We start from the raw sequence: 68,810 nt of genomic DNA, 5'->3' as shown, positions 1-68,810 counted from the left end.
AACCTGTCAAGAGAAGGAAAACGCAAATATTTTCCATTAAATAAGACAGTGATAGAAAAGTGGTGACTGTACCCTGTCAAAGGTGGACAGCTTGCGAGACCCAGAAAAAGGCAGTCCTGTCAAGTTCCAGCTCTCACAGTTTCACTGTAAAATGTTACGATAATATTTTACCAGCAAGCCAACTTTTGTGTTCCCTTCCACTCTTTTTCATACACGTATTAAATAATGAAGTCTTTAAGGAGGGGCAACAAAAACAAAATAGGATGATTACATTAGAGAACTCTTTTGATAACTTAGAACTGCAGTGGTCCTGGAGACTGCTGTTACTTTAATTTCAAGGGTTAGCCAAACAGTTTAACACAACGTTCCTGATCCTTAAGCCCAATAGGCTTATGTTCTATATTTGGTATTGATTTAGTATTACCAGGAAGCAATAATTCTTTGCACCCTGATCTCATATGTTCTTGGTTAGAGAGCAAGCACAAAAAAAAGATAAGCAGTTTCTGAAAGTTTGCAGATCAGAGAGCTGGAATTTTGGCATTATCCTCCGTCAGATACAACATTCTTTCTGGACACCACTTAGAAGGCTTGCTCTTAAGCATTTCAACCTATCCCATGTGCCCAAACAGCTTAGGGCAACTGGCCAGTATGCTGGGGATTGGCAGCTAGAGGGATGTAGGGAGAGAGGGTTAAAGAAAACACTTGTTGCTTAAGAAAAAGGCTTGACAGATTTTCCTCCTCCCCTAGGGAAGAAGCAGGGCAGGAGAGACAAGGCCTCAGGCAGCCTTAACTGTGGTCTTTGGAACATTTAATGACTGGGGTCACTCCATTCCATGAAACAGTTTGTAGGACACTTCTTAAAATGATGCAAAACTTGAAAAGGTTTTTTTTTTTTCCTGTGATGCCCTCCTCAAAACTCTATTAGCTTAATTGCCATATCTGTACCAACCCTCTAAGACCACTCCTATTCTGACTCTTCTCCCGAACTTTAACATGAAGTGTTGCACACCATGCTGTGGTTTTTAACATGTATTATTCTCACTTCTCACCATGATCTACTGCTCTAGCTGTCATCTCTGTATTCTGCTGATGAATTCCAATACTAATCTGCAGTCTGCTTCACTCACTAAAGCTCATGCTGCCTCAGCTTTTCCCCTGGACGTTTCTCCCCGATCTACTGGCTACTCAAACACAAGTCCAAAACTAAATTGTCCTGACCTGATTTTTTGTTGTTAGCTGCTGTCGAGTCAGGCCCCTGACTCATGGTGACCCCACGCACAATGGAACAAAACGCTGCCCAATCCTGCGCCATCCCCATGATCAATTGTGGATCGGACCGTAGTGATTCATAGGGTTTTCATTGCCTGAGTTTCAAAACTAGATATTCAGACCTTTCTTTCCAGTCCATTTTAGTCTGAAAGCTCCCCCAAAACCTGTTCAGCATCATAGCAACATGCAAGTCTTCACTGACATGGGTGATGGACTGCACGCGAGGTGCATTCACCAGGAATCGAACCCAGGTCTCTCACATGAAAGGCAAGAATTCTCCCACTGAACCATCACTGCCTGCATGACCTGATATTTGTTAATGACACTGTCAGTAGGGTTACAGTTGGTCTACTTCATTCGTTCTTTACATCCAGTCACTTGCAAAGTCCCTTGGAGTCTGTCACTGTCTTTTGAATCGGCCCTCTCCATTTTTACTACTGGGAAACTAGTTTGGCTTCTTGTTTGTTTGTTTTTAACCTTTTGCTCAATCTGGATAAGATGGATAATCAACACCATTACCTCTTGACATCACTGGCCTCAGCTTTCCACTTCTCTTTCACCCACCCTTTTCCCTTCCCTCTGCCAAGAGTTCATCCTACCCTTACATCTGGGAAAGGTGACCTGCTACAAGAAATCACAGCACTGTAGACTGATGCCACCACAGAGTTCTGTTTAGTCTCAGGTTCTCCACATCATTTTTCAGTTCTTTTACTTACCTTTCCCATTATACTTAGAAACTATTCCATACATAAGCATATGAACTCCAGGTTTTGGTGTCCTGGGTTCAAATTCTAGCTTTACTATTTATTACCTATGGAACCTTGGGTAAGTTACTGAACCTCTCTCCATTTCCATTACCTTTTTTTTTTTAATTGTGCGTTAGGTGAAAGTTTACAGCACAGATTAGTTTCTCATCCAAGAATTTATACACAGATTATTTTGCGACATCTGTTGCAATCCCCGCAATGTGTCAGCACTCTCCCCCTTTCCCTTTCTACCTCGGGTGCACCGTATCCAGTATCCCTTTGTCCTGTTTTCCTGTAACTTCCTGCCTTCTCATCTTGCCTTCGGGTAGGAGTTGCCCGTTTGGTCTCATATACTTGATTGAACTAAGAAGCACATTCCTTACCTGTGTTATTGTATGTTTTCTAAGTCTGCCTAATCTTTTGACTGAAAAGTGGGCTTCAGTTCTGAGTTAGCAGGGTGTCTGGGGGCCATAGTCTCGAGGTTCCTCCAGTCTCTGTCAGACCAGTAAATCTGGTCTTTTTTTGTGAATTTGAATTTGGTTCTACATTTTTATTTCTCGCTCTGTCCCAGACATTATCTTTAAAATGAAGGTAAAAATAGTACTTCATTTATAGACTTTGTGAGGATTAAAGGAGAACACAGGTAAGGCACAGTGCCTAGTATACAGTAAGCAATCAGTTGATTAAGGTTAATATGATAATGAACTTGCTGCTTTATAGAGAAAATGAGGCTGCAGATGTGAATTGCTTCTGTTTTTGGCCCCTGCCCCCCATATATCTGCACACTTAACTTCCAGTCTCTGCTTGTTCAAGACCTCTGTCCCCTGAATCTTTTTGCCTCCAGAATTCCCTCTCATTTCTCTCTTCAGCCCCTCTTGCTTTACTTAGTCTTCCCCGTCATCATACAACTATATTCAAGACTCTCCCTTCCCCCCGGTACTGTCCTTTGAACCTGTGTTCCCTGCTAGCTTTTACTGTTTCTCACCTTTTCTTGTGTAATTTTCAAAGCCGAATCCTCACTTGTCTTTGCGTCCATTTTGTATTACTCATTCCTCAATCCACTGCACTTGTTCTGTCCACACCATTCCACTTCTCTTGACTACACTAGAACTGCCCCAGCAAGATTCACCAATGACTTGCTAAAGCCCATGGATGTTTTTCAGTTCTTATCTTACTTGACTTCTTGACTGTATTTGATGTCCCTGACCAAGCACTGTCACATGGTCCTTTGCTAATCTGCTTTTGCAGGATAGGAGTAAAACATTAAAATGACAGGGCCAGGACTGTAAAGTTCTTCAGTCAGCTGAGACTCTACGTGGACTACCTGCCTCCTTCCCAATTAGCAGGGATTTGATAGGAATCAACATAAAATCTGGTATTGCCTTGGCAAAAGAAAGACCCCCAGATGTTAGGGCGAGGGTGAACTGTAGGCCCCAAAAGAGTTCAGAGATGTGGGAAGTTGAGGACAGTGGTGTCAAGAGGTAAAAGAGGTGATTAGCCAACTTGCTTGTGAAAAATAGCAGAAGGTAAAGACAACTCAAAGATTGAAGCACATTAGAAAGAAGAGATGCCTTTATGTATGTAGACATACACATACAATTCTTGTCAAGTAGAAAAGATAGAAGTTAAAACATACACCTACATGTAAAACCCATGAAAGTCACCAGAGGTACGGTGCTGAGACCAAAAGGGTCTTTCTTCTCCAGGAGCCCCTTCCACCACTCCTGGATCAATATCTACCTTCTACTCAGACATGAGATAGAGAGGGCAGCCCATCTCAGTGGTTCAGTTCTGATGTTTGAAAATTTAAAACATCCACCTGGTGGTCCTAGTTCTGCCCTCTAGGAAAGCCACAAAGGAGCAGTGGTGGCACAGTAGTTAAGCGCCCTGCCGCGAACTTAAAGGTGGGTGGTTCAAACCCACCAACCGCTCCATGGGAGAAAGATGTGGCAGTCTGCTTCCGTAAAGATTTATAGCCTTGGAAACCCTATTGGACAGTTCAACCCTGTCCTCTAGGGTCACTATGAGTCAGAATCGACTGCAATGGGTTTGGTTTTTGGTTATGATCTGAGAGGCCTGGGTTTGAATCCTGGTTTTGCCAGTAGTTAACTAGTAACCGAGCAAGGTACCCTCCTCCTTCATCAGCCTCAGCCCTACCCTATCCCCGCCCCATCTGTCAAAATGGGGGTAATAGCCCCGAAATCACTGCATTGTCTTAAGGATTAAATAAGATAAAGTAAGTGATTATCACTTAAAGTAGCTGGTTAATGGTAGATAGCAGTACTTTTTTTTTTTTCTTTTTAAACAGAAGAGTAATTGCTATTCCTTTTTTTTTTTTTTCCACATGGTGATCCTTCAGGTATAAAAGAGAGGTTATCTTGTCTGTTTAGAAAAATTGTTTTTCACTATTCACAGATGAATTGATGCTCATTATACAGAAAATAGAAAATACAGCTACATAAAAATAAAAAAATTTAAATCTTCCATAAACTCTTAACTATAATGCGTGATGGATCCTGAATTAGATCCTAGTTAAGAAGAAAGAATTCTTGCCATGAACGACATCTTGCTATTGGCTAAATGTAAATAAGGATGGAGTATTAGGTAATAGTATTATGTCATTTATTTCCTGATTTCAGTCATTGTACTGTAGTTAAATAAGAGAATATCCTTGCTCTTAGAAAATACATACTGAAGTGCTTAGTCATAAAGGGGCATCATGTCTGCAATTTAACTGGTTCAGGAAAAATGTGTGTGTGTGTGTGTGTGTGTAAAAAGAGAAAAACGGGGCAGAATGTTGTTGAATGTTGATGAATCTTGGTGAAGGCTATAAAGGAGCTCTTGCAACTTTTCTATAATTTAGAAATAGTTATTTTTTAAAATAACAAGCAGAAAGAGCAGCTCTTCCCAAGGGAGCCTGGAGAAGGTCCAAATCCATGGTTGGCAAACTGAGAACAGGAGTCAGCCTCAGGGAAGTCATCAGGGTATTTAACTGTAGAAATTTGGATCAATTGGGCCAGAGAGACCTATCTTCCTGCCCAGGACTCAGGGTGATTCCCAACCTTTTTCACTGAAGTACATTCAACATAGAAGAAGTTGAACTTCTCAGCTGTTTCACTTGTGAGCTGCTGCTGTTTTTTGTTTGTATCTCATGTTCTCATCTCTCTTGGATTCCTTTTTTATCTTGTTGAAGTAACATTTTTTTGTTTAGGATGCATGGGTAATAAATGCCTAAAAAAAAAAAAAACAAACAATGCTGAGATGAACATTCTTGTACATACAGCTTTCTGGCCTTATCTGATTATTTCCTTAAGATAAATTTCTAAGCCAAAGTTTTGTTTACATTTGTTTAAAATTAAAAAAATTGATTCAGAAAATTTTTACCATAAACACATTACCCAGCTTCAATGATTATCAACCTCCCAATTTTTAACAATAATTCCTTATTGTCTTTAAAAACACAGTGTTGAAATTTTCCCAGTGGTAGGTGCTATTGAAGGGTTTGCTGAAACCACCTGTGGCTCCACAGGAGAAAAGACCTGACGATCTGCTCTTGTAAAGATTACAGCCAAGAAAACTGTGTGGGACAGTTCTGCGTTGTCACATGGTGTCACTGTGAGTCTAAATCAACTTGACGGCACCTAACAACAACAACAACAACATACTTATCCAAATTTCCACAGATTCGGACGGGGAGAAGGGGAGGGCAGAGAGCAAATTCAAAATCTTGAGGTTTTGTTTGAAATCATCTTGGGGTCAAAATGTAGAATTCACTTTATATATCATCACTGTTCATATATGAGATACAGGCATATGTTACAGGCAATTCTAGTAATAGATTCTGTAAAAGCAAATGCTTATTAATCAGGTTTTATACTAATATAAGCTTCTCAGAGACATTTAAGATTAGAAGAAAAAATCAATAAAGATAAAATACAATTGCTAAATCGTAGAAAAATGTGTCAGATGTTACATCTTTAAAAATCCACACACAGTTGATGCAGAAACATTTTTTTCAATTTCACTGTGCTTTAGATGAAAGTTTACAGTGCAAATTAGTTTCTCATTCAGAAATTTATGCACAAATTGTTTTGTGACATTGGTTCCAATCCCCGCAATGTGACAGCGCTCTCCCCATTTCCACCCTGGGTTCCCCATGTCCATTCGTCCAGTTTTCCTGTCCCTTCCTGCCTTCTCGTCTTGCTTTTGGGCAGGAATTGCCCATTTGGTCTTGTATCTTTCACTGAACTAAGAAGGAAGTAGGAACATTTCTATATATTCATGTAACTTAGAATGTTATCTAGATTTACCTTTAAAAATTATAAATACTAATACCAGTTTCTGTAATTGAAGCACACTTCAATTGTGATACGCTTCAACTGCAACCCCAAGATTATCTTAAAGGTACACAAATTTAACTTTAATTTTTAGTAGAGAAATCGAGCTGCTTGCTTGGAATCAAAATTATGCCCTTTAAAGTTAAGATTATATGTAATTTTCCAGCTGGGAAGAAAAGGATTAAGCATCAGGTTTGCAACAGGGGACTGGGGTTCCAACTGGAACGAAAGGTTTGAACCCTGCTGAGAATTTGCATTTCTAACAAGTTCCTGTAACCAGTTGCCTTCACTGACTGGTAACAAGCTCCCAGGCACTACTAAATCCTGCTGGTTAGGGACCAATTCTGAGAACCACTAGTAGAGCAGTGGCTCTCAAATTTTACAATACGTAAGAATCACATCTTGTTAAAATGTAAATTCTGATTCAGTATATCTGGGGTGGAAATGCAAATTCTCAGCAGGGGTTTGAAGCCCTGGTTTGCAATCCATTTTCTGAGTTACTTGGAGAGGAGAAGCCGCACAGGAAAGTAGACAGATGACCTTGTTGAATCCTTTATGGCAGACCTGGTAAACAGAGTAATGGTATTTGCCAGTAAGAGCCCTTATCTATGGAATGCGGCCAGCGGGATATACCTGGTCTAGCATTGCTTATGATAAGCCTGAAATGCATGGATTTGTGGGGCATGGATCCCTGGAAAATGTCACGTAAACTATGTGAGTAGAAAATGAAAATGTCTCATGACTGAGACAGCTCCTTCTGAATAAAGGATGTGATTACACACCTCTTAGAGACCTCTTATGTTAATCTGGGCCCTGAGTGCAACCAATGCAGCCAAAAAGGATCTGGGGGCAGGGGAGGCTGCAGTGACAGTTCCAAACCTCTTTCTGCTTCCCCTGTGTCTCACAATTACCTGTGTCCTTGAAATTGTTAGTAAAACATGATACTGGCTAAAATCTCTGATTCATATAAATCGGGTTTGATCATCTATTCCTTTGTGTTTTCTCACTCCGTTTCATTGTACAATATACCTTTTGAATAGGCAAAAAAGGTTTTTAAATAGGCATTTAATATTGCTGAGAAAGCTTTTTAAACAATATAGTTGTATTGTCAGTTACACTACAGTCTTGCATACAAGGAAAAAGACCTCTGCAAGCCAGTTCACTCCTGGTAGGGGCAGTTTATAGGAAAAGAGAAGGGGTTAGATAATCATTGTAAGACTAGAGTACAAAAAGAAAAAAAAATCTGGTTAAAAGTCAGCACGGCAGGGGGTAACTTGTTTCCCAGAAAACATCTTTAATCTCATTAAAGTTCATCAGAAAATGACTTAAGCATTTTATCAGAAATGTTCATTTTTTATCAGAAGGAGTCTGTGAATTATAAAAAAATGAGTCCCCAATCAGATTTGGAACAATGGTTGCTTTACTGTTTTCTTCTTTTGATTTAGATAACCTTTAAAGATCTGTCTTGGTCGAAAGAAAGTCAATCTCATAGCATTTATGTGCTAAAATCATTAATTGAATTTGTTGCCTACTCGATTGCTTTTAAAATTTCTAATTGATGGTGGAAGTTAAACATAGTCTTAATTTATACAGTACACACACAATCATTGCTAGCATTATATATTAATGCTGCTATTATTCCCTTAAACTGGCTTCCTATATTGGGAGAGCATTTTCAAACAACACCCCATGATAACCCATTTTCAGTGGTAACTATTTCATGTATCCGATGAACCTGGGTGTAATAGCTTCTGTTACCGAGGGCCCCTTCCTTGGTTGAACCCAACTGGATTCGTGCCACCCAAGACTATTGAGGCAGCCTGGAGTCACACAAGCAAATTTATTCTGCCAGCAGCTAGCAGAAGGAGACAGTAAGGGCTAGAACCTTCAGAGAGACTGTGAGCCAAGTATTTAAGGGTTTCAAGAAGGAGGGGAAGCGGGGTTTTGATGTTTATTCATGAGGTTCTTGGAGGGAGAGATTCCTGAGAAGGGGTTGGATTATGCAAATACAGGTGAGCTTGCAGGATTTCTTCAAGATGGAAGTCCTTGGGTTCCCCTTGACATAACTCATTATGGGATGTGACGCAGGGGCACTGGGTCTCTTTGTCACATGGCCCCGTTCAGCTGGGACGGGAAGGACAAATAGTGGTTTCTCTGACTTCTTTTGCACACCCTCTGCTCCCGTGTAGTCCTGCAATAGCTACATTAACAGTTCATTTGCAACATTTCAGCTCGTACCATCCCTTAGCTGGTACGCTATGCTCACAGGGGCCTGTGTGTTCTGTTCTGATCTTCAGGGGATGGGCCAGGTTGTTTACTCCACTCTTTGTCCTGCTTGTCTTCCCCCACCCGCCCGCCTCTTTGCGAAGGGGGGAAGGGTGCAACCAGCCCTGCTCTAGCCTAGTCCTGTCTCACTTCCAGTGCCCCTTATACCTGTGACCTTCCCTGGTGACTTATCCTTGCCTGATGGGAGCCTGGGAAGCCCTCCCCCTGTTCCCCTCTTCAGGGCAGCCATTGATACTAGGATACAAAATCCCAGTCCCCTGCTTCAAAGCAGGACTACTGCAGGTTTTCCCCCTATGGATCAGAGCAACTCTAGATATTACCTGAGACAATATCCTTGTTCAGCTGTCTCTCCTTCCCTGTCCTGCTGCAATCCCTCCACAAATCAAGTGCACTCAAAGCCCTTTCTAGGGCACCACACCTAAAGCACTGGGCTTCTGTATTTCGCATGCTGGTTTTAATTTGGCCTATTTGACTTACCTAGCTGGGTACATTCAGAGTCACCGATTAACACACAGAAGCCTCCTTGCTGTATGGTCAGCAAATTCAGTTCCATAAGATATTAAGTAAGCACTGGTGCCAGAGTTAACTTCTGTTGGAAGACTTTGTACAGCCCTTATTTTTTTCTATTGCTTCTAGGATGCTAAAAAATTTTTTTTTTACTGCCCAATCAGCATGTCTACTCTGATATAAAAAAAAATTGCCTTCGAGTCCATTCCAACTCATAGTAACCCTATAGGACAGAGTAGAACTGCCCCATAGAGTTTCCAAGGAGTGCCTGGGGGATTTGATCTGCCAACCTTTTGGTTAGCAGCTTTAGCTCTTAACCACTACAGCACCAGGGTTTCCACTCTGATACCAGATCATCTAATTTGCCTTTACCTGTTTTCATCTGTGGTATTTATCTGTAGGGCTATCCCACTTTTATCAAAATTACCAAAGTTTGTCAATGTTCTTGGCCTACTAGGAAGTAACATTCTTTACTATCGTAGAGCCATAGAGCAGATAAAGGCATCAACTGATAGGTTCTTGTCCAGCAAACTAGAAAATTGAAGTCAGCCAGACACAGGGTTGGAAGAACAGAAAGGCTTAGTCACAGTTTGCAAACTGGGAGGCAGGCAGGGCCTTGTAACCTAAGGCTGCCAGCTCTCTGAACTATGGCAGATTTGCTCCTTGTATAAGGAGTGACATACATACACATGATCAATGAGGAGAGGCTAGTCTTGTGATGCCTGCGTAGTCTGCTCTAAAAATATTGCACTCAGCCCTAAAAAATGGCAATGGCTCAATACTGCCATCCCAGAAAGGTCATATAGGGGATAGTTCCTGAGTCAGTGCACCTAGGCCTCCGCCTCCTGCCAGGGGAAGAGAGGAAACCTGGGGAATCAACCAATCATGGTGAAGTGTTGTAAAAGTTGTAACAAAAATGTAGCAAGAGTAGACTTTTCTGAAAAACAACTATTATGGGATGGCCAATAACCCTCTCATGACTGCCTGCTTCACAGATACCAGACCAGTTTCGTAGGAGGACTTCGTAGGCAGTGTCCACATACGAAGTACACTCTTATTTTACACTTTAATGTTAGACTGGACATACCAATGAAGTGAAACTTGTGTTTAAATGTGATATTGGTTGTGGTGACAAATTTGGTTTATCCGTTTATATCCTGTAAGGAAGAATTATTGATTCTTATGGAAACTTATTTTTCATTTATAGATGTTTTACAGATGCATTATAGTTAGAGTCAATAAAATATAATGCACTGTTCTTTACAAAATGCAGAGTTTTTTTTAGCTTCCTGCATTTAGAAAGCACTCCTAAATTCCATTTCTTGTAGGTTCAGTTCTTAAGTTCTCCAGAGAATTCATTAGTTTGTACTCATTTCCCTTATTAAAACTTCCTGTGGAACACTTTTGGAGCCCCAGTGGAGCAGTGGTTAAGAGCTGGGCTGCTAACCAAAAGGTTGGCAGTTCGAATCCTCCAGCCACTCCTTGGAAACCCTTTGGGGCAGTTCTACTCTGTTCTATAGGGTCGCTATGAGTCGGACTCGACTGGACTGCAACGGGTTTGGTTTTTTTGGTTTTCACTCGCAATGGTAGCATTCAGAAAACTGTAGGCATTTCTGCATAATAATGATGTATGTTCATGTGGGTGAGTGTTCTGAAGAATTTGGTTTCCTGCTCATTTAAAATAGGATGAACTGAAGTAGTCAATATTATTATTTCCATGAGTTTAGAAAAGATAATTGAAATAGCATACCAATCAAGAAAAAAATCATGCTTTTGGTTTAAAAGTTTAGGTTTAGTTTGGAGGTCCACTGATAATGAATTTTTTGAGCGATGTGCTCATCCGGATAACACTGATAAAGCCTGCTCAACTGAGGTTTAGAAATGGAGCAAAAAAGAAAGAGAACTTTGTCATATGCCTGTCCGAAAAATAGAAAATTAAAAACAATTCCACTAAAATTCTAAGACAAGTAGCCACAACTAATTTTCTCTTACCAATTTTACTCAGTCCTATTTTGTTTTCCACTTAGTTATCTCCATTCATGACATCATCTGCCTGTGGGCTAAAATAGCCCTGGAAATCCTGAGTCTTAGGTGCACTGGAATAGTCCGTCAGTTTTATGCACCATATCAGCTTACCCTGAGAAGCCTGCCTTCGGACTGAGGTCCTGAGACTGTTCTTTGTCTTTGGTGTTCCTTCCAGAAGACTCACCCTCTAGCTCAGCACTGTCCAACAGAACTTTTCTGCAATGATGGACATGTTTCATGTCTGCGCTGGCTAATACTGTAGCCACTAGCCATGAGTGGCCATTGAGCACTTGAAATGTGACCAGGATGACTGAGGAGCCAAATTTAAAACTTTATTTAATTTTAATTAATTTAAACTTAAGTTTAAGTAGCCACATGTGGCTAGTAGCTACTATATGGGACGGCAGGGCTCTACCTGTAATTTATAGCAGAAACCACCTATTGAAAGACAATAAGTGTCTTTCTGGTTTATTTATTATAGTAATCAGAAGTATCAGAATGGAGGAAAGTGGAATATGCTATTAGGGAATAGTACATAAGTGAGTGGGCCTACCTGTAACTATATATTTAGTCTGTGATTACCCTGAGGACAAGAAAGTATTATGAACAGAGAAACCACCCATTGCCGTCGAGTTGATTTCAACCCATAGTGGCCCCATAGGACAGAGTAGAACTGCCCCATAGGGTTTCCAAGGCTGTAATCTTTACAGAAGCAGACTGCCACAACTTTCTCCCAAGGAGCGGCTGGTGGATTTGAACCGCCGACCTTTCGGTTAGCAGACGAGCACTTAACCAATGCCCCACCAGGGCTCCTGATGAACAGAGGAGGCCTTGATAAGTCTACAGCGTATTTAAATCTGTCCTGTAAAGTGTGCTATAATCACTACCAAACAACAGCAGTATTGTAAAGTTAGCAATTAAATCTTTAGAAGTCAGTTTGTTAACGGTGACCTTATTAGTCCTTACACATGAACATGAACATGTTATTACCCTGTTTAAAAAGCTATACAGTTTCATAGCATATCACTTTACCTATACAACATTAAAGTAAATTGAAGAACTAGATGGTGCCCGGGTACCACTATCAGCTGTTCTGACCAGTTGATTACAATAGATGGTCCTGGATAGAATGGGAGAAAAATGTAGAACAAAAGTCAAATTCTTAAACAAGGCCAGACTTACTGGACCAGTTGAGACCAGAGGACTCCCTAAGACTATCGTCCCTGAGATACTCTAAACCTTGAACCGAAACTATCCCCTGAGATCACTGTTTACTGAAATAACAGAGTGGCACACAAAATAAAGGATATTACCCATAAGTATGGTGCTGTACTAAAAAACCATCTATATGAGACCAAGAGGTCAATGTTTACAAGCAAGGATGAGAAGATAAGGGAGCAGGGAAACTAGATAACAAGAAATGGAACAACCAAAACACAATTAAAGAGAGTGTTGACACGTTGTGAAAAATGTAACCAATGTCACTGAACAATTTGTATAGAAATTGTCAAATGGGAACCTAATTTGCTGTGTAAACTTGCACCAAAAACTCAATAAAATATTTTTAAAAATAAAGGAAATTGAGCTTCTTTCTTTGACTTGACAGCTTCCCACATATGGTGAGTCTATACTAGAGTTTACTGTTGAGCTAATTAAGAATATGCAACACAAATGTATTATGTAAATTTTTACATCAAAGAAGAAAACATATAAAGCATGCCTCTCATACCTAATTATTTCTAACTTCCTTGCTTGTGTTGCCACATTGTGTGTCAGGAAGTGAGGAAGCAAGCCTTTGGTGCTAGTGGCCATCTAGGAGCTCACCAAAGATGGTTTGGGTGCGAGATACCTCCACAATTGTATTATTCTGAATTTGGGGCCTAATCCTGGAAGAGTAACTTTAAAAAGAGAGATGTCAGTAAGTCAGACACAAAAGGACAAATATTGTATGACCCCACTTATATGAACTATCCAGAATAGGAAAATGCATAGAGACCAAAGTTCATTAGAAGTTACCTCAGGCAGGTGGGAAGGGGAAATGGGGGTGCGGGGCTGCGTACTGCTTAAGCCGCACAGAATTCTTGTCAAGGGCGATGAAAAACTTGGGAAACGAAAAGTGGTGATGGTTGCACAACATGGTGACTGTTGTTAACGTCACTGAATTGTACATGTAAAAGTGGTTGAAGTGTTTTGTTGCACATATTAGATATTAAAAATGGAAAAATAAAAAGAGAGAGAGAGAGATGTCAGATCAAAATACAGAACAGAAAGTAGCCACAGCCTTGGCTGCACTGGTAACCAGAGTAACTGCTTTCTGACAACCACCACAGAAAGTGACATAACATTAGGGATTTTAGCTTCTTTAGAAGCCAGAACCCTTATTATTCTTGCTGTTTTGTTTGCTTATCTTTCTACAATCATCTACAGCAGGAGCACTCAAATGCAGCACAGAAGCCTGGAAGTTAGCAGGCTTTTTTGAGAGCATACATGTAAGTTGGGTGAGGCAAAAATAAGGTTCTCTTTTCAAAAAAGAATTAATTTAATTTTTGGTTTAGTATATGTACATATTTAAATATACTAATTTAAGCATAAATTCACATAAACGAAATAATCATACATGGCATTATTTAAGCTGAAGTACAGCCAGAATGCTCCTTGGAAGCAAGGATGGCAAGACTTCGTCCCATATATTTTGGACATGTGATCAGGAGGGACCAATCCCAGGAGAAGGACATCATGCTTGGTAAGGCAGCCAAACCAAAAAAAAACCAAACCCACTGCTGTCGAGTCGATTCCGACTTACAGCAACTTTATAGGACGGAGTAGAACTGCCCCATAGGATTTCCAAGGAGCTCAGCTGATGGACTCGAACTGCCAACCTTTTGGTTAACAGCTGTAGCTCTTAGCCACTATACCACCAAGGTTTCCAGTGGTAAGGTAGAAGGTCAGTGAAAAAGAGGAAGACTCTCAACAAGATGGATCGAAACAGTAGCTGCAACAATGGGCTCAAGCATAGCAACGATTGTGAGGATGGCGAAGGACCCGGGCGGAGTTTCATTCTGTTGTACACAGGGTCACTATGAGTCAGAACGAACTCAATAGCATCTAACAACAAGCTTTAAACCTTAGTTTTTAAAATATAATTGCTCTTAAAAAGCTTATTACAAGCCACTGTTCTTACAGCATTGATTTTTACCATCATGATTTAAATGTTATAAGGAACCCTGGTGGTGCAAAGGTTAAGCACTCACCTGCTAACTGAAAGGTTGGTGGTTCGAACCCACTCTGGGTAGTGCAAACGCTTTGCACTTGACTACTAACCTCAAGGTTGGTGGTTCCAACCCACCCAGTGGCACCATAGAAGAAATGCCTGGCAATCTGCTTTCGTAAAGATTACAGCCTAGAAAACCCTATGGGCCAGTTCTACTCTGTCACATAGGGTCGCTATGAATCGGAATCAACTCAACGGCAAAAGGTTTGGTTTTGATTTTGGTGAGGCGCCCTCGTGCGGCCATGGACTAGTACACATTCTGACCAATTTAGCACTGTCCCAGAGTTTTCATTTTATAATAGCATAATAGTGCAAAATAAAATATTTGCATTAACATAAGCTGGAATGGGCCTTGTTATGGATTGAGTTGTGTTGCCCCAAAATATGTGTTGTAAACCCTAACCCCTATACCTGTGGTTATAATTCCATTTGGGAATGGTTTTCTTTGTTATGTTAAGAGGCCTTATGGTAGCCTTTGTTTTAAGCCAGTCACCTTTGAGATATAAAAAGAGCAGATTAGGCATAGAGAACCAAGCAGAGATGGGGGAATACAGATGCCAAGCCACATGAAGATCACCAAGGAGCCGAGGAACAGAAGCTGAAAAGAGACAAGGACCTTCCCACAGAGCCAACAAAGGGAAAGAGAGCATTCCCCTAGATCCAGCACCCTGAATTCAGACTTCTACCCTCCTAAAATATGAGAAAATAAATTTCTGTTTGTTAAAAGCCACCCACTTGTGGTATTCCTGTTATAGCAGCACTGGATAACTAAGACACTCCAAATGGTTATATGTGTAGAATCTTAGATCCAGTATCTGGATTATATTCTACAGGGGTTGTGTGGATATGCAACTGAGGGAACTAAGAAATAAACCTAAGATGGATAGATGAAAAGGATATGAGGAATGGGAATCCAGTTCAAGTTTCTCCTCTTCTGATATCAGGAATACCCTGTGTTCAACCAAAGAGGGGGGAAGTTGGCCAGGCCACCAGCAGGTAGATCAGTGGATGCAGGAAATGATAGATTTACGTGCACGTAAAGTATGTCCTGAAAATGGAGGCCGAGCAGTCCTGTCATAGAACACATAATGAGTAGTCTAAACACTCTTGCTGCAATGGTTATGTCACTCATTATATGGTGCAAATCTACGACCCTTTATTTTATTGTTCGGTAAAGCCTTTTAAAAATTTGCAATGAACCCTTTCAGCATATGAGTTCAAAAAAACTAAAGTGCATGTTGTTGTTGGGTGCCATTGACTCGATTCCGACTCACAGTGACCCCATGTGACAGAGTAGAACTGCCCCATACAGTTTTCTTGGCTCTAATCTTTACTGGAACAGATTGCCAGATCTTTCTTCCACAGAGCCGCTGGGTGGGTTTGAACCACCCCTCTCTTGGTTAATAGCTGAGCGCTTAGCCATTGCACCATCAGGGTTCCTTACTAAAGTACATACCAACCAAAACCAAACCTGTTCCCATCCAGTCGATTCTGACTCATAGCGACCTTACAGGACAGAGTAGAACTGCCCCACAGAGTTTCCAAGAAGCACCTGGTGGATCTGAACTGCCGGCCTTTTGGTTAGCAGCCATAGAAAGAAAAGAATTTTTTTTTCTTTTTGTAGTACTTAACCACTACGCCACCAGGGTTTCCACTAAAGTACATAATTAATGAAAAATTAAATACCCAAGTTGTTTCTCAAGAAAGTTGATGATGGATGTGTCAGGTATACACAAAACATTTGTAGACATTTATCATCCACATGCGGGACATGAAAACCAGAAGACAAATCTACTGAGAGAAGGTGTCAACGTCTATGTCAAACATTTGTGTTATTTTGAGAAGGGTGTGCTCAAAGATCATTTAACCAGGTGCAGCTGCAGAGGGGGTATTTCCATATCGCTCTGTGAAGAATGTCTTTTGTTTTCTTCAAATGACTGTTCTTCAAACTTCATTTGCTCATTTTGATTTCAACGTTTCTTGTACACGATGAAAAGTGAAACGGTAGATTTCATGAGTAGCTCTCTGTTAGCAGAAGAACTTCACGTTAAATCATGCCAGTTTTATATCAGTGTCATCAGATGCTTCAACTAGAAAATCGGTTCCAATGAAGGTTTAATTTCCCGTCCAATTCATGGAATCAAAGTAAAGTTTATGGAAGTTAATTCTGATGTGAGGGTGAAAGAGCTGACATTATTAAGAAATTCAGTTTAAAAATTCAACACTGACGTCTTTTTGCAGCATTACATACATACATACATACATACATACATACATGCGTGTATTTTTGCATAGCAATACAAAATTTGGAGGTGCACGGCACTAATGGTATAAAAACCATTTTCTTACTAAATTAAGAAATGTACAGAGCAGAAATAGAATTGGTTGTGATGCACACACAAATTCATAAATGTGTTCAAACAAGTAGATGACAGAATGGTTTCTGGAAAGGTAGGAGTGGAGGTAGAGGGATTTTGGGTAGGAGCCCTGGTGGCGCAGTGGTTGAAGCACTCATCTGCTAACTGAGGGGCCTGCGGTTCCAACCCACCAACCTGCTTCGAGGGAGAAAGATGTAGCAGTCTGCTTCCATAAAGATTACAGCCTTGGAAACTCAATGAGGCAATTCTACTCGGTCCTATAGGGTTACTAGGAGTTGGCATTGACTTGATGGCCATGGGTTTTATTTTTTTACCCGTGCTTGCCTTATTTCTTCCTGCAGACAGACATTTTAGCAAAGAACAGTGGCATACCTAGCATATTTTAACAGTAAGTTTTTTGTTGTTGAGATTACACAAAACAGAACATATACCAATTCAACGATTTCTACCTGTGCAATTCAGTGACATTGATTACATTCATTGAGTTGTGCAACCATTCTCACCCTCCTTTTCTGAGTTGTTCCTCTGTCCTTAGCATAAACTCACCGCCCCCTAAGCTTCCTATCTAGTCTTTCGAGTTGCTGTTGTCAGTTTGATTCCATATAGATAGCTCTTTAAGAGCACGATGCTCAAGGCAGACATTCTTTACTAATTAAGCTAAACTACTATTTGTTTAAAGATCATTTTGTGGGATAATACTGGAGTAGAGAAAATACATTTTCTCTAGTGTTTTAAATATTCGAGGGAATATATTTTCTAGTTTGTTTTAGTATAGCTGTATAAGCTGTGATTAATCTCTAGTTTTTGGAAAATGGTACAGGTTCTGTTCAAGATATAGCTGAGCAGCCTGTTCCGCTCTTAAACATACCAAACACCCTAATACCTTACAACATGTTTTCTCCTATTCAAAATGGGTGATTGAGAGCTTGACGCAACTAACGCCATAATGATCTCTAATCTCTAAACATTTTTCATTGCACCAGCTGCACGGGTCTCTTCCAAGGGAGGGCGGAGCTCTCTCAGCTCCTGTGGCCTTGGTCTCTCTTCTCTTTTTTGTTCTTTTGAGAAATGGCCTTCAGCCGGCAAAACGGCAGTGAGAAAAGCTGACACTTTTTAATCTGCAACTTTCTTTCTTGCTCCCTATCTCAGCCAGAGTGGACTTGGCAGAACAGTTCCACTAGCCGAGAGATTCTTATGTGAGTTTTTCAGCCTGTTACAAACATACTGATTAGAGTCCAGATGTCTGGCATGCATATCTTTAGTTTAATAAAGAGTTTCTTATAGTTGTTTTGTGATGTGTAAGACCATCTGTGGGCTACGTGCTCAAAAACATTAGGTAGCCCTGACCTTCCCCCTATAAAACTCTCCACTAGCTCTTTAGAATTAGACAGAATTTGGGAGAAATTTAACCCCCTCTGTCTCTTGAACTGGGTGGGTTTGGGTCTCTTGAATACCAGTATTCAATAAAGCCTTCTTACTGCTTACCTCCTCCTGTCTCAGTATGGGCTTTGCGACAGGCGGCTCGAACCCGCGATTTGCGGTAACAACACCTAGTATATTTGACACCCAGAGCCTCTATATGATGAATTTATTTTCAGTAATAATCACGTAATGATTAGTAAGGATCATTATTTTCTTGATTCCTTCTTTAGTTTTAAAACAATTAAAAGTTAAAAGACTAAATTTCAATTTTGAATATATTGTCCAAATTCGGTAAGATATTTCATATTTGAACAAATTTGCACTTACCAAAGATTACGTCTCAAAGTTTGCACTGTTTGCTGTTTTACATTTTAAATACAAATAAAAACTCCTGGTGTTTTTTTTTTTTTTAGTGATCACATAGAGTGACAGGCTATCACTGTTTATTTCAAATCTATTGTTGAAATGCAACAGTGTGTGGTACCGCAGAGGTTGGGGATAGGAAATGCAAACCAGAAGCAAGCTGGGAGGATTCTGAATTGTTGGGTACCTAATTTAGAAACAAATGTGGGTAGCTGAGTCTGCACTTGTCAGGGCCGGATGTATAACTGGAAGTTCTCTGAATTAACTTCCTGGTAGAACTCAATGTTTATTAAAAGGGTTAGTAAAAATGTGCTAATTTGAACATCAATGTCTATACTCAATAGAAATGCCCTCATGTCTTCATCAAAGACATATAAAGAATGTGCATAGCAGCACTGTTTGCAATAGCCAAAACCTGGAATCTGCCCAAATGCCCATCAACAGGGGAACGGATGAGAAGTCGTAGAGACTAGGATACAGAGTGAAAACCTGTTTAAGGCAAAATTATGAACCATAAAATTATTACTTATTGAACCAAGCACTATGCTAGACACTTTTACGTATATTATTTAGTTAAATCCTCATCATACCCTGTGAAGGAGATATTATTCCCATTTGATATTTGAGGAAACTGAAGCACACAGAGGATCCTGCCCAAGGTCATAATGCTAGTTAGTAAACAGTGAGATCATAATTTGAACTTAGGTCTTTCTCAGTCCAAAGCCCACATGTACCTTCTCCATTATAGCCTGCTGCCTCCCCATGATAGGTAGGGAAGACAGAGAAACAGGGAAGTACGGACTTCAAAATGCTTAACTTATAACAGCTAACTCCTCCTACTATGTGGCAAATACTATGCTAGGTGCTTTACATACATGATCTTTACAAATTCTCATAATAATCCCTCATGGCAGAAATTATTATTTTCATTTTTTTAGATGAGGAGACTGAGGCTCAGAGAAGTCCAATGACTTGCCCAGTTTCACAGATATTCTACCAGCACGTATCTCTTATATCCCTCAGTGTCCTTACTAAGAGAGAGGCCACCAACTTTGTGCCCGGCACTGTGTGGTAGATGCTGGCGCTATACACAGATGAGTACATCAGGAACGGCATCTCTGGAGCAACTGTGGCTTACTTAACCTGTTTGAGAGTCAGTAGGCGATTTTGTTTTTTCAGTTCCAAAGAGGAAATTGTTGAGGCAAAAATGAAGATCAGTAACAGCGATAGTTCCCATTTACTGAGTGTACATTGTCTTAAGTACTGTACTTTATAACTCCATAAATTTCTTAATTTACTAAGAACATGGTTTTTAACCATATGCTGTGGTCCTCCAAAATTTGTATTAAAAAATTTTTTTTGTATTGCTATGCAAAATATCTATGTATGTATATATATACCATTGCAACAATACTTATTTTAAATGTTGAATTTTTAAACTGAATTTACAGTAGCTTTTTCTTAACGTTGGGAACCCTGGTGGCCTAGTGGTTAAGTGCTACAGCTGCTAACCAAAAGGTCAGCAGTTCGAATCACCAGGCTCTCCTTGGAAATCCTGTGGGGCAGTTCTATTCTGTTCTGTGGGGTCGCTATGAGTCAGAATTGACTCGACGGCAGTGGGTTTTTTTTTTTTTTCTTTTTTGGTTTTCTTAACGTTAATGTCCTCATTTTACTGAGCCTCCAAGAGTCTAAGTAATTTGGACAAGGTCACAGAGCAGTTAAGTGTTTCTTCCGGATTTGCATCCTCATCTGGCTGGCTAACTCTAGGGCCCTGGGTTTTAACTCTCATAGCCAGTTAAGGATTTTTGGAAGAACTTGGCCACAAGTCAGGAAAATGGAAGCCGCAAGCTGGTGCAAAGTCTTAGGAAAGGGACGCCTGATGAGAGGCGCCACGTGAGGACTGGAACCTGCAGAGCCGGCGCCCAGTTTAGGGTCACGACGAAGAAACACAGCTGGCGGCTGGTTTAGCACTCTGGAAGCCACCTGCACGGGTCACTCAGGGAAGGTGGGACCGAGCCTGTGCTGGGAAAGGGGGCGGTGCCGGCATTTTCCGGAAGAAGATTCCCACGGCCGGCCGCCTGGTGCGGTGGAAACCTGTAGCCGAGGGCAGAGGAGCGCGCGCGCGGGATGCGGGGGCGGGGCCGGCGCCGGCGCCGGCGCCGGGGGCGGGGCCTGCGCGCCTCAGCCTCAGACGCCGGCGGCTGCGGCAGCGAGCGTTCGCGCGCACCCTCGGCCTTCCCGCGCAGCACCGCCTTGCGTTCGCCTCGGTCCCCGCCTCCGTCTCCTCCTCTCTCCTCAGCCGGCTTCCTCATGGCCGCTTGCCCGTCCTCAACTCGCGCGCCGGCCGGCTCTGTTATGGCGACCCGCAGCCCCAGCGTCGTGGTGAGCAGCTTGGCCCGTCAGCTCGGCCCGGTCCAGGCCCACGCGGCCCGCGGCCGGTGGTGGCGGCGGCGGTCGCCCCGGAGCACGGGGCCCGCAGCGCGGGCTCGGGCGGGGTGGCCCGGGGAACCCCGGGGGTGGCCTTTACGTCACACGAGGGCGGAAGGGGGGACGGAATGGCGGGGTTTGGGGTGGGTCCCTCATTCTGAAAGCCCGGGGAGCGAGGGCTGCGTGGGGGAGCAGAGGGTGCAAATGGCGTTTTGGTTGACATGTGCCACTTGCAAGCGTGCTGTGGGGCGAGGAGCCGTGGGCCAATTCGGGAATGATCTGGCGGGGTGAGGGGTGGGGGCTGTAGGCTTGTGGTGTGGTGGCGAAGCCCTCAGGGCGCCCTGTAGAGGGCCTAGGCACGAAAGACGACCCCACAGGAGGGGATGTGGGCACTGGTATTTCCGCGTGGCTCTGTAGGTAATGTTGGTGGGACTGCTCACTGCCCCACCGAACGCTCACACCAGCCCTGGTAGCGGTAACCATGCCTACCTAGCTCACCCAGGGTGAAAAGATGTTAGGGAATTTTCCCACGGCCCAGAGGAGCCAGGCCTGGAATTCAGATAAGCTTGAATCCGGATCCCAGGTGATCTTTGATGCTGTAGGGGATTAAAAGATGCGACTCTGGTCCTTTATCATGAGCAGTCACTGGTATCTTGTCTCGAAGCTCATTAGTTTCTTTTTTTGTTCCTTAAACCAGCCAAGCTGCCCATCGCTGCCCTTCGCTGATGATGGTTGCTAAAATAGACACCCCCCCACACCCCTTAAATCCCTTAGCCTACTTTATTGTCATTATTTTAGTGATTACCTGATTACCTGTGGAAACCCTGGTGGCCTAGTGGTTAAGAGCTACGGCTGCTAACCAAAATGTCGGCAGTTCGAATCCACCAGGCGCTCCTTGGAAACCCTATGGGGCAGTTCTACTCTGTCTTACAGGGTCGCTGTGAGTCGGAATCAACTCGACGGCGTCGGGTTTGGTTTGGTTTGATTGCTAATTGATTGTCTCTCCCACTAAAACAAACTTCCTAAGGGCAGGAATCACCGCTTTAACCCCAACGTGTAGCACAGTGGCTGGCATGTAAGAAATTCTCAATAATTCGTTGAATGAACAAAATGATTTGTTGAATGAACGAATTAAATAGTTAAGAAAGGACTACTTCTTGTTAAGCATTGTGACTGAGAGGAAAGTTCCTAATGGAATCTTGCCTTCGGAGAGTTTACTTATATAAAACTGAAGTGCTAGCTACCTCAGGGAGTCCCTGGGTGGTGCAAACCTTTAATGTGCTGGGCTGCTAACCAAAAGGTTAGAGGTTAGAGTCCACTCAGAGGCACCTGGGAAGAAAGGCCAGGAGATCTCCTTCTGAAAAATCAGCCATTAAAAATGCTGTGGAGCATAGCTCTGCTCTAAAACACATGGGGTCGCCATGAGTCAGAATTGACTCCATGCAGCTGTGATTTTTTAAAACTTCCTCATGGTGTTTTTGAACCAGCTGTAAAACTGTGTGAAGAAACACCCTTGTGTGATTCCTGACGGGGAGTAGTAACAGCAGTCACTGTGTTAAGACCTTTACGTGCATTTAGTCCTCAAGACAACTCTACCATTGGTACAGTTGTTACCGTTTTACAGATGAGGAATCATTGGAGCCTCAGCGAGCTTAACAGACATACCCTCGTTCACACAGCTGTTAAGAGGAGGAATCCAGACTCGAACCTAGGTCTCCTACTCTAAAACAGTAGTTGTAGGTACTCAAGAAATGGTGATAACTTGTTTTTATTCAGTTACTGAGGAAGTTAAATATCAAATTTATATACATTTAGATGCTTTTAAAGGTTTGGAGAATGATGCCTGCTGCAGTATACAGTGAACTTGTGTATGAGGTGCAAAAACTGGCTGCTTTTAGTTTCATTTGAACGGAGGCTTCGAACTGGTTCATTCTGGTTTGAACCCCTGCTAATAATTCACATTTCCACCCCCAGATATACTGAATCATAATCTGCATTTTAGCCCTGGACAGCAGGAGAAAAATTGCAAAACGGAGCAATCAAATTCTCAAAAAATACCAGACCTTTCAGACAAACCATAGACTGGCCCATAAAATAAACACCTGAGAGGAATGTGTTCCTTAAAACAATCAATTATATGAGCTCAAAAGGGCAATGCTTGCCCAAAAGCAAAGTTGAGAAGGCAGGAGAGAGGGTACAAAACCAGGGTGAAAGGAAACAGGGAACCTAGGACGGAAGTGGGGAAAGTGCTGACACATTGTGGGGAATGAGATCAGTGTCATGGAACACTTTATGTATGAACTATTGAACGGGAAGCTAATTTGCTCTGTCAGCTTTCACCTAATGCACACACAAAAATTTTTTCTTAAAAAAATCTACATTTTAACACGATCCCCAGGTGATTTTTATGTGTAATTTTGAAAATCACTGCCCTACTAGTGGTTCTCAGAATTGTTCCCAAACCAGCAGGATTAGCATCACCTGGATACTTGTTCGAAATGCAAATTCTTAGGGGTTTGAAGGAATGAACTGGTTCGAAGCCCAGGTGTTACCTTAACTGGAGTTAATTTCCTTGTTTACTGTAATTTTCGATAATATATTTTTGTAATTAGAAATTTTGTGTAAACTACAAAAAATTTCAAGTATGAAGGCCATTACAGATGTGACATACATAATAAAGAACTTGTGATGCCATGTTTTTTACTAGAAAGTAATTTCGTTACTTTATGATAGGAAAACTATTGATTTTGATTTCTAGACAAAAGGTAGAATATTAATATTTCACAATAACCTTGGTATAAATAAAAGTACTCAAGTAGATTTTATCATTGACAAGTTTGTCACAGATAGGTTAGAATTTTGAGAGCTGGGTTCTAGAACACTCTGAGGAGATGCAGTCAGATTTCCAAACAGTCTGGGTAAATGGTAAATAACTCTGAGAACTATTACTAACCTGTCCTTTGATTTTCAGTTCAACCAGAAATGGCCATACAGGGAAAGGTGAACCTGGAGAGAAACCACGTTCTTATTTGTTTATCACTTCTGGCACTTCAGGAGTTCTCAAATATTTGGGGGTTTTCTTCCCCTATCCCCCCCACCCCCTGCCAAAAAGCCATCCAAGACTTCCTTTGTGAACTTCTAACCATTTTATTTTAGGTTCTTTCAGAAGGTGCCAGTGATAACCACATGCTCAGATGTTCAATACCAAGTAACAATAAAAGCAGATGTGATTTACATTCATATAGAAAGCTGGGCATGGCTAGCCTAGTAGATTTAGAAGGCTGTGCTAACGTAGTATCACAGATATGCCTATGCCGACCCCCTTACCTCAGTTTGCAACCTGATCAACCAAATATGACTACTTAAAGCCCGGCATTGCTTTAGGAGGGAGTCATTGGTGTTGTGTGACCTTGGGTTCCAGCTTTATCTTTAATATGTATATATCTGCTTTTGATAATTCACAAGTTTGTGGGCTTGTCAGAGTGAATTCGGATATAAATTACAAGCTTATTGTGCTATACGGTTAGCTGTATGTAGGTATACCTTTTCTCCTCCCACAAGCCTAACAGCAATTGTGAGGATGGTGCAGGACTGGGCAGTGTTTCGTTCTGTTGTACATAGGGTCACTATGAGTGGGAACCGACTTGAGAGCACCTAACAACAACGTGCCTCTTCTACTAGATAATGTAAACTCTTTGAGGGCTGTAAGTTTATAATCTTTGTATTCCCCTATAAAGGCACCATGCCTCAATCAAGGTAGACAGATGCTGAATGAATTTTTATATAATTGAATGTATTGGAATCTCCAGCTCACTCCAACCCTTTTCCAACCAGTCACTGGATTATTGACTAACCCGTATCAGATAGGGTGGGACAAATAAGAGCTAATAAGATTTAAGGCTACCCAGTGTATTTGTCTCATTCTTGTAGATATTGAAGTTATTGGACCAATTAAATATGATGCTTTGGTGTTTGGGATGATTAAAACTCAAGTTTCTGTTTGTTGAATTATATCTACTTTATATTGTTTTGTATCAGTGGTCCAGATGCAAGTGAAGCTCCTAAGTCAGAGTTGGAGTGCTCTCTTGAATTGACCATAGCACTACCTGTGCGTATGTGTTTTTTTTTTTTTTTTTACAACAGTTTAGCCCTTTGTCTTAAGGTTATTCGTATATGTCTTGTCATTTACTAGGCTGTAAGCTCTTTAATAATGCTAGTTATGGAAAATGTATCTAATCCTCTCTAGTGTGCACAGCACAGTATGTACTCAGTAGATGTTTTCAGTATTAGTATATGATTACAAGTTCTGAATAATGTTCTCACCATTTAAAAATTAATATTCTACTATTTGATCGTTAAATAGAAATTAGGAGGATTTGTACTTTTTGCAAATGAAAAATTGGAAAACTTTGATGTTGGTGCCTTGTCATTGTTGAAGTGAACTGCCCCGTATTTAACTTTATATTATGATGTATTTCAAACATCCAGAAATAGACATAATAATAATAGTATAATGAACCCTCATCTTAATTATTGCTCAGTTCTGACAACTGTCAATCCATGGCCAATTATATCTTTCTTAAATTAGGGCCCCCATAAATATACCCCATTTATATATAGTGAATATTAACCAAGTTGTGAGTTCATGCCTGAAGTACTTCAGTAGATGCAAGTTCTATGAATTTTTGGTTTTGCCTTTTGGAAAAAGCTGTATTAACATGTTTTTTTTCCCCCCTGCTTGAAATAACAAACCAACCTTTGACATTACATGTAATACATAAATCTAATAGTTTTGACTTTTGAATTGGAAATTAATTTGATATGTCGACAGAGATGGAAGTCTGGTTTTGGTGTACATCCCTGCTGGTCTGTCTGCTTGTCTGGAATGAACTGTGGGCAGAATTTACATTGGCTTTGAGACAAACAAGACTTAGGTTGCCAGCAGAACCTGTAGCCAGGCATTCGGCCATTTTTGCAGAAGCAGTCGTCTTTACCTAGTATCGGCCATTTCAGAGTCCCGGGCGGGGGATCCTAGTTGATTCTTGTGGCAGGGCAGTGAGTAACTGGGAGGAAGAAGTAAGCTTCAGGGAAGCCATTTTGGGCACTCTGGATCTTCTTGATATTTAAAGTACTATGAAATGTGTGGAAACCCTGGTGGTGTAGTAGTTAAGTGCTACGACTGCTAACCAAAAGGTCGGCAGTTTGAATCCACCAGATGCTCCTTGGAAACTGTGGGGCAGCTCTGCTCTATTCTGTAGAGTTGCTATGAGTCGGAATCGACTCGACAGCAAGGATTTTTTTACGGTTAATGAAATGTGTACATTTTCATGTCAGGCGAGAGCAGATACATTCTGGTGAGCCTGACGTGAATGTTTATCGTTATCACCTTATAGGATCTGGCAAGGCCTAATTTTCTTTTTCCAAAACTTGAACTAGATTTCAATTTATGCATTTGTAGAATTTAGAAAAGCAGTCCTTGCTTGTTGTAAAATATTCTTGAAATGCCCCATTCTTGTTACATTAAATGTGTTGTGCTATAAGCATGGTCATCTTAGAGGGTCTGGCATAATCTTTTTTCCCCAAAGTGGAAATTTTTTTCTGCTTATGAAGGTAATGCGTGTTTGTGTAAAAACAAGTCAGTGTTAAAGTATAGGAAGTGACTGGTCCCCACTTCGCATAGATGGCCATTGTTTGGTATATCCCTCCACACTCACTCACCCTTCCTTCTTTCTTTTTTCCTCCTCCTCTCCCTTCCTACCTTTTGTTTGTCTTACAAGCTTTTGTTTGCATAGCTTAAAATTGTTTTTTTCTTTTTTTAATTTCTCCATACTTTTTATATGTATGTATAAAAACACTGCAAATCATGGGGCAAAGATACAGATAACTGCAATTTTATTTATATCTCTTTCCTAACAATGACACAACTGGTTGGGTGGGACAACATGGTGCAAACCCAGATGGAACAAGCCCAGATGCAGCAACCTGCTTCATATGTAGAGCAAGGCACTGCTCTAAAGGGTCTTTAAAATACCCTTAAAGTACCATCCAGCTGTATTTATCTATCGTGGTGGTTTTCAAACATCTTGCTTGTCCATGTATAGCCTAAGGGAAATTTGAAAAACAATGTACCCGATCACATATTTTTTCTTCATAAGTTTGAATATTGCAAAGTTTAAAATTTATGCATATAATGTGTTGATATTTCTGAGATCAAACTGTTACACCACTCATTTAAATGTTCCCAGTGGAAATTAAATATGGTGATTTGAAATCAGTGATCATTTAAAAAAAAAAACTAAACACACGTACTGCCAAAAATAATTTCTAATAAAGGCTACTGAATTTTTAAAAAGCAATATATACTCATTGAAGAAAAATTGAAATAAGTAGCAAAGTATAATGAACTAAATAAAATCTCTCTAATTCCCCTCTCCAAGATAACAGCTTTTATGATTTTGTTGTATTCTTTCTTCTGTGTGTATTTAGTATTGATAAAGTTGTAACCATAGTACATTTGACCACCATGGGTACCAACCACATCATCAGTGTTTTCCATCTTACCAAATATTTTATGTGCCAGGGACTGAAGATACCAAGACAATCAATATGTGGTCCTACGCAAATAATCTGCTACAGAGGCACCTTGTGAGTTGATATGACAATCTCAGACTTGTAGGAGTTTCGGTTTTTAAAAGCTCACTTAGCTTTTTTTGGTGATCCCCCCCCCCCCCCCCCCCCCCCCCGCCAAATGTGAGATGAGAAAGGCTATTTGGGATAGGGAACATCAGTTTTCCTGGAAAGTTCAGTGCGATAACTTGTTCAGACTATGGTGTCTTGAAAAAGATTTTTAATTAAAATTTTAAACATATTTAAAAGTGGAAAGAACAATATCATGAATCTTCACATACTCCACCCACATTTAAAACATCAAGATTTTACCATGTTTGTCTTAGCTCTAAATTTTTTTCTTTAACTAAAGGGAATCCCATCTACATTCTTAACTATTCATTTGTAAAACATATGGTTGTTCTCTTATACAACTGCAATTCATTACCATACCTACAAAGTTAAAAAAAGTTGATGTCATCACATACCTAGTTTTTATTTAAATACTTCTCATTGAAACAGCTATATTTCTTTTTCAGATTAGTGACGATGAACCGGGCTATGACCTGGATTTATTTTGTATACCTAATCATTACGTGGAGGATTTGGAAAAGGTGTTTATTCCTCATGGACTAATTATGGACAGGTTAGTAAGACCTTAAGTGGAAGTTTTTTCTTTTATGTTAATTTTAAGGTTTGGAGACTGTTTTGAGTAGTTGATATTTGAGCATAAACTAGGCTAGCTTGTTCAGTAATAGGTAGTTTGTTATTTTTTAAGCCCTCTTAACAACCAAACAAGCAAAAAAGATTTACTAAATCCCCACTATATGTCATGGTATAGTGGGAATCTGTAAGGAGTAGAATAAACATTGAAGGGGGATTGGAACAATGAACCTTAGTTAACAGAGTCTTTGATTTCTCAGCTCCGAACAGGGGCTGCGGCTGCGGCTGAATCATGTCAAGGCACAATGGGATTTTAATTTTTGTGCAAATCTAGCTTGAAAATTTCCCCTCAAAGGAATTACTGTGAAAACTTAGTATACGCGTGCGTTGCTTTGTGTGTCTGGGTATTTTTTGTTTTTGGTTTTAAAATTATAATGTCAATATACGTGTGTTGTAAAATACCCTTAACTGTGGATGCTGTAGAAGAGCAAACTAAAGTTCTCTCGTCTGTGCTCATACTGTGTGCACGTGTGCAGATGCGAATATATTTTTACACATGGGTACATACTGTCATATAGTTCTAAGATTTATTATGAACTTCCATGTTTAGTACGTCCAGATCTACCTCATTTATTTTATCGGCCACATAACATTCCATTTTATGGATGTACCATGGTTGATTTAACCAGCCCCCTGTTGATGGACACTCAAAACCTCTCCATTATTTTACTCTTACAGACTGTAGTAGAGGGAACGTCCTTTTACACATTTGGACACTTGTTCACCTTTATTGGAGTAGAAATCCTGGGTTGAGGGGAAGGTGTTTATTGAATGTTTCGATACTGTCGAATAGTCCTCCAAAAAGTCTTATCAGTGTATACCCCCAGTGGTGTGTAGGAGTGCCCTTTTCTTCAGTCTCTTCTAATGTCATCCATCATCACAGAAATTGCATTTCATTGGAATTTCCGAGTCTAATAGGTGAAAATGGTACCTTGTTTTAATTTGCATTTGAAAATTTTATGCCGGATGCTATATGTGGATTTTGAAGATACCAAATTTTTATCTTTGCCTTATGAAGCAGGAGTATACTTTACGGGGTTAAAGGATATGTTTTGTGGAAGTTTAATGCTTTAGGGATATTTGCCATAATGTTTAAATATATAAAATTTTCTATTAAATTCCTGATTTTCTTTCTGTAGGACCGAGCGGCTTGCTCGAGATGTGATGAAAGAGATGGGAGGCCATCACATTGTAGCCCTCTGTGTGCTCAAGGGGGGCTATAAATTCTTTGCTGACCTGCTGGATTACATCAAAGCACTGAACAGAAATAGCGATAGGTCCATTCCTATGACTGTAGATTTTATCAGGCTGAAGAGCTACTGTGTAAGTATATTTAAAATTGTGGGCTTTTTAAAAAACACAACTGTAGGTTTTCCTGTATTTTCTGTGAAGTCCTGCAAACTGTACTTACGTGTCCATTTCACTTCTTCAGTGAGACTTCTAACATTCACTAGTAGAAGTGAATATCGTCTTTTTCAAACTAGTCATCTTGTAGGCTGTATACTTAGTTTAAAGGTGACTTGTTTTTTTGTTTTGAAAACTTAGGAATTGCCACTGCAGCTTGGAGGATATATATGTATTTTTTTTTTTTTTGGACTGTACTTACTAGTGGCAAATATCCTCTCTGAAGTGAGACTGGTTTGGTGGGGAGTCATAAGTCACTTGGCGTTAGGTCTGATAAATAGGGTGGGTGAACGCTTGTTTTCCAAAAAGCACATACAGGGCTAGTGTGTTAGCACATTGAAGAAACCATTTTTGACCCACCAGTAACTAACTTTGCCTGTGTCAAGGGATCTCAAATGCTTCAGAATGTTGACACAATAAGCAAGGTTGATGCTGTGGGATGAAACAAGATGGATGTGATCTTTACACGGGGTTTCATCATCACAGTTGCTTTGATCGTGTGAAGGTTTGATTTTTATTACTTCACGTTGGGAGTATATTTCCTGTGAGTTACCGTTTTCCTTAAAAATTGGATTTCTCTTGTGTCTTCGAATGTTAAAATAAATGTCCAGTCTTTGCTCTGGCATGAGGCAGTATTATAGTCCATCTTTGTGGAGACTTGCCTATGTTCACATTTTCTTTGAGAGTAAGCCCACTTATCCACATTTAACTTTCAACCTTCGTTCTTTCTGTTAATTATCTATTTGAGTGACCCAAGTCTTTGGCCTTTCCCACGTTTTCCTCAGGCCTGGAGGGTGACTGAGCAACCGTTTAAATATTATCTTAGACCTTCTCCCTGCCCTGTTGAAACCCTTTATGCCCATACATCATGACATTGCTTCATACTTACAAGCTCCTTTTAACTGGACAGAGTCTTGCTTGAATTGGAGACTTGTTCAGACACAAAATTGGGATTTTTACTCAACATATTATTTTTATTTTTGAAATATGTTTACTTTTGCTGTTTTAGACAGGGACTTAATTCTTTTTTTTCAATTGTGCTTTAAGTGGAAGCTTACAGTTCAAGTTAGTTTCTCATACAAACTATCATACATACATTGATAAGTGACCCTATAGAGTAGGACTTAATTCTAGTCAGCACAGCTGCTAGCAGAAGACCAAATGGCCAGCCTTTTATGTATTGTTGCTTAGACTGAAACGTGTCCATGGTGTAGTTTATCTTTTTCGTCTTCTTAAGCCACACACACACACACACACACACAATATCAATCTTACTACTTTATGATTCATACTTCATTCCTCTGTGGATTTATACAGAATGTTCTTTCATCAAAAAGCAGAAACTAATGTAAAAAAAATGATGGAAGGAAGTTTAATTTCTTTTTAAAGGAATTTTATAGTTGTAAACAATTTGGAGTGGTAGAGACAGTTTGACATTTTAATACCATTTTCTACTTTTAGTTTTCTATTTCCTTGAAATCTTAAAGGATTCTTAAGCTCAACTCCTCAACTGATAAAATACATGAAATTTTAAATATAAGCAAAGCATAATTTTTAGATTAACTTTCCCCTAGAAAAAAATTAGTATCTTGTATTTTATGTGAAATTCTGTGTAGATTTACTTCTAGACAATAGAAATTATGAAACCTGTCCCTATATTATCTATTTGAAGTAACATTTCTACCGTTTAATAATTCCTTTGTTATGAAAGATGTTCAGATATGCATTAAAAAAAAAACAGGCAGCTTTATTTGATAGAACCATAAAACAGAAATTTAAAATTATTTACAGCATCCATAATATTGATGTTAGTAGGTTTTCCACACTGATCTGGACCATTTTGAAACATCGAATTAAAGGTTGACTGATTTGTACTAATAATCCTGAAGAAATACTCCATGAACTGTTAAATGTTCCCAGAAAATACAAAGAGCTGTAAAGTTTCAACACAACCATGTTTTTTCTTCAAAATAAAAATTTCATTTTTCTGATTAAAAAATATGTTGTAAAAAAAATGCAATGGCAGAAAATTATAAAGGAATGAAATGACCCGAAACTCCACCACTTTTTTCTCTGATGTTTTTAAGGCATTTCTTCCTCTGTATGTGTGTGTGTGCATGTGTGCTTGATAACTCTTGATCAGAGTAGCAATGCTGGATTTTATTTGCTTAGTGCCTAAATGGGAAATTCCTGAGTAGTGCAAAGACCACATTTCATTACATCTAAGATGCCACTGATCTTAAGGCTTTTTTTTTTTTTTGTACTGGTAAGAAAGAAAACACTGCCAGTTATAGTTGTAAGTTGCCATCAATTGTAATTTGCTGATTTCAGAGGTATTAAAGTGTGAATGTGCATCTTGGACTCAGTGAAATGTCGTTCTGTATATTCAGTGACTTTTTCTACCCCCGAGTTTCTGTGATATTCAGAAAAATAAAATGACTACAACATGCAAATATATTTCCTTTCTTGATTTTATTTTGATTTTGCAGTTTTTTAAAATATTAAAATAATTTAATAAAAATGATGACACCTCGGGAGGAAAAGTTGTCAGACAAATAAATATTTTGTGGCGTATTTTTGTGTGAGCTTTAAACAGAGGGAAGATAAGCTTGATTTGTGATGTTCTCAGACTGAGTGGATAGTGTTAAATTGTTTTTAAAACTTCATCCGTGAAGGTTTGCCAACTTACAGAAGCTTTTTTTTTTTTAATTAAAAATGATCTCCATTTACAGTTAAGAAGGAGGCACAGAGGGATTTAAGTAACTGGCCCAGGATGGACCAGGTCTTTGATTTGAACCCAGGCCTTCCCAACTCTGCAGAACCCAGAGTCTTATTTGGGAAAACTTTAAACTGACTTGTGTTCTCTAGTACGTGCTTCATAATCATTTCACTTCCTACTAGTCAGAAAGTTCTGCATGCAGACAGTTGATTTTGCTACACATGGGATTCTTTCTCAGTTGCAGTCAAGTTTCATTAAGCTCTTTCAGTCTTAATCTTGACAGTGCCTTGATTAGGCTGTTTTCTGTATCAAAGATGCAAGTTTGTTTGTAAACTTTCGTGTAAAAAAAGTCACTATTTGGGTGAGCATATTAAGGAAAAATGTAGAAATTATTGGCATAGTTTCTTAAAGTGTCTCTTAAAAAAGTAGCTTGCAGCCTAACCTTTTTCTGTGTATTTAGTCAATTGCTTTGTATTTAGTCAGTGTACTTTGAGGTATGCTTTTCTCTCCAGAAGTGTTAAACATAGGTGTACTGCTTTGATGTTAATGCAAGATTATCTAAAGCTTATCTCCTGTAAATCTGTGTATATATTAAAAGCAAGTGAAACAATTCATGCCTTTCTCCTGCTTATTGATTTGAGACCACAGATGGGGATGGGGGAAAATTTGGTTCAGTTGAAATTGTCAGGAATGGGGATGTGTGCTATCCGTGGTATGAGGAAACTTCAACAGAGCTAGGGGCAAAAGTGAAATTACCCTGGGGGTGTATTCTCTAGATGTATTTTTTTCTGCATATATATTTATGAAAGTGGGATATCTTCCCTTTATCATCGGAGGTGTGGTCTGTCTCTAAAAGTGCATGATTCTACTATTCTCACTTTTGCTGGTATTTGATTAGGGTAGAGGAAAGTAGACGAAGGGCAGGGGATTATGATGTGAAGAGAAAATGTGAGTGTGGTAGACTTGGTGCCTAGCTGGAGATATAGATAAGAAATCTCCATTCTAGGGTTCTGGAAGAATGATATAAGGTTTGCTGCCAAAAACAAGCTGTATAAGGCTGAGCTGCTAAGGGGATGTGGAGCCAGGACTCTTACCTCAGTAATACTCCCAGTCGCATCCCCTTGAGGACGTAGCCTTGGCGATTGGCCTTTTTGCTTCCTCTCTGGTGGCCTTAGCCTATCTGTTTGTTCCAGACAATTCTCTGTCAGCCCATTGCGTGTTTTCACACAGCTTCTCATCCTCTTTTCCTGTACCGAGCTGTAGTTCTTAGTGCTACCTGGAGATTTTCAGAATCCCTAGGGATGAACAAATAGGAATAAACACGGATTTTGTTTTCCTATTTCTCTTTTCATTTTTCACTTAGACTGAAGAAAGGTAGACAAAATTGAACCACGGACACTAAGGGTCTATATTTGCAGACCCAAAGGGCTTCTCTTGCAGTTTTATGTGGTTGACAGTGGCACTCTGAGTGAAGGACAGGTTAGGCTTTCTGACTGGGATAGTAGGGAAGAACAACTCTGGGGGGTGCTCCCCTCATCTGAGCCAATCTTGTCGTCTCAGACTTTATCTTAATTAAAGATGAGGCATATAAGAGACACTCTGATATAATGAAGCAGGGAAAAGGTAGGAAGCTTGCTCCAGACTGCCAGGAAGGAGGAAAGGGAAATTCTCCTGGCCACCCAGCTGGGGTAATTGATCCACAGATGCCATTCCTATGCAAGTTGGACACTTAAGACTGGCATTCCAGCACAGCGGGCTATACCGTTACTCTTTTTTTTAAAAATTTTTACTTATTTTGTTGTTGTTAGAATTCGCACAGCAGAACATACAGCACTTCAACAGTTTCTAAGTGTACAGTTGGGCAACATTGATTACATTCTTCAAGTTGTGCAACCATTCTCACCCTCCTTTTCTGAGTTGTTCCTCCCCCATTAACATAAACTGTCTGCCCCCTAAGGTTCCCATCTAATCTTGCTGTTGTCACTTTAATCCCATATAGATAGTTCTTAAAAGAGTATAATGCTCAAGGCAGACATTCTTTACTAGTTAAGCTAAACCAGTGTTTGGTTTTAAGAAGACTTAGGGGGGATATTTTTGGTTTAAGGCTTAAAGATTATCTCAGGGCGGCCATTTCAATGGCTCATCCAGACTTCATGGCTCCAGAAAGCCTGGATTCCATGAGAATTTGAAATTCTCTTCTGCTTTTTTGATCAGGATTTTTCTATGGAATCTTTGATCGAAATGTTCAGTAATGTATACTGTTACTCTTAAATGAATCTTTTTTATTGGCCTTCATTTAAAAGGACTGTGTTTCCGTGAAAAAAAAAAGTCAGAAAAGACTTAAGCTAAAAACTTCGAGGAAAACCAGAGTGTGGAGATTTGGGTGCTAGTAGAGCAGAATGTCTTGCATGCTTGGAATTCTCTATCTCTTACCCTTTTGATCACAGGGTTTTTTCCATGACTCCAGTCTTTTCAGTTCTCAGATTTTTCCTTTCCTCTGTAAGAGAGGGTCCGTTGCAGTTGAATTGTAATACCAAATTTCTACAGAAGATGTCACCATTTAACATAATTTATAACATCGATCATTTAACATGATTCACACTCATTTAAAGCTTCAGGTTTTGTACAGTTACGGGGGTTTTTTGGGAGGGCGGTTGGGGAGGGTGCCATTCATCATTCTGTATGTGTGAAACTCTGGGTTTTAAATTAATTAGAATAAGTGGCATTTGTAATTACTTTCCTGAAGATGGAAAATAATGTGCAAGGGTTTTTTTTTCTTAATATTAGAAGCCATACTTCGGTTAATTATTAAGTATATCTTAGTGTTTAGTTTGCAAAACTGAACATTGTTGCCCCTTTGTGCTTTTACAAAAATAACATTCCATAAAAAATGGAAACGTATATAGAAACATATTACAAAAATAGAAGTGCATGAAACTAAAAAGTCTCACCATCCCTCATTCTCACACTCAGAGGTAGTTCTTAATACTTTTTTTTTTTTTTTTACCGATGAACAAAAGTGGTTTTATAGGCAACACATTGTTCTACTACTTGGTGTTTTTAATTGGCGTTGCTCCATGTTAGTATGTATAGATTACTGTATTAAAAAATTGTAATAGCTGCATAATATTAGACTGTGTGAATAAACTTAATTTAGATGATTCCCTGTTAATGGATGTGTTGGTTGTTGGCAATATTTCCTTTTTGAAAATAATGGATACCATGAACATCCTTGTATGTACCTTCACGTAGTCGTGAGCATTTTTGTAGCATCGATTCCTCAAAGTGGGGTTGCTGGGTCAAATGGTATGCGTGTTTACAATTTTAATAGGTATGGCTGTATCGTTTTCAAAACAGGTTGTACCGATTTGTATTCTCACCAACAATGAGAGTACGTGTTTCCCCTCACTTCTGCCAACATACTCAGGCTTAAGTTTTGCCGGTGTGGATGAGTGAACAGTAGATAGGAATCCTTTTATATGTTATGGCTTTCTCTTCTGTGAATTGCCTATTTATGTTCGGGTTCCGTTTTCCTATTGGGTTCTTACTGTTGCAGCCCAGTGCATAATAAGAATATTTGTTACAAATCCTTGCTTTCACTTTGGGGTCACGTCATTCTTAGATTTTACCCTTTCCAATTAGAATGTGAAAGTATTCTACTTTGTTTTCTTCTAGTTTACTTACGGCTTTATTTTCTACATTTAGATTTTAATCCATCTGGAATTTCTTTTTTGTATGCCGTGAGGTAGGGACCATAATTTATTTTTCCCCCCAATGGATAACTAGTTGACCAAACACCGTTTATTGAGTAATTCATCTTTTCCTTACTGACTTGAAATACCATTCTTACCATATACTAAATCCTCATATATTTCTGGGCCTATTTCTGGGTTCTATTCTGTTCTTTGATCTCTTTGTCTATTACTGTGCTGGTAGCGCACCATTGTAATGGCTGTAGCTTTATGGCATAGTTTGTTCTGTGTTAGGGCAAGTCTAAGCTCTTTGCTTCACCCCAGTTTTCTATCTTGAATCCAGCACAGCGAAATTATGGTCATTATCACCACCAACTGTAGTGGGTTTTGAGCATTACCTTTTGAAACTCCTGTGAGGGTTTCTACTGGATTCTGTGATAGTGGAAAACTGGGAGCCTAAGGAAGTACACCTTAAATGACTGCTGATCAGACCTGGTTTCTTGGACCATGCTGAAGATGACCTGGGTCTGGGCTAGACATTGAGGGACATATCCTTGGGGTTGGGTGTGATACAGACCAGCAACTTGATTGATTTATGAGAATGGTACAGGGCCAGAACCAGGTACCTGGCCTGGTAATAACTTCCCTTACGGTTCAGAAATGACCATGACTGAAGACAGGTGGCTGCTTTAATACTGCCCACTCGAAAATGGGTGTACCCTATTTTTTGGACTCTTAATAACATTCCCATCAGTAATGGCCACTTAGAACTTTTCAGTTTATACTAATCTCTAGCTGAAAGTTACCTAGTCATTCACTTCTAGAAACATAATTCTTATAATTCATATCATTTAGCATATATCATAATGCTGTGGACATTAGGTAGCTAATTGCTTAGATCTTCTAATTCCCATTTGATAATTTGAATTGTGTGTGTATACACAAATAGATATATGTATATGTTTTTTCTTTCATTTTTACTAGAATGACCAGTCAACAGGGGACATAAAAGTAATTGGTGGAGATGATCTCGCAACTTTAACTGGAAAGGTAAGTATCCTGAAGAAAAAAAGCCCTTCATACCTAGAGTCACTTAATTAGTACTACTGTGCATTCAGTCAGTCGCTGAGAGGCAGTTTACATAGCATGAGTGCTTTTAGCCATGAATGCACTTAAACAAGAATTATTTAACCCTTTGAAGCATCTTTACCCAGGTCACATAGCAAAGAGGCAACGGAATCCAACATTAAACCTAAAAGCCGTATTGCTAAGTCCTGCTGTTTACCTCATTGAGAGTCTAATTTGGGATCCTTCAAAAAATATATATGGGGAAAAAGTCAGCTCTTTTTAAAAAGTAGATTCACATAGTTTCGTAAAAGGTCAAGAAACAGTATATAATGTAGTGGCTGAAAGTGGGGGTTCTCGGATCTGACAGCTTTGATTCAAATTCTAGCTTAGCACTTCCTAACTACGTGACCTTAGGTAGGTTACTTAACCTCTCTGTGTACATTTGTAAGGCAGTGCAGCTACTTAATAACAGAACTTAGACTGGGATTCAGTTTTCCTGTCTCCTAATTCCATGCTTTGTTTCCAAAGTAGAACCCCATCACATGGTGTGGTTCACTGCTGCAGGGAGCCACAGTCACCAATTCGGCTGAGTCACCCTTGAGGTATACTAGGGTAGAGAAAGATTGAGAGCCACATAGTAGGTGGTGAAATAATTGTTGGTCCATTAATTGATAATATCCAGTTATCTAAAGATTTAACTTTCAGTGTCTTTTGAAAAGGGATAAATGAATGGTGATATGAGGAAAGGAGGGGGCCTAACTTCTTAAGCATCTGTTACTGCATTACTACCATATTTTTTACACAAATAACACGCGCCCTCTGTGTTCATTTGCCGGCTGAGCCCTCCCCAACTTGCACCCTCACAAGCACCACCATGACAATCCCCTTCCACATGTTGCTGTAAAAAAAACATGTAGTGAGCAGGCTTACAGAAATGGGGGAGGGGCGCGGCTGGCAAACATATGTAGAAGTGTGTGTGATTTGCATAAAAATACGGAGTATCATCTCATTTCATCCTTGTGGCTGTTCTATGAAGAAGGTATTATCATCCCTGGATGTAGATGAGAAAAAGCCATACACCTGTTAGGTGGCAGAGCTACAGTCTAAGCCAAAACATGTTTAACTCCAATATCTTCACTCCTTGCAGTGTACTGGGATTCATCCGAACAGTTACATGGCTTTTTTCAGTGTTTTAATGTATTTGCAGTCTTATTAAAATTGACGGTGGCCTCATAAAAATTGGGTGTGATGATCGTACTTCATTATATTACTCATTTGTTGTGTGCCTTTGGATTGCCCCCTCCCCCCGCCTTTTTTTGTTGTTATGTTTTATTATTTTCTCCCCCTATCCTGAGTCCCATTTTATATGCCATGCCTTGGTAACCACTGGCTTAGGAGAATATATAAACCCAACCTGTTGCTGTCGAGTCGACCTGATAACAATGGGCTTGGGTTTGGTTTAGTTAGCCTTTTATACATAGTTTGTTGTTGTGTGCTGTTGAGTTGATTCCAACTCACAGCAACCATATAGGACAGAGTAGAACTGCCCTGATACGGTTTCCAAGGAGCGCCTGGGGGATTCGAGCTGCCAGCCTTTTGGTTAGCAGCTGAGCTCTTAACTATAGCACCACTCGGACTTCAGAAGAATATATAGAATATTAAAATTCTAATGCTATAGTTACCAGACTGTATCAAATGCAACAAAACTGTATTTGTTGTATTAGAACAACAAATGAAAAACACAGCATGACTCTTTGGGCAACGATTATAACCAGTATGCAAAATGCTGCCTTATTCCTAAAAGTGGCATAACAACAAATAGGACACTTCTCTACTTTGGAGGTAATTTTGGATGGATCTTTCCAGCTGTAAAATTCTGAGATACACAGTTTAGGGTGAAGGCTTACGGTGGGAGGAAGCATTAGTATCTTTTTTTAGTTTAGCCCAAGAATGTGGACAAATTCAGAAAATGCAGATCAATTTCAGCCCAATAGAAAACGAATTTTGGATGGATTCTATATGGTGAGTAACTGCATGATCTTGGAGTTACTGTATAAACCACGGTTCTTAGAATGTTAGAGTTTGAGACCAACTAGTTTCTTTTTTTACACATGGGAAACTGAGGCCCAGAGAAATTTCATAACTTGTCTAAGATTAGACCGCCAGTTTAAGTAATGAAAACCTTTAAAAAATGAACATATGGGTCAAATTTTATTTTTAAAAATTCCATTGCAATGAAATTTTCAGTATTAAAGAGTTCCAAATTCCAACAGATGGCCCACTTGTTTAAAACAGTGTTTGATACAGTAAAGTATCTTAAAACAAGAATTTTGCATAATTCCTTAGGGTCTTTTATGATGTGATTTGACTTATAATTGGAAACACTGACTCATTGAACTAATTTTCATTTCTTTTTTTGTCTTCTAGAACGTCTTGATCGTTGAAGTAAGTTCTGCATTTACTTTTCATATAGTGTTGATGGTTTTCTAACTTAGTATGCACCGTTCAAAAGGTAAACCAGGGAAAGAAATTCCTCTTCATCAATTCTAATGGTTTTTGTTGTTGTTAGATGCCGTTGAGTCAGTACCAACTCCTAGCGACCCTGTGTACAACTGAATGAAACACTGCGCTGTCCTGTGCCATCCTCACAGTCGTTAATTCTAATGGTGGCCTTGTGTGATAAAGGAGTGAGACTTTTTTGTAAAGAATATTTAATTTTTTTTTACTGGATAATGGAAAATTTTTGGTGTATTTCCTACCAGTCTCTTTTTTTTGTTCGAAATTTTTTTCTTTGTCTTTATTTCACCTTTATTTACTTAATTGATATAAAATTTATATAACAAAATCATTTTAAAGTGTACAATTCAGTGGCGTTTAGTACATTTAAAACACTGTGCAACCATCATTACCATCTAGTTCCAGAACATTCTCATCGTCCCACAAGGAAAATGCCTTACACTCAATTCTCCCCTCCTCAAGCCCCTAGCAACCATAGTATGCTTTCTGTCACTAATACAGAAAAAAAAAAAAATTATAGGGTTGTTATGAGTCGGAATCGATTTGACGGCAGTGGGTTTGGTTTTTATTATAGGTGTTTCATATACTTAAAAGTACAATATGTGGCTTTTTGTTTCTGGCTTCTTTTTCACTTAGCACAGTGTTTTTAAGTTTCATCCATGTTGTAGCATGTATCAGGACTTCATTCCTATTTATGGCTGTGTTATGGGTATACCACGTTTTGTTTATTCATTCATCAGTTGATAGACGTTTGGGTTGCTTCTATCTTTTAGCTGTTGCAAAGAGTGCCGTTAGGAACATTTGTGTATAAGTTTTTGGAGTTCTTTTGCGTCTGTATCTAGGAGTTCAGTTGATGTGTTATATGATAATTCTGTGTTTAACTTTTTGAAGAACTACCATACAAGGGTTCTAATTTCTCCATATTCTTGCCAACAGTTGTTATTTTCTGTGTTTTTGATGATAACCACCCTACTGGGTGTGAAGGAGTAGTGGTGGCTCAGTGGTAGAGTTCTCACCTTCCATGTCGGAGGCCCGGCTTGATTCCTAGCCAGCGCATCTCAGGTACAGCCACCACTGATCTGTAAGTGGACGCTTGGTGTTGCTTTGAGGCTGAATAGGTTTCAGCAGTGCTTCTGAACTAAAACAAACTAGGAAGAAAGGCCTGACGATCTGCTTCCACAAATCGGCCAACAAAAACCCTGTGGATCACAATGATGATCATGGGAATGGCACGGGACCGGGCAGCTTTTTGTCTGTTGTGTGTGGGGTCACCATAAGTGGGCTGACTCGGTGGCAGATAACACCACCAGGCTTAAGTCAAGCTGGTGGCTGGGGCTGCAATGGCCTCATTAAAGCTTCTTTCCACCGTTCGCGGAATTCAATTCCTTACAGTCGTAGGACTGAGGTTCCCGTTTTCTTGCTGGCTGCTAGCCATGGTTCCAGCTCAGGTCCTAGCACTTGGCCCTCTTTTAACATTGCAGCCTGCTTCTTCCAAACCTACAGGAGAACCCTGAGAGTATGGCCCCCAGACAGACAGACAGACACCCATTTAACTCAATACTGAAGTCACTCCTGACGTTCACCCTTTAGCCAAAGATTACACAGGCCCATAAAACAAAACGAGACTAAAGGGGCACACCAGCCCAGGGGCAAAGGCAAGAAGGCAGGAGGGGACAGGAAGGCATATATTTCCTAAGGCCTACTATATGTTGAGCACTGTTCGAGACACTGAAGATATGTAATAGAGGCCTGTACATACACGTGTAAATGTAAAAATATATCTTAAAAAAAAAACCTGCAGGAGAATCTCTTTCCAGTCACCAAGATAGCCTTATATAACATAACCTCATCAAGGGAGTAGCTAGCTCGTCATATTCACGGGTCCCGACACTCAAGGGAAGGGATTATCCCAGGTATGTATAACCGGGGGCAGGAATCTTGGGGCCCATCTCAGAATTCTGCCTACCACAGCCCGGAAATCTGTATTTTTCATAAATCCAACCCTGATAGTTGGGTGACTCATAGACCTCACTTGGGGAAGCACTGCGCTGTACCATCTTTAAAGACTATTTCCATGAAAGAGCATTAGATTTATCGTTTAAGAAATCTTTTCCCTGTAAGAGAGAGGTTTGATTTGAATGCTGTCCTACTTTTGACTGAATAGCTAAGATTCATTTTCATGTAAAGTCGTTTTATATAGTAAAGCCTTATTAATTTGAAGTTAGTAGGGTACCTTTCAAGAGCCCTGGTGTCACAGTGGTTAAGCACTCAGCTGCTTAAAAGGTCGGCACTTTGAATTCACCAGGCACTCCTTGGAAGCCCAGTGGGGCAGTTCTACTCTATCCTATAGGGTTGCTATGAGTTGGAATTGACTCAGCAAGAGACTGGGTTTTTTTTTTTAATGGTATGACATGGCTTTTCGAAGAGTGGTCTGTTAACCTACCTTCATTGGAGAGTTGAGGGGAGAGAACCACTGTCTTGAATTTATAGGGGAGAAAATCTAAAGTATCTTTTGTAACAGGGCAGCATCATAACTAAAAAAAAGTGCATGTATATACTTGCATGTGTATATTCAAGTTTGCTGTCATTGACCTCTTTGTGTCTACAAAATCCAGTCCTGGGAACTGGCATTCCTACTATTTGCTGAGGCCCAGAGGATTTCCAGATTCCAGACTTATCTCAGTGTATGAATGTTGGTGAGAATTACTGTGCAGAATAAATGGCGGTAGTCTAGTTAGATGTGGCTTTGATGTGTCTATACAGTGACCCTGAATTTAAAGCTCTCTGGTGTTGTGTACCATTTAAATGTCTTTTCTTATTTTTCAGGATATAATTGACACTGGCAAAACAATGCAGACCCTGCTTTCGTTGGTCAGGCAGTATAACCCACAGATGATCAAGGTTGCAAGGTACGTGTGACATTTTGACATAGGATATTTTCTTCATTTGAAAGAGGAGGAGTAAATGACTGCTCTCTCCTAAGGGCAAATGTTTCTTGTCTCAGGTTCTATCTTCAAAAGATAATGTAATCTCAAATAAGACTCCGTAAACATCCTTTGTAAATAGTTCTGTCATAAAGTCCTTCACTGCAGTCACCTCCTTGCCTGATACTAGCATTTGCTCCTTTAGCATGCTGTCTGTATCAGCTTGTCCTGGGTAGCATGGCAGAGGATTTCAGGCCTGCTTGCAAAATGGAGGCCAGGCAAATGTTGTTTTCTATAGATCTTTGCAATAATAAAAAAGCATTGATACCAAGGATCCCAAAAAGGTGGGGGGTGAAGGGGTCAGGAGGTTGGCAAGGGGTGGACCTTAAAGATCTGAAGCTCCTGGAATTGAGTGATGCATAGTGCTGTATGTTCACCTTGTCTTGTAACAGGGTTGTAGTTTTACAGGGCCCCTTCTTTTCTTCTAAGCCAGCCTCACATCCTGGCCCTACCTGTACTGTTGGCTTTTACTTCATTAGTTCTACCTGTGTTTATCCCTAATTATAGCTTCTTTCCCCCAATAACTCTGAGATAGCACTGTTATTCCCATTTTACAGATAAGGATACTGAGGCATAGAGAATTGCCCAAAGGCACAGAGCTAGTAAGCAGTAGAGGTGAGATTTGAGCCCAGGCAACCTGCCTTAGGGTTCTTGTTTCACTACCTTAAGTTTTGGATAGGGTAACATTCCCGGGGTGTATTTTTAGACTTTTACAATTTCATTTTTTATGTTTAAATCTTTGCCCAGTTGGTGATTTGCCCAATTGGGAATGCAACTTTTATTTTCTTCCTAAATGATTACCTGGGTTTTATAAACCCCTTTTAAAGGATCTGAGTATCTGTTGAGCATGTTTGAATTGGAGTCAGCCTGCTAAATGAGTCGTAGGTCAGCAGTTTGTCCGTGTGAGCTTTTCTGATAGCTGGCGCAAGGATAGCTTTGGTGAGTTTTTACTTGAAAATGGATTTGAGACAGGCATGAAGGTGTATAAAGGACCAGTCAGTGCACTTGTTATTTCTCTACATGCTCTCTAGGATGTTAATTGTCAACCTACTGTGGCATAGTCCTCTGACTATTCCTTTGTGCCTTGTTCCTGGAATGTGCTGTGGGATGAGATAGACTGTCTCATGCAAGAGTTATTTTTTGTTGCTGGCTGTAACTCTCCCCAGTTTAGTCTAAATTCATTGCAATTCCATTCAAAATCCCAACAAGCTATTTTATGGATATTGACAAATTAATTCTAAAGTTTATAAGGCAAAAGGCCTAGAATATTGAAGAGAAAGAATCAAGTTGGGAGGACTGACACTACCCAAGCTTAAGACTCAGTAGACCGCTGTAGTCATCAGAGTTGCATGATGGTGATGGAAGAAGAGATATAAAGATCAGTGGACCAAACTCATTGCTATTGAGTCCATTCCAACTCCTAGTGACCCTGTAGGACAGAGTAGAAGTACCCCATAGGGCTTCCAAGCCTGTAAATCTTTACAGAAGCAGACTGCCACATCTTTCTCCTGCAGAGCGGCTGGTGGGTTTGAACTGCTGACCTTTTGGTTAGGAGCTGAGCGCTTTAATCACTGTGCCGCCAGGGCTCTCCCAGTGGATCGTAATAGCCCACAAATAGACCCATGCATATGTAGTCCGCTGATTCTTGACAATGGAACAAAGGCAATGGATAAAGAATAGTTTTTTCAACAAATGGTGCTGGAACCATTGGACATTCATATGCAGAAAAAATGTACCCAGAAACAGATCTTAAACTTTATGCAAAAATTAACTCAAAGTGGAAGATAGACCTAATTATAAGATGCAAAACTGTAAAACTTGTAGAAGAAAGTATAGGAGAAAATCCAGGTGACCATGGGTAAGTTAACTAAACAGCTATTAACTGATGGAAATGTGACATGATACAGCCAGTCTGGAAGAGTTTGTCAGTTTTTCACAAAAACTAAACCTTGAACTACCATATGACCCAGCAGTTACATTCCTGGGCTTTTATCTCAGAGAAATGAAAACTAATGGCTGTTAAAAAAAAAAACAACCTATGATATGAATGTTCATAATAGCCAAAACCTGGAAACAGCCCAGATTCCTTTAGCAAGTGAATGGTTAAACTGAGGTACATCTATACCAGGGACTACTACTCAGCAGTCAAAAGGAACAAACTATTGATGCAACGTCTTGGATGGACCTCGAGGAAATTGTGCTGACAAAAGCCCGTCTCGGAAGGTTATATACCATAAGATTTCCTTTCTACAAACCCAGACCCAGTGCTGTCGAGTCGATTCCAACTCATAGCGACCCTACAGGACGGAGTAGAACTGCCCCATAGAGTTTCCAAGGAGCACCTGGCGGATTTGAACTGCTGACCCTTTATACAACGTTCTTAAAATGACAGAATTATAGAAATGGAGAACAGTCTAGTGGTTGCCAGGGGTTGGGGGGGGGTGGTGGGTGGATGTAACTATTAAAGGGATGCAAGAGGGAGAGTTGCGGTGATGGAACAGCAGCTCTTTATCTTGTGGTGGTGGTTACACGTGATACATGTGATGAAATACAGTTCTTCAATTACATGTGATAAAATTGCATAGAACTAAATATACACAGAAATGAGTGCATGTAAATCTGGTGAGACCTGAATATGGTTGGTGGATCGTATCGATGTCAGTTTCCTGGTTGTGATAATGTACTATAGTTAATGCAAGTCCCTCCCCAGCCCCTGGCAACCTGCTTTCTGTCTGGATTTGCCTATTCTGGATATTTCCTATAAATGGAATCCTACAGTATTTGTCCTTTTGTCACTGACTGACTGCACGCAGCGTAATGTTTTTAAGGTTTAGTTATGTCCTAGCATATATCGGGACTTCATTCCTTTTTGTGTCTGCATTACATTTTATGGGTGTACCGAATTTTGTTTACCCAGTCATCGGTTGGTGGAGATTTGGGTTGTTTCCGCCTTTTGACTGTTGTGTATGATGCTGCTGTGAACATTCAGGTACAAGTTTCGTTTGAACATCTGTTTTCAGCTCACTTGACTATATACCTAGGAGTGAATTGCTGAGTCAGATGGCAATTCTGTGTTTAACTTGCTGAGCCACCAGCTCGTTTTCACAGTGGCTGCACCATTTTGCAGTCCCACCAGTAATGTATCAGTGTTCCAATTTTTTTTATCAGCATTCCAGTTTTTCTATATCCTTACCAACGCTCGTTATTTTCTGTTTTTCTGATAATAGTTATCCTAGTGGATGTGATGTGGAATCTTACTGTGGTTTTGATTTGTATTTCTCCAATGGCCAGCATCTTTTCAGGTGCTTATTGGCCATTTGCATATCTTGGGAGTAGTTACCCATTTAAAGTACGAAAATCGCTTCAAAAACCAGCTGAAAGCATGCCTTACAGATAGAGCTTTGTTAAAACACTCAGATCTGTGTGCATATGAGGTGTTGCATTCCCCTAAACTGTTTCTTAGTACAGCTTGTGCTGTTGAGTGATAACCTTTTCTGGAATGTTCGTGAGTGACTTCAAGTGGAGGGAAGGTTTTTTTTTGCTGTGATGTATTTGGTTTACAGTAAGTCCCCAGTTACAAATGTCTGACTTACGTTCCTGCTTGCCCTTTAATGTCAGGTAAGTTTTTTGTTTTTTTTTTTTTTAAATTTGCCCTCACTTTGAAATGATTGAACCAACCCCTACTTGCAGCAAATTCTTCATGACAGTCACCGTCACTTGCTGCACACGCAACCTTTAAATCATTGAAAAGGCTTCGAGCCTTTTCTTGAGCAAAAAAAAAAAAAACCAAAAAAGCGTTGTGTTCAGGTGATTCCGACTCACAGCGACCCTGTAGGACAGAGTAGAACTGCCCCATAGGGTTTCCAAGGAGCAGCTGGTGGATTTGAATTGTCCACCTTTTGGTTAGCAGCCGTAGCTCTTAACCACTGCACCACCAGAGCCGCATTTCTTGCAGTAAAGGAAGGCTAAATAAGAACTGTATGCACATGTTCCAACTTTGACTACAAGTTCGACTCAGAGACACAGCCGGGAACAGACTCGGCCGTAACTCGTTTGTAACCCAGGGAATGCCTGTTTCCAAATGGAAGTTGAGCTCACGTGTAGCTTGTATCTAATTATTGGAAATCATGAGGGACTTAATTAGATGCTCTCTTAGGGTTTAAGACTTAGGCCAGTGGTTCACAACTCTTAACTGTACACTGGACTCACCGGGGATTAAAAAAATACAAACATGTGTCTGTGTTTCACCACCAGAGAGCCTGATAGAGTTGGTCAGGGACGTGCCTTGAGCACTCCGGCTTGGTTTTGTTTTTTAAAACTCTCCAGATGACTCTGATTTGCCACCGAGGTTGAGAATCACATCAGACCCTTCCTAAAACTAAAAAAAAACTTCCTAGCTCTTTAAATATACTTATGCGGGAAGATAGCAAATTTTACGCTTCATCAAGACCTGTCCTTAACATATGTAAAGGCTTTCAAAGCACCTTCTACAGCTTTTTTTTTTTTTTTTAAATTGGCTGAAAATTTCCCACAGGCAGCGTTTAAGTTAACAAAATTTTGGTAGAGTTGGCTCATTCCACCTGCATCTTTTGCTCTCAGAAAAGAAATACCTGGCTCCTTTGGCCTGCTAGTTATTTTTTAGCCTAAAGTTCCTGTTGGCAAGCAGGTATGAGAAGTGTGGATGAAAGGGGGTGCTCACCACCCACATGCGTTTGTGCTTTGGGGATTGTATTTCCAAGGATGGGGACCCAGAGCCCTTACCTGTTCATCCTTGCCCATTGGCAGCCCGCACACATCCATCCTGCTGATTAGCCGCCCTTCTGCGGAAGCTGTTACTATCAGGGTGCAGCTAGCAGAACCCGATGCCGTGCTGCAGGTGGAATGCAATCGGGGGACCTCGTCTGTAGTGTGAGCTCACTGCTGCCCCTTCGCCAGTGATCCCCAGTGATCCTCTGTGATTCAGCTCTCCATTTCCTGGTCTGTCTTTGAGCACATTAAAGCTGACCATCTTATGCTAAATGCAGATGAAACAGTGTTTGGCAAGACTAGCGTTCCCTTTTCTAATGCCCTGGAGTGTCTCCATATGTCTCATGTCACATTTTGTAATTAACAGCTTGCTGGTGAAAAGGACTCCCCGAAGCGTTGGCTATAGACCAGACTGTAAGTGAATTACTTTCTGTCAATCATTTAACCATCTTTAAACAGGTTTTATGTGACACGGTTTAGTGCCTTTAAAGAATATTTGTAGGGAAGGCACATTTGCAAGTATTCGATTGAAAGTGATGTTTCTGTACCTAAAATGATGACTTGTGATTCCTTTCAGTTGTTGGATTTGAAATTCCAGACAAGTTTGTTGTAGGATATGCCCTTGACTATAATGAATACTTCAGGGATTTGAATGTAAGTAATGCTCTGTTTTTTAACTCTCATTTTTCAAAACCCACAGAAACATTTAGGAAAGAGAAGAATTGTTTTCTCTTCCCAGCACCTCATAATTTGAACAGACTGATGGTTCCCATTAGTCACATAAAGCCGTAGTCAAGTACAGTTGTCCTTAGTGCTGGAACTTGGCCAGGCTAGGGTGACACTCCTTGCTGGCTGAAACAGTTGAACAGCTTTACTATAGAGTAACTATCCCATTATTATCTCACATGATAAATGCGGTTATAAGTAAGAAATGAAACTAGCTTAAGTCTCTTAATTTAGTCTCCTTCAAACACCACCATCCTATTCTGGGGCAGGAGTTCCACGCATACGTTTCTGAACATGGCGGAGGGAAATTACGAAGACCACGCCAACAGTACAGTCTAAAGCAGTTTTGACTCAATCTTTTTTTACTCCTTACCCTAGCCTCTTTTTTTTTATAATTTTTATTGTGCTTTAAGTGAAAGTTTAGAAATCAAGTCAGCCTCTCACACAAAAACTTATATATACCTTGCTACATACTCCCAATTGCTCTCTCTCTAATGAGACAGCCCGCTCCCTCCCTCCCCTCTTTCTTTTCATGTCCATTTCACCAGTTTCTAACCCCCTCCACCCTATCATCTCCCCTCCAGAGAGGAGATGCCCACATAGTCTCAAGTGTCCACCTGATCCAAGAAGCTCACTCCTCACCAGCATCCCTCCCCAACCCATCGTTCAGTCCAATCCCTGTCTGAAGAGTTGGCTTTGGGAATGGTTCCTGTCCTGGCCTAGCCCCTACTTTGATGTACTTAAAATTCCCTGCTTTGTTACTCAAAATTAAATATTGAGACAAAAAAACCTATCAAACTAAGGGGACAAACCACTACTTAGTTTTCAGAAGACACGCTTCCCCTACCCCCACCCCCGAAGTCATGGCCTAGAGAACAAAATGAGTACCCCTCTCTGCTTATGAAGAACCCCTGCAGCACAGTACCATTCTTCCAAGATACGTAAAATGCTATTCTTGCCGTTCATTTCAGAATGCACTTTTCTAATGTGAATTTCTGGATTTTTATTTTCTAGCACGTCTGTGTCCTTAATGAAACTGGAAAAGCCAAATACAAAGCCTAAGATGAGAGTTCAAGTTGAGCGTTTGAGTTTGGAAACAGCTTGAGTTCCATTGACATCACCAGTAAAGTGATCAAATGTTCTAGTTCTGTGACCATCTGCTTAATAGAGCTTTTTGCATGTACCTTCTAAGAATTTTTATCTGTTTTGTATGTTAGAAATGTCTGTTGCTGCAGTCCTGAGCTCTTTATTTGCACTATGAGCCTATAGGCTCTCGGTTCCCTTTGGATGGAGTGTTGTTTGCCTTGTGAATGGAAGTCTCTTAAACCAAGCCACTGATGAAAGAAAATATTGAAATTGTATCTGTAAGAAACATTTAAAGAGAAGATATATTAGTTTTTTAATTGGTATTTTAATTTTTATATATTCACAAAAGAACGGAAGTGCTTGAATCTTGTTCATTATACCGCCATGTGTTTAGGAAATTAAGAAGCAGTCGGTTTCCATATCAGTGACAGCATCTAAGAGGTTTTATTGTGTCTGAGACCATATGTCCTGGAATTTCGTTAGTAGTGTTTCAATAGTATTAACTGAATGTTCCCACTTGTTCAGATTGTTTCTGATGAACCTTTGTCAACAGTTCCTTTTAAATATAAATAAATTCCAAAAAACACTTGTACCACTTTTTCAATTCTTGTTAGTATGCAGATCCTGAAAATAAAGGCCGTTGCTTTAAAAGAAACTATGCATGCCTATCATTTCTCTACAAATTAACCTAGTAGTCTTTCTACTGGTTACTTTTTCCTTGTCTGTTAAATTTTAGTAGCTGTTTGAATCGTAATCTTTACCCAACACAGCAAATAATGATTATCGGGAAGAAGGGGTTGGTGGAGCTAGCAGGTTCCCTCCCTACTTCAGGGACACTCGATTTCAGACCCATGGTATACTTTATTACATTTTACTATGCTAAAATTGAGGAGCCCTGGTGGCATAGTGGTTAGGTACTCAGCTGCTAACCAAAAGGTCAGACCCACCAGCTGCTGTGAGAGAGAAAGATGTGGCAGTCCAGTGTGCTTCTGTAAAGACCACAGCCTTAGAAACCCTATGGGCCAGTTCTGCTCTGCCCTCTAGGATCCCTGTGAGTCAGAATCAACTCGAGGGCAGTGGGTGGGTGGGTATGCCAAAATAGCATGGCTTTCTGTTAAACTGTCCAGACTGCAGTCTCAGCAGTCGTTTTCAGACACATACTGTTACTCTGTTGTATGGATAATACTTTATTGATCAAAGAACAACAACAACAATAACCTTTTGTTTTCTTGGAGCAGGAAGAAACATTTTTAACCAAATCTCTTAATACCCTCTCCGTTCCAGGTGAGGTATGGTCCGACAACCTTGTGAGCCATTTAGTTGTATTTATGCCTTGAAAACAACAACAACAAAACCCAAACCCGTTGCCATCAAGTCAGTTCCAACTCATAGTGACCCTATAGGACAGAGTAGAACTGGCCCATAGGGTTTCCAAAGAGTGGCTGGTGGATTCAAACTACCGACCTTTTCGTTAGTTGCAGAACACTTAACCCCTGCACATTGTAATTCCCAGCAGCAATGTGGGAAACTTAATAATAATTTGCTATAGCTCTAGTACTTGGGGTGTACAAAGCATTTTCACTCCTGTTACCCCACCTGAGCTTCATAACCCTGTGGGGTTGAGCTAGGTGTTGCCACATGTGACCGTGGTACCCCAAATAACTATTCTCCTTCCCCCCACAAAATACACTATTCCAGTAGCCTTCCCCATAGCAGTTGATGGCAGCTTTATCGTTCCATCAGTCACTTTTACCCCAAAACTTAGTGTCATCCTTTCTGATACCCCACATCTAGTCTGTCAGGAAATACTGTTGAACTTGAAAATATAGCCAGAATCCAGGTTTATTTCAAAATAATCCAGCGGAAGACTGGGAGGTGGTCGTGTATACAGCTGAAGTAAGAGTGGCCATTCATTGATGCTTGTGGTAGCTGGCTCATAGGTACATGAGAGGTTATCTGTTTTCATGTATAGTAATTAAAAAAAATAGAAACTCTAGAATCTGATCACTTCTCATAGCTCCATTGCTACTACCCTGCTCCATGCCACCATCACCTCTTCCATATCACCGCATGAGCCAGCTTTACTGCTTCCACCTTGGGCTCCTACAGTGTTATCAGGTTACCCCTGCTCACATTCTCCAACGGCTCCCTATGCCTTATAATGGTCCACTTGGCCCTACTTCATTGCCCCACCCCCTTCCTCTCTGACCTCATCTACCAGCCTTATGCCTTGCTCACTCCACACCAACCAGACAGCCGTCCTTGTTCTTGAACAGGCTAGCTATGTCTCCCCCATGGCCTTTGTGCTGGCTGGTTGCTCTGCCTAGACTGCCCTTCCACCCGCCCCCCCCTCCCGTCTTTGCTCAGATGTCACCTCACTGAGGTTTCCCTGGCTACTCTCTTTCATACTGCAACGTGCCTCGCACAGCTGGGCCTCCTTACCCGCCTCTTTTTCCAGTTGTCTTTACCACCTTCTGTTAGGTTGAAGCCTATGAAATTACTGTTTTTGTAGGTAGAAAATAGTTATTGGCAACTTGGAGTGGTATAATCTAAGAACATGCCACATAATTTTACAGATGGAGAAATGCAAGGCTAGTAAGTGACAGAGTAGGAACTTGAACCAAGGCAATATATTTTTTTTTTTTGGTGAAATATATACGACAAAACATTTGCCAATTCGACCATTTGGTTTAGTGTCCAACCAGGTTCCAGAGTTCCAAAATAGTTGGCTGCAATTGCTCTCGCCAGTGCAATTGTTTTGGCGAAAGGATAGACCTCTAGAGCTTCCTACTCTGCCATTTTGGGTGATGTCACTCCCTAAACCCAGGCAGTCTTCCAGAGCCTGTTGTCGAGGTCATTGCCAGTTCTCCTATATAGTGCCCATCTCTTACGTGAAAACTAACGCTCTAATAGCATAGAGGGAAATATTAAACTCGTGGAAGGTAATAATTCCAAATGACTTGTACATTCAAAACAGCTTTTTTTTGAGGGCACAACTGATCTTTAAGAATGTAAGCTGACTTCCTCTAGCACTGGAAAAGCATTTTCAAAGACAGTTGCAGAGTTCCTTCAACATGATCTTCACATTCTTCTCCTAGCTTATTTTACAACCCCATGAACAACTTAGACAAAATAACTTTCTGGCATGAAGGATCATGTGTACTCTTTGCCATTTTTAAATGTGATTTTTATAGACTCTTAAAACCACTTGAAAGAGTAATGATTTTTTAATGGCTTTTCATTATTATTTGTAACTTCAAGCACCGCTGATCAAAACTGCCAAACTCAGTTCCAGATTTTCTCTTGACACAGTAGGGATGTGTTCCGTAATGAGCGTCTTCGTTAGGATTCATGACTGAGTGACTTTAAGACTTGGTAGCTTTTCGTTAGAACTTCCTTTCCTTAACATTTTTTCCATTCCTTTCATTATGACAATATTTTAGAGCTCTGAATACTGATCAAAAGTTCACTTGAATTACACATAGCTGCTTCTGCCTACAACCCTCTTGTCTCAGATCTTCCCATGGCCATTGCTCAGGACTCAGCTCAAATATCTTCTCCCTAGAGAAGCTTTTCCTGGCCACCCTGTTTACTAGCCACTCTTCCTCTCACCCCAAGTCACGTTTTCTTCTGTCAACCTGTTTTCTTCTCTTTATGGCCCTTATCACTGTCTGATAGACAATTTTTTTTTAACTTTTTATTTTGAAATAACGATAGACTTACAGAAAAGTTGTAAAAATAGTACAGGGAGTTCCTGAATAGCCTTCACCAGCCTCTCCTAATGTTAACAATTCCATCTTAGCATACCATGGCACAATTACCAAAACCAGGAAATTAACACTGGTACAATGCTAGTAACTAGAGACCTTACCTGAATTTCACCAAATTTTCCCCTCATGTCCTTTTTCTGTTCCAGCATCTCACATTGCATTTAGTCACCGTGTCTCCTCCAACCTGGACAGTTCCTTAGTCTTATCTGTCATGACCTTGACACTTCTGGTGAGTACTGCTCAGTTATTGTGTAGACTGTTTCAATTTGGGTTTGTCTGCTGGCATTTTCTCATGATTAAATTGAGGTCATGCATTTTTGGCAAGAACACCACGGAAATGATGTACATTGTATCAGAGGGCACGTGATGTTGATGTATCTTGTTACTGATTGTGTAAACCCTGATTACTTGGTTAAGGTGGCATCTGTTGGGTTTCTCTGCTTGAAAGTGACTCTTCCCTAATTGATGGGTATCCTGGGAGAGATACTTTGAGACTATGCAAATGGTATGGCCCCTCCAGCTTTTGCCCACTGCTTTCAGCATTCATCAGTGGATCTTGCCTGCAACCATTATTACTGTGCCGTTTGCCCAATGGTGATTTTGTATTCTCCTCATTTCATTCTACATTCGTTAATTACAATTCTTCCGTAGGGAAGTACTGTCTCTTCTCCCCCATAATTGTCTATGTAGAAAATTCTAAGGAATCTGTCATGAATTGAGTTTTGTTCCCCCAAAAATGTGTGCATCAACTTGGCTAGGCCATGATTCCCAGTATTCTGTGGTTGCCCTCCATTTTATGATTTTGTAATTTTATGCTAAAGAGGATTAGGGTGAGATTGTAACACCACCCTCACTCAGGTCACCTCCCTGATCCAAGGTAAAGGGAGTTTCCCTGGGGTGTGGCCTGTACCACCTTTTCTCTCTCAAGAAGATGAAAGGGAAGCAAGCAGAGAGTTGGGGACCTTATACCGCCAAGAAAGCAGCCCTGTGAGCAGAGCGCATCTTTTGGACTTGGGATCCCTGCACCTGAGAAGTTCCTCGACCAAGGGAATATTGATGACAAGGACCTTCCTCCAGAGCCAACAGAGAGAGAGAGCCTTCTGCTGGAGCTGATGCCCTGAATTTGGACTTGTAACCTACTAGACTGTGAGAGAACAAATTCCTCTTTGTTAAAGCCATCCACTGGTGGTATTTCTGTTGTGGTAGCACTAGATAACTGAGACAGAATCCAAGAAAAAAAGCTACTAGAATTATTAAAGAAATTTAGAAAGACTACATATATAAACTAAGAGCCCTGGTGGCAAAGTGATTAAGAGCTGGGCTGCTAACCAAAAGGTCAGCAGTACGAATCCACCAGCTGCTCCTTGGAAACCCTATGGGGCAGTTCTATTCTGTCCTACAGGGTCGCTATGAATCGCAGTCGACTCTACGGCACACAGCAGCAGCAGCAGCACATATGCAAACTAAATACACAAAAATCTATTGTATGTCTATCTACTAGCAATGAACTATCAGAAACCAAAATTCAAAAACTGCCATTTACAATAGCATCAAAAATGTAAAATATTTGGGAATAATTTGACAAGATATAGGTAAGATCTATACACTGAAAAATATAAAAATATTGCTGAGAGAAATAAATAAGGTAAAAGAAGAGCTAAATAAACGGAGAGGTATACTGAATATACCATGAACTGCCAAGAGAATGAACAAATCTGTCTTGGAAGAAGTACAGCCAGGGTGTTCCTTGGAAGCAAGGATGGTGAGATTTCATCTCACGTACTTTGAACATGTTATCAGGAGGGACCAGGACATCATGCTTGGTAAAATAGAGGGTCATCGAAAAAGAGGAAGACCCTCAACGAGATGGATTGACACAGTGGCTGCAACAATGGGCTCAAACCTAGCAATGATTGTGAGGATGGTGCAGGATGGGGCAGAATTTTGTTCTGTTGTGCATAGGGTCACTGTGAGTCAGAACACCTAACACCTAACACCAACAGCATACTACGTTCAGGAATCGGAAAACTCAATATTGTTAAGATGACTGCTCTCCACAAATTCATCTATCAATTCAATGCAATCCCAGTCAAAATTCCTGAAGCCTTTCTTGTAGAAATTGGTAAGATAAGTCTAAAATTTATGTGGAAATACCAGGGACGTAAAGAGTAGCCAAAGCACCTTTGAAAAAGAATAAAGAACAAAGTTGGAGGACTCACACCATCTGAGTTCAAGACTTACTATAAAGCTACAGTAATCAAAACACTGCATTGTCATAAAGATACACAAATAGGTCAATGGAACAGAAGACATAACAGGAAAAAAGTATATATATATATATATTCAGTTGATTTTTGACGATGTTACAAAGGCAACTCAGTGTAGAAAGAATAGTCTTTTCAACAAATAGCACAGGAATAATTGAATTTGTTGTTGTTAGGTGCCATCAAGTTGGTTCCGACTCATAGCGACCCTACGTACAACAGAACGAAACAGTACCAGGTCTTGCGCCTTCCTCACAAGCATTGCTATGTTTGAGCCCACTGGTGCATACGCAACACAAAAAGTATAGCCACATGCAAAAACACAAACCTCAACCTTCATATCATATTTATAAAACATAACTCAAAATAGATCACTAACCTAAATGTAAGAGCTAAAACTGTAAAACTTCTGGAGGAACATGTAGATGAAAGTCTTCAAAACCTTGGTTTGGCAGAGTTCTTAAATAAGCCACACAATAAGCATAAACTGTAAAAGGCAAACAAGGTATTGGCCTTCATCAAAATGAAAACTTTTGTTATCCAAAAGGCACAAGAATATGAAGGAAAAAAAAGCTACAGACTGAGGGAAAACATTTACAACACATCCAAGGAAGTACTTTCGAGCCAAAGTATATAAAGAACACTTAACAATTTAATTATAAGAAGACAAATGAACTTAGGGGAATTACCAGAAGACAAATGAATTTAGGCACAAAAGGTTTGGACACTTCACCAAGATTTATGGATGCCAAATAAACACATGAAAAGATGCTTGTCATCATTAGTCATTGTTGTTTGTTATGTTGTTAGGTGCCGGTGAGTGGGTTTCCAACTCTTAGTGATCCTGTGTACCACAGAACAAAACACTGCCCGGTCCTGCGCTATGCTCACAATCATTGTTATGCTTCAGCCCGTTCATGCTTGAGGCCGTTCTTGCAGCCACCGTGTCAGTCCATCTTGTCGAGGGTCTTCCTCTTTTTTTGCTGACCCTGTACTTTACCAAGCGTGATGTCCATGCCATCCTTGCTTCTAATGAGCACTCTGACTGTACTTTTTCCAAGCAGATTTGTTCGTTCTGGCACTCCGTGGTATATTCAATATTCTTTGCCAATACCACAATTCAAAGGCGTCAATTCTTCAGTTTTCCTTATTCAGTGTACAGTTATTAGGAAAATACAAATTAAAACCGCAATGTAATACCACTACACACCCTCTACTAGAATAGCTGAAAGTTTTAAAATAGCTCACACCAAGTGTGGGCAAGGATGTGGAGGAACTGGAACTCACATATACTGCTGGTGGGAAGGTAAAATGGCACAACTGCTTTGGTAAACAGGTTGACTGTTTTCTTGAAAAGCTAAACAAACACCTACCATATGACTCAGCCATTCCACCCAAGAGATATGGAATATCTAGATATTCACCTAAGAGAAATGGAAACTTATATCCACACAGACTCCTGCACATGAATGTTCATAACAGCTTTATTTATAATACACAAAACTATAAACAACCCAAATGTTCATCAACAGGTAAATGGATGAACATACTGTGGTATAGCCACATGATGGGATTTACTCAGCAATACCAGTACCAGGACCACTTGCTAGCTATCAAGTTGATTGGCTTATGGCAACCCCGTTCGGTTACAAGCCAAGTGCGGTAACCGTTGGCACCGCCCCAACTCCTCAGCAATAAAAAGGAATAAACTATTGTTACACACAATAACTTGGGTGGCTCTCACAATAATTACGTTGAATGAAAGCAGTCAGGCCAAAACAAGTACTTAGTGTATGATTCCATTTATATAAAATTTTAGAAAATCCAACTAATCCATAGGGACAAATAGCAGATCAAGGTTGCCTGAGAATGGGGGATGGGGGGAGAGAAATGAACTACAAAAGGGCATGAGAAACTTTTTGGAGGTGATGGGTATGATCATTTTCTTGATTACAGTAATGGCTTTACAGGTATACACATGTATAAGAGAGTCCCAGGGTGGTGCAGTTAAGTCCTTGGCTACTAACTGAAAGGTTGGCTGTTCGAATCCACCCAGAGGAGCCTCAGAAGAAAGGCCTGGTGATCTATTTCCAAAAAATCAGCCACAGAAAATGCTATGGAGTGCAGTTCTACTCTGAAACACATGGGGTTGCCATGAGTCAGTCAAATCTATGGCACCTGGTTTGGGTTTTATTTTTACATATGTTGAAACTAATTATACACTTTAACTATGTGCAGTTTATTTTATGTCAATTATACCTCAAATAAAGCTGTAGAATAAAACTACACTGAGATACCATTTCTCACCTATCAGAGTAGCAAAAGAAAAAAAAAAACTTGACAATACATTCTGTTTGTCGGAAGGACAGTCTGCCAAGGCCTCTGGACCTTCCATCCGGGCCGCCTATTCAGAGGCCTTGGGCCGGGAACATTCTCTGATAGCAGAGGTTGAGAACTGGGTTTCTCTCTATTTTCCTGTTTCTTCTTATCAGGGGAGCCTCCCTCCATGTCCTGGGCACACAGTAACTTTTTCTGTTCTGTTCATGCACTGACACCACATGCCACCTGGTCAAGCCCACTTCTCTGTTCCCAGCAGGAGAGAACAGTCTCTTACCTGTGGTACAAGCAGGGTGCGCCAGCTACAGGAGGTGACTTGCCGGCCGTGAGAGACCCACATTTGAACCTGACCTTGCTCTGTCTCTTCTCTATGTGACTGACCCTGGCACAACACTTGGTGAGACTATGGGGAAATGGGTATTTTCATACATCGTTCTTTTATATAATAACATTGCTGTTTCCCTGTTTTGAGCATTTTTATCTTGATTTATTTTTGTGATTTTCCTGTCTGGGTTGACATCTGGCTGCTCTGCCCAGTGTTCTAGTCTTGGGTTGATACCTGATATTATTGACTTTCTAACCAGAGACCTCCCTTTAGTATTTCTTGTGGTTTTGGTTTGGTTTTTATGAACTCCCTAAACTTCTGTTTATCTGGAAATGTCCTAATTTCACCTTCATATTTGAGAGACGGTTTTGCTGGATATATGATTCTTGGCTGGCAGCTTTTTTTCCTTCAAGCCTTTATACATGTCATCCCATTGCCTTCTCGCCTACGTGGTTTCTGCTGAGTAGTCCGAGCTTATTCTTATTGACTGTTCTTTGTTGGTGACTTTTCGTTTATCCCTCGCTGCTCTGAAAATTCTCTCTTTATCTTTGGTTTTGGCAAGTGTGATTATAATATGTCTTGGTGACTTTCTTTTGGGATCTACCTTGTGTGGGGTTCCATGAGCATCTTGGATAGATATCTTCTCATCTTTCACGACATCAGGGAAGTTTTCCACCAACAAATCTTCCACAATTCTCTCCGTATTTTCTGTTACCCCTCCCTGTTCTGGTACTCCAGTCACGCATAGGTTATTTCTCTTGATAGAGTCCCACGTGATTCTTAAGGTCTCTTAATTTTTTTTAATTCTTTTATCTGATTTTTCTTCAAATATATTAATGCCAAGTGATTTATCTTCCAGTTCAGAAATTCTGGCTTCTACTTGCTCAATTCTGCTCCTCTGACTTTCTATTCAGTTGTCTACTTCTGTAATTTTATTGTTAATCTTCTGAATTTCTGATTGCTGTCTATGGATTTTTCCAGCTTATTAAATTTTTCATTAGGTTCCTGAATAATTTTTCTAATTTCTTCAGTTACTTTATCTGTGTGTTCCTTGGCTTGTTCTGCGTATTGCCTCATTTCCTTCCTGATGTCTTGAAAGGTTCTGTATATTAATCTTTTGTATTCTGCCTCTGGGAATTCTAGGAATGCACTTTCATCTAGAAGATCTCTGGATTCTTTGTTTTGAGAGCTTGTTGAAGCGGTCATGGTCTGTTTCTTTATGTGACTTGATATTGACTGTTGTCTTCAAGCCGCCTATAAGTTGTTGTATTAGTTTATTTTATGTTTGCTTACTGTATTGTAGCTTCTCTCTTTGTTTTGTTTTGATATGCCCAAATGGGTTGCTTGAGTGAACTAGCTTGATTATTTTTGTGTTTGGAGCTCTGATGTCCTGTCCTCAGATGGCTAGAGCTGTTATCAGGTATATGAGTCTCACAGTCCATTCACTTTTCTTGTATGAATTCAGCTCAGGTGTCCAGGTAGCTAATCATCAAGTGTGTGGTGCAGGCTCTGTCCTACAGCCTTAGAGGGGCAGGGGTGATTGGTGTATGTACCGGTGTCTGGTTGCAGCAGGGGGTCACACTCTGAACAAGGCAGGGGGCTGAGAATCGTCCCCCACGTGTCTCTGAGGAAAGCGTGTCCCTGTTCCCTAGAGCATACAGGTGGGTGTGTTCTGCAGATGGACCATGGGCACCCAATGTTTTTGGTTGTAAGGACTGGGAGGTACCAGTTATCCTTGGGCCCCTGTCACAGGTGGCTGGGTGTCCTGAGTGGAGCCACCAGTCCTTAGGCCCCTGATGTGGGTAGGTGAGGACCTTGTTTAATAGGCAAAGCAATGTCAAACATCAAACACCCCCCTCTCCACTGCACAGTTGAAACGGTTGGAGTCTGCCAACAAGGGCCTAGTCTCCTGAAATAGGCCCACACAGGTCCATGCGGGGGGAAAGGTGCTCAAAGTCCACAGACTGTTTATGCCTGGACAGGAGCCACTTCTGTCCTGAGTATCCCCAGCTAGTGGAGCTGGGAAATTATCTTTTCCCCCAGTTGCAAATTTTTTCCTTCTCCAAGGCTGGGAGGATGGCTCTAGGTGCTCTACAGGGTCTATCTCAGGCTCAGGGAATTCAGCTGCTGAAGCTGGGTTGGGGGCGAGGGATGGGGGTGCGGTAAAATATACTCAAGTACTTAGCTTTTGCCGAGAGCGCCCTTCTCCTCAGGTTTCAGAGGTGTGAGTGGGCTGTGTGGCTGCTACATCTCCCTGAGAAAACCGCAGCTGAACGCTAGGACCAGCCCGCCGCAGCCGCAGCTCAGGGAATGGGGCCCGAGGGCTCCCCGCGATTCAGGTCCGGCAACTCCTCTCCGCTTCTGAACGGCCTCTTCCTCCCCTTGCCCTTCAGTTCGCTTTCTAAGCTTGCCTTTGACGCTCAGGGCTCCTAGCTTGTCATAAATATACTCGTTTCACTTGTTTTTTCGGGTCTTTGTTGTAAAGCGGGCTCGCTGGAAGCGTGTGTCTATTCCGCCATCTTGGCTCTGCCTCCTACTCGCATACATTGTTATTGGTAATGTCAGTTGGGACAGTGCTTATGGAAGGGTTGTGGGATGGAAGGGGATTGGATCTACGGAACAAAAGTACTTATGTGTTTATCTTTTGACCCACTAATCCCACTTCTGGGAATTTACCCTGGTGACAGTTCTGGGAATTTACCCTGGTGATACTTTGATAGCAATACAAAAATACATATACACAAAATTATTCCTTGAAGCATTGCTTGTAATTATAAAATAGTGCAAGCAGCCTAAATTCCCAAACATAGAAGAGTGGCTGAATAACGTATAGCACATCCACGTAATGGAGTGCTATATGGCCGGGCAATGAAGAAGGCTGCCATGAGCAGAGATGGAGGGCTTTCCAGGGTATACGGTTAAGTGGAAATTGAAAAGTGCAAAGGAATATGGAAGGAAAAATTCAGGAAGGATAAATAAACTAATGAGATCAGATACCTGCAAGGTAATGGGGTGAGCAGGAGAAAAAATCTGAATATATCTGTCATGGATTGAATTATGTCTCTGGAAAAATGTGCGTATCAACTTGGTTAGGCCGTGATTCCCAGTATTGTGTGGTTGTTCTCCATTTTGTGATTGTAATTTTATGTTAAAGAGGATTAGGGTGGGATTGTAACACCCTTACCAGGTCTCATCCCTGAGCTAATGTAAAGGGAGTTTCCCTGAGGTGTGGCCTGAAACACCTTTTATCTTACAAGAGATGAAAGGGAAGCAAGCAGAGAGTTGTGGGCCTCATACCACCAAGAAAGCAGCAACAGGAGCAGAGCGTGTCCTTTGGACCCGGGGTCCCTGTGCGTGAGAAGCTATTTGACCACGGGAAGACTGAGGACAAGGACCTTCCTCCAGAGCCAACAGAGAGACAAAGCCTTCCCCTGGAGCTGACGCCCTGAATTTGGGCTTGTAACCTACTAGACTGTAAGAAAATAAATTTCTGTTTGTTAAAGCCATCCACTTGTGGTATTTCTGTTATAGCAGCACTAGATAACTAAGACAATATCTTTTTGTACAGCCCTGACTTTTGGAACAATGTTAATGCCTCATATAGTTAAAAAAAAAAAAAAAAAAAAGAAAAGGAAGATTTGAGGGGAACTCTGGTATTGAATACAAACAGAAACAAATGGCTAACCCAAATACCCTTTAAACACAGTAAGTGAACTAGAGTAAAACCTGTGAAAGCCGGAACTTATATAAGGAAAGCGCAAATATTTTCTACTAAAATGAGCAATAGAAAAGTGGTAAGACTGCACCCTGTCAAAGACGGAAAACTTACAAGCCCCGAAAAAACAAGGCAATCCCACCAAGTTCCAGCTCTCACAAGTTTCACTGTATATGCCCTCAGGATAAAGATAAAAAGAACTCTCAGTAAATACTGAACTCTAGTTAGTAGACTTCTTTTTTGCAGAGGCATGGGTTAGCAATTCTGAAATGCTTTCTAGGTTTCTAGGATTGATTAAGTAAATACACGGTGGACAGTGACAGCCAGGTTTCTCACTGTCAGAGACAAGAGTTCAATTAAAAAAGTTGGAAAAATGGAATGAACCCTGAAGTGTTGGACTGGAATAGGAAGTATCACTGTGAACTCATGGTTTATGGGGCAGTTCCACTCTGTCCTATAGGGTCGCTATGAGTCGGAATCAACTTGACGGCAGTGGGTTTAGATGTAGACATAGATATGGATGTATGTGTGGATATGTATAGTGTATATGTGTATATATATGCACGCATTTATGTATATGTGTGTGTATATATACATACATCTATTTTTTAGCTCTGTCTGCGGGGAGGGCCTGGAATCAGTGACATCCCAGTAGCAATGAGCACACCTAGCTCCCAGATCGTGATTTCTAGATACTATTCTCCATTGAGAGGAACCAGGCTTCCTTAGAGAAATGGCTGATGCCAGGTGTGGGACAGGGAAAGTACAATATGAGCCTATGTGTCTTTAGGTACCAGAAAGAGAGAAAAAAAACAGTTGCCGTCTAGTCCATTCTGACTCCTGGCGACCATGTGTGTATCAGAGTAGAACTGGGCTCCATACCATTTTCAATAGCTGAGTTTTCAGAAGTAGATTGCCAGGCTTTTCTTCTAAGGTTCCCCGGGTGGACTTGAACTTCCAATCTTTGGGCTAGTAGCCAACTTTGCACTGGCCAGGGTCTCCAGGAGGAGAATAGTACTATGGAAAAGTGGAGCAGGATAAGAGGGATTGAAAGGTAGGAGGAAGGGGCAGGTTGCAATTTGAAATAAAGGTAGGTGGGGTCCAGACTGTGACCTTGAAACACCATTTCCTGCGGAAGGAAAGAGGGCTCCTGTTGTAAGACACTAGTTTTTGGGGTTGGTTTGTTATGCATCAGGTCCATGGGTGGTACAGACAGTTTGTGCTCAACTACTAACCTAAAGTTTAGCAGTTCAAACCCACCCAGCGGCTCCACAGGAGAAAGACCTGGCAATCTGCTCCTGTAAAGATTACAGCTTAGAAAACCCTATGGGGAAGTTCTCCTTTGTCACATGGGGTCACTATGGGTTGATCTAACAATACCACAATGTTTTCAGAAGCAGTTGCTGGGACTTTATTCCACAGTGCCGCTGAGTGGGTTCAAACCACTAATCTTTAGGTTAGTAGTTTAGCGCAAACCATTTGCACAACCCAGAAACCTGATACGTAACAAACCACCCCAAAACTTAATGTCTTAAAGCAACAGCAATCATTTATTTTGCTCATGACTCCATGATTTGGCAGGGACTCGGCTGAGCCGATGTGCATCGCTGGGGGCTGGAACACTTGGGGGCCGACTGGGCATTTTTTTCTCTCCTTATTGTAGTCTCAGTGCCCCTCCATGTGGCCTCTCCTCATGACCTCTCCAGCACAATGTCCTTGGGGTAGTTAGACTTCCTATATGAACACTCTGGGCTCCGAGAGAACTGGGTGGAAGCTGCCAGCTTCCTATGACCTTGCCCTGGGAGTTCCAAAGCCCTACTTCTGTCACATCGGTCAGCGAGTCAGTAAGGTCAGTCCAGGTTTAAGGGACAGGCCCTAGACCCTGGGCCTCGATGGGAAGAACGTCAAAGAATGTGTGGCCATCTTTGATCTACCAAAGGGAAATTTGTTTGTCTTGCAGGCACTTCGCTCTGAAGAATGTGAGTATTCCAGGCAAATAGAGCTTCCCAGTTGGCCTGCCAGGAGCAGTGGCAGGATGAAGCCACCGTGCTGGGGGTACAGAAGTAGAAAAGGAAGATGAGAGGGTGATGAGATGAGGGTGGTTTTTATTTCTGGTTGGCCCATGTGAGGCCAGCTCTCAGAAACTAAAACCAAACCAAACTCATTGCCGTCAATGATTCCAACTCATGGGGATCCCATGTGTTACAGAGTAGAACTGCCCCATAGGGTTTTCTTGGCCGTAATCCTTATGGAAGCAGATTGCCAGGCCTTTCTTCCCTGGCACCACTGGGTGGGTTCAAACTGCCAACCTTCAGATTAGCAGTCAAGGGCAAATCATTTGTGCCAGGTAGGGACCTTCACAAACTGAAGGCACTCTGAAAAGAAGCATTAAGTAATTGGCAAATGCATAGAGACAAGAGGTTATTAGTGGTTACCAGGAGCTTGGGGGGAGGGAGGGAATGGGACTTCTTGAGGAAGGGGTACTGAGTTTCTGTTTGGGGGCGATGTTGACTTTTGAAAATGGATAGTGGTGATGGTTGTACAACATGGTGAATATAATTAATGTCACTCAGTTGTACACTTAAAATGGTTGAAATAAAAATATCACTTGAAGTCTTCTTTAAACCAAACAATAGTTTAGCTTAATTGGTAAAGAATGTCTGCCTTGAACACTGTGCTCTTTTAAAGAACTACGTCTATGGGATCAAACTGACAACAGCAACTTGAAAAATCAGATAGGAAGCTTAGGAGGCAGTGAGCTTATGTAAATTGGAGAGGACAACTCAGAAGAATGTAATCCATGTCACTGGAGAGTAGAAATTGTTGAAATGGTGTGTATGTTTTGCTGTGTATATTTTCAACAACAATAAAAAAGGAAAAAACGGTTAAAATGGCAAACTTCTTGTTATATATATTTCACCATCATAAAATTAATTAAAAAAAAAAAGGAGCACCATTAAGCAACATTTTGCCCCTTCTCCTGAACTTCAGCTTTGGTTCTGATTGCCTTTGAATTCTTTCTGGTCCTAGACTGAGCCTGTGGGTTTCTCCAGTCTCTGTGGGGCAGAATGGTGCGAATTGACATGCCGTGGCATGACGTGAATGGAGACAGCATCTGTATCCTGTGACAGCCTGGACTGTGGTTTTCCTGCTTCATGTGCTAGAGAGCGTATGGGAGCCGGATGCAGTTGAGCAGGCGAGACTTTCTGGAGCTCTGCAAGGAGCTGTTTAGTTCCAAGTGACAGAGCAGGGAATTGCACTGTAGTACTGTTTTTAGTTGATAAATATTTTGTCTTATATTAGGGGCCACTTCAACTTGGCTGTGAGAACAACCCCTTTGGTGCTCTCCCTGATGCTTTATGATGTCTGTGTTACCTAGTGCTGCCGCAACAGAAATACCACAAGCGGGTGGCTTTCAAGAACAGATACTTATTTTCTCACAGTTCAAACCCGTTGCCATTGAGTCCATTCTGACTCATGGTGACCCCATGTGTTACAGAGTAGAACTGTGCTCCATAGGGCTCTCTTGGTAGTAATCTTCACAGAAGCAGATTGCCAGGCCTTTCTTCTGTGAGGCCTCTGGATAGATTTGAACCACCAACTTTTAGGATAGCAGTGGAGTGTAAATGGTTTGCACCACCCAGGGACCTTCTCACAGTTCAGGAGGCTAGAAGTCTGAATTCAGGTGTGGCTCTAGGAGGAGGTTCTTCATTGTCTAGTTCAGCTTTTAGTAGCTGCCAGTAATCCTTGGTGTTCCTGGGCTTGTGGATACATCTGCCAGCATCATTTCTCTTGCTCTTCCCCACATGTGTGTCTCTGTGCTTATTCTGCTCATTTTATAACTCAGGAGTGATTAGGTTTAGGATCCACCCTACACTGGTATGACTCATTAACATAACAAAACATACCCTTCTATTTCCAAACAGGGTCACATTCAGAGTCACAGGGGTAAGGATTTCAACACATTTTGGGGAACACAAGTCAATCTAGAACGATGGGATACTTTTGAGAGTGAAAGGGGATGCTATTAATGAATACGACAATAAAATCGGCATAAAGCAGAACGGCCCTGGCAAAAGGATTATGATCACCTTCTGTCTGAGCCATCTCTGCCATCAGTCCCTTCAGTCACCCTGGATTGAGCAGTCCTTCTGTTGTGTCAGGCAGAGTGCTAGGCTCCGTGGAGGATGCGGCAGGGAAGGAGAGTCTAGTTCTCGCCCTCACGGAGCTTCCTACTGAATTGCAGGATGCACACCTGAAGAATTCACATACACCACGAGGAAGTGCCTGGATTTTGGGTGTGGCAAGAATTCAGAGGAGGGTGGGCTTGGCATGGAGAGAGTGCAGTCATGCAAGGCCTGGGCGGGGGGAAGGCAGCACTTGGAATGGGCCTTACAAGTTGGGGTGAATTGGGCCAGGGAAAAGGTAGAATCGGTGAGCACTCCTATCGGCCTGCGTTAAACAGAGCTGTGACTTCCCTTCCATGAACACATGCCAGCTAGTGGCATATGTGCTCCATATGCAGATTGGGCAGGGAGGGAGAGGGACCCAGTGCTGAGTGGGCACGAAAGCCAAGCACCGGTGCAGCAAGCAGGCAGAGGGCAAGAAATGAGCAGGTCAGGGAGGGCAGAACCAGAGAATGTAATAAGGAAGGGTGGGAGGGCAGCAGGAGCAAGACCTGGAACACTGCCAGGGAGCACTTTATTTCCCTTCAAAACTGGGTTTCCTAACAGGGAACTTGATTCAGGTGTGACATCCTCTTCATGAGGGTCTGTTAAAAAATGGAACACATTGGGGTTGTAGCCACTCCCGCCTTTTCATAGTCATTGCTTCCAACCTGGCCTACCTCCAGTCTAGGCTTTTGTGAAAGAGTGTGTGATTCCTCTGCTCAAGAATTTTCAAAGCCTCCCCATTTGGTTATAGTATAGATATTCTAGTCTGTAGTATCAATTACGTTATGTATACCCATTGCCGTCGAGTCGATTCCGACTCACAGTGACCCTATAGGACAGAGTAGAACTGCCCTGTAGTGTTTCCAAGGCTGTAATCTTTATGGAAGCAGACTGCCACATCTTTGTCCTGGGGAGCAGCTGGTGGATTAGAACCCCTGACCTTTTGGTTGGTAGCTGAGTGTTTAATGTTTAACCACTGTGCCACCAGGGCTCCTCAAGTTATATGTAGTATATCTGTATACTACAGATGTTCTAGTCTGTACTATAGATGAGTGGCCTGGCATGCAAAGCTTCCGTGATCTGGCAGGCAGCACTATCTCAGTAGGCAGCGAAACACAACTCTTTCTAGAATGTAAACTCCATGAGAGCTGGGTCTTTTTTTTTTTTTTTACTGCTATGTTTCCAAGCCTAGAATGGTGCTTGGCACCTAGAAGGCACTTGGTAAGTATTTGTTGGATGAATAAATGAAAGTAGCTTTAACAGAAAAGGGACATTATGGGTGCCAGTAGCTGAGAGGTCCAGGAGTGGAGCCGGCCTCAGACACAGGTGGTCCAGGGACTCAGGCAATGTCACTGGTTCTGTCCCTCTGTCTTGTGTTTCTATGTACGTGCTAAAGACGGGCTTCCCAGGGTGACGGACATGGTAGAGCATGGAGAACGCAGGGCTGCATACAGCTCCACGCTTAGAAACTGCAGAGCAGAGAGAGGCCCTCCGTTTTGGTATTTAAAAAGACATTCCAGGAAGACACAATGTCTAGGGGACACCGAGTTTCGGTGAAAGGTGATGGAAAAATTTAGGAGCAGATAATGGTTATGGTGGAACAACATGATAAACACAGTTAATGTCACTGAACTGTACACATGAAGATTTGTAGCGATGGCAAATGTTTTGTTACCTATATACTTAAACCCGTTGCCACTGAGTCAATTCAACTAATAGCGACCCTATAGGACAGAGTAGAACTGCCCCCAAAGGGTTTCCAAGGCTGTAGTCTTTATGGAAACAGACTGCCACATCCTTCTCCTTTGGAGTGGCTGGTGGGTTCAAATCACCGACCTTTGGGTTAGCAGCCAAGTGCTTAACCATTGTGCCACCAGGACTCCTACTTAGATACTTACCCCCCTCCCACACACAAAATCCCAAGGAAATACTCTGATTGGTTTGGCTGGGGTCACATGCCCTCCCCTAGAGCAATCAATCAATGCGGAAAAGGGGAGAGGGGACTATGATTGGCCTGACTTGGCTCTTGTGGCTGGCAGGAGGGTCACAGATTCCTGTGCTTGGTGGCCCCTCCAGAATCACATGGTTAGGGCCAGGCAGGAGTAGGGGAGCTGTTATCAGGAGGAGATGAAGAGAATAGGCTATTAGCAGGAAAAACAAACAAAAAGCCAGCTGTCTAGAGACTATTGCGTGGATACTCCCTCCAAATGAGACTTGGTGGGAGTCCTGGAACTTCCCAGAGGGCCCTGCGACAAACTTGAAATGATTTTGCATTCTCACTTTTTATCTTAAAAAAACGAGTGATTTTTCCTTTTTATTCCATGATGGGTCTGTACTTGTTTTCATAGGGAAGTACTGCTTTAAAATAGTTCACTGTTGAATTGAATCTGTGCTCTAGGGAGTCACGCCATATGTATTCTGTGGCTTTTTGTATCCCTTGGGACACTGTCTTATACCCTCAAGGATCTGCACGGCCCACATTGAGAAGCAAGAGCTGACCTTGACCATTTCCTCCAGACTTACACCCCCACGGCCCTGGTGACTCACCATGTCCAGTTCCTGCTTGCGCCTGCGCTCCTGCCCTGCTCTTTCTGCCAAGTCAGGCCCTGCCTACCTTCACAGGCACTCTTCAAGCCCCATACCCTTCCACGTCCTCCTGGGTCACTCCTTCTGTCCTTTAGACACAGTATGTTAAGTGGAAAGAGCCCCGAGATCAAGGTTCAGGTTCTAACGTTGTCACCAATTCTCTGCATGACCTCTCTCTCTGCAAGTTATTTCCTCTCTCAGCAATTGTTTCCTCTTCTGCAAAAAAATGAGGGCTTAGACTGACCGTGTTAGCAAAGGAAATCTCCCAGCTCCTTTTGTGCCCTCCCCAAACCCTCTGGGCCTACCCCCAGCAAAGAGGAGTGCTCTCTGGATGGGTCA

At 41.1% G+C, this 68,810-nt stretch overlaps 1 protein-coding gene across 1 annotated transcript; it reads left to right on the top strand.

The window, feature by feature from the left end:
- The first annotated feature begins 20,785 nt into the window (after positions 1-20,785).
- On the top strand, positions 20,786-49,951 carry HPRT1 (hypoxanthine phosphoribosyltransferase 1). The gene is made up of 9 exons (XM_049872329.1): positions 20,786-20,986; positions 28,177-28,283; positions 29,500-29,683; positions 37,160-37,225; positions 39,671-39,688; positions 42,587-42,669; positions 47,858-47,904; positions 48,068-48,144; positions 49,231-49,951. The coding sequence occupies exons 1-9, from the start codon at positions 20,915-20,917 to the stop codon at positions 49,276-49,278; spliced, it is 702 nt and encodes a 233-aa protein (XP_049728286.1). The 5' UTR covers positions 20,786-20,914; the 3' UTR covers positions 49,279-49,951.
- Positions 49,952-68,810: the final 18,859 nt, after the last annotated feature.

The sequence above is a fragment of the Elephas maximus genome, chromosome X, assembly GCF_024166365.1.
Source record: "Elephas maximus indicus isolate mEleMax1 chromosome X, mEleMax1 primary haplotype, whole genome shotgun sequence".
Taxonomy (NCBI): Eukaryota; Metazoa; Chordata; class Mammalia; order Proboscidea; family Elephantidae; genus Elephas; species Elephas maximus.
This window is presented reverse-complemented; position numbering and strand designations above follow the sequence as displayed.

What these genes read in the sequence shown, in the direction of transcription:
- HPRT1 (XM_049872329.1), top strand. Translation starts at nt 20,915, where the DNA reads ATGGCCGCTTGCCCGTCCTCAACTCGCGCGCCGGCCGGCTCTGTTATG. An exon ending in CCCGCAGCCCCAGCGTCGTG is followed by an intron (nt 20,987 to 28,176) that starts GTGAGCAGCTTG and finishes TTTCTTTTTCAG; the next exon opens with ATTAGTGACGATGAACCGGG. An exon ending in TCAGGCTGAAGAGCTACTGT is followed by an intron (nt 29,684 to 37,159) that starts GTAAGTATATTT and finishes CATTTTTACTAG; the next exon opens with AATGACCAGTCAACAGGGGA.